Raw genomic sequence first — 72,089 nt, 5'->3', positions numbered from 1 at the left:
ACAAGTGCAACTTCAAAATTTTCAATATAAAGAGGTGAAACTTAATATTGTTGAGATACATAAAACCATGTTTCCCTCTCTCATAATAACTTTCAGTAGCATCATGAATAAAATTAATAACTATCACATAAAACATTCTTATCATGAGCCATATGCATAAAATAATTATTACTCCCCACACAAGCATATTCATTCTTATTAACTGTAGTGGGAGCAAATTTAACAAAATAGCTATCATTATTATTCTCATCACCATAATCATCAAATATAAATAGGCATGTTGTAATCATAATTAATTTTCTCCTCAATAGTAGGTAGACTGAAAATATCATATTCATCATTGTAATATTCATATATTGGAGGTATAGTATCATCATAGCAAATTTTCTCCTCTAAAGCTGGGGAACTAAAAAGATCATTTTCATAAAAACTAGCTTCCCTAAGCTTAGAATTTTCCATAGCGTTAGCAATAATGGTGTTCAAAGAATTCATACTAATAATATTGCTATTAGCATGCAACTAAATTTCCATAGGTTTTTAAATTTTCTCTTCAAACACCTCATGTCCTAACTCAATATAAATACAATAAAGCTCTCTATTTTTTTGTTTTCCATTAAGCCTAACTAGTGAAAATAAAAACAAGAAACACAAACATATAATTGCAAAATCTAAAGAAAATAACTTCGAGCACTCACACACCAGCAAGAGTACTAGAAGATAGCTTAGTAGCCAGAGGATGTGAGTATATTTTACCTAACCAACCTGGCAACGGCGCCAGAAAAGAGCTTGATGTCTACGCACGCTTCTATTCGTGTAGACAGTGTTGGGCCTCCAAGTGCAGAGGTTAGTAAAACAGCAGCAAGTTTCCCTTACGTGAACCACCCAAGGTTTATCAAACTGAGGGAGGTAGAGGTCAAAGATATCCCTCTCAACTAACCCTGCAATTAAGATACAAGAAGTCTTTTGTGTTCCCAACACACCCAATACACTTGTCAGGTGTATAGGTGCACTAGTTCGGCGAAGAGATAGTGAAGTACAAGTAATATGGATGACTATAAGTGGTAATTGCAATCTGAAATAAAAATGTCAGCAAGCAAACATGTAGTAGAACTGGTTGTAAACGGTGTTTCAATGCTTAGAAACAAGGCCTAGGGATCATACTTTCACTAGTGGATACTCTCAACAATGATATCATAATTGAATACATAAATATCATCTCTTCACTATGCTACTCTAAACCACTCTTCGATTGGATAACGAACACCAATTCATCGCGTAGGGCTGCAAAAACACTCCTTAAAGTTTGTGTTCCAAACCTAGGGACACCCCACTCTGTCACTTTGAGCATCCAAACATAGTACTAACAAACACCACAATTTCATAGAGACATCCAACTCAAATTATAACTCATGATAAGTATTTCTGTAATCTTTAGCCTAAGAGACACACATGGTGCGCATACTATCACCTTCACACCGTGGGACAAGGTGTCTCCGGAGATCATAACTTGAGTAGCATAATAGATGAAGAGTAACATCTACTTATTTAACTAGATTACAAAGCTCATGATCACATAAAGATCACACCATGGGAGAGAGAGATAGACCACAGAGCTACCGGTAAAGACCTCAGCCTCGGGGGAGAACTACTCCCTCCTCATCATGGGAGTCAGCAACAACGATGAAGATGGTGGTGGAGTCGATGGAGATGGCTCCGACGGTAATTCCCCGTCCCGGCAGGGTGTTGGAACAAAGATTTCTGTCCCTCGAAACTTGTCTTCAATAGCGGAGGAGCTACGGAACTTTTCATGGATGGGGGCTGATTCATTTAGGGTTTTCACGTCGGGAGAAATATACATGCGAAAAGGCGATGTCGGTGGGCGCCCGGGGGGCCACACCATGCCTAGGCGCGGCCAGGGGCGCGCCTAGGGGTGGTGTGTCCGCCTCCCGGCTCGTCTCCGTCTCCCCTTTGGACTCCGTCTTCGTGACAGAAAAATAGGAACTTCGGCTTTTGTTTCGTCCATTTCCGAGAATATTTCTAGAACAACTTTTCTAAAATACAAAACAACAGCAAACAGGAACTGGTACTATGACATCTTGTTAATAGGCTAGTTCCAAAAAAAGGCATAAAATGTCACGAAGTGTAAACAAAACATATAACAATTGGTGTAAAACAAGCATGGAGCATCAAAAATTATATATACGTTTGCAACGTATCAGTATACTAAGAATTTTATAGTTGCATTGACATATTTGTTGATAAGAGGCTATTAGGATTTAATTTAAGGTTGCTGATAGAGATTATTTTCCTTCGCTTTCTTTTTAGGGTTTTCAATATATATTTCTAATACTTGTGAAAGTACCTAATAATAGGTAAGATGTTTATTTTGTTTTCATTAATAAGAAATGATTAATAAGGTATGACATTAGGACTTATTGTTTTTTTTTATTTTAGAAGATGTTCATATGGGAATTATTTCATGTTCTCAATAATTTATAAGGACTTGGAAATTAGTTTAGGGTTACTAGAAAGTGATCCTGTTTTTGTCACGAGTCATGCATTTGCCGTACATCGATACTTGGGAGTGTAGCATGATGGTGTGTTAATTACTTGTTTCACATCTTGAGTTGTTATCCATGAGTATGGGTGTGAACACCATACTTGGATTTGAGATCTAGTGTTTAGTACTAGGACCTTCTGATACTCACTAGTTGTCTCTCTCTGATTTTATGTGATGGATGATATGTACTTATCATATGAGAGTGCATCTTCAGAACTGCATGTGAACCTAGCCGAAGTCAATATTTCACTAGTATAAAAATTGTGTGTCTGGTCACCTTTTGTAGTGTGTGTTTTCCGTATACGACAGTGAATACATGTGTGGTCCTCCCCCACACCCCATCACATCCTCATCCCTCCTCCCGTGCCGTCGCAATATCTAGCTTTCTGTAGTGGCCTCCCTCACCGCTCCTCTCCGCCTCACATGTGTTTAGGTTTTTCTCAAGATCGTGAATAAATAGGCGGAATGGCGAGGTCGGTGGAGGCCAGGGGGGCCCACACCACCCCTTGGAGCGGCCAGGACCTAGGCCGCGCCTAGGGCTGGTCTGGCCACCCTGTGGAGTTTCTTTGTCTCCCCTCCGGACTTCGTCTTCGTTACGGTAAAATATGAACTTTGGCTTTTGTTTCGTCCAATTCTGAGAATATTTCATGTACAACTTTTCTGAAATACAAAATAGCAGAAAATAGGGAACTGGCACTGTGGCATCTTGTCAATAGGTTAGTGCCGGAAAATGTATAAAAGTGCAACAAAGTGTAAGCAAAACAAATATAAATTGGTGTAAAACAAGCATGGAGCATCAAAAATTATAGATACGTTTGTAACGTATCATGGGGCCCACCGTACACCTTGACCTATGGTAGCCCGCTTTCCACGAGGAGCATATTATATGCCTGCCGGTTCAACTAGGCATTTTCGCTTATCATATTATGATTCATCTTATTCTCTTATATCTCCAAAGTATAATCACGCAACAGACATGATCATCTTATTCTCAGTAGCTTCTTACTTCAAGTTCTTAGAGTTTATGATCATTACCAATTTGCGATGATCATGGTATAGCCTTCCTAAGGTATCAATAGTGAAATATGGTTCTCACCTCCCGGATCAAGTGCCGGTTGAACAAGTATGATATAGCTCCTCTCTTGTACTATTTTGAATGCACATGGCCAGGTCAACACCAATGACTTTGCTCACCTGGAAGTGACTTGAATAATAACCTAAGGGTATACTCAAGAGATGATGAGGTGATCATCTGGATATGGATTTTTACCTCCCTTCTCCGAGGTTTAATGAATATAGATTTGAATTGAGAAAAGTAGGATATACAAGGTTTATGTTGATGTCTTTGTCATGAGTTCAAGATTTTGAAATATATATATATATACCACGAAGATCATGGTAGGAACATGTATTAGTTAAATACATGAAAAAGATAAGTCAATAATAGTTCTCAATTTTTTCTTGTTCTTTGATTTATAGTTGAATAGGTATCCATATGTTGTTGCAAGGAATACCATATTCTTATTCTTTAGAAGATCTAGGGAAAACACATAACTACTTCAATTCCACAATATAATTTACATACGGGTTTCCCTTTCGGGAACCCCCGACGGGATTACACGAGAACGGGGAATTACCTTAGTACCTTATTATTACAAGAGCCCACACTAATGGTTTTATTACAAGGTGGTGGTTGGACTACTACTACTGAGCAAGGAGCCTGGCTATCTCTGTGCTCTTATGGCTTGTGGTATGCTTGTGCTTGTCGATTCCTTGGTGTCCTTCTTGTGAGGCATGGCTCCCCTTTTATAGAAGGAGAGGGCCTTCTGTACTGTCATCATGGCTCTTCTCGCTGCTTCTTTATGGACACAACGTGGCGTTTCTGTGTTTGACATTACATGCCACATTATTTACACAAATTATTGGCAAGCTGACATGCATTCGTGGCAGCCTTTATAGATTCTTCACTCTTCAAGGATTCACGAGAGCACATTGTATGGATGTCATATATATGTGCCACCAAACCTATGCTCTAGCCCTTGTAGACTTCATATTATTGTTGTAGCCTACTATTACACCTTGGAACTTGTGGCCTTCTCTTTTGGTTGATTGATTTCTTCTCGTCTTCATGCAAAGAATCTCTCGATTCTTTTGGGCTGCATGCATGCATGCTTTGGATACTTATTGATAAGGGGTGGCCCGATCTTCTCAGTAAGCACGGTGGTGATGATGATCACGGGGTGATAGCAGCGGAGAAACACGATGATGTAGTGGATGATAACTTGTATGACGCAACGAGATCTCTCTATTGGTCCCTGTCGCCAATGCAACAGCTCTCAACCCTGCAAGATATTCGCAACTCCACACACTTGCGCACGTAGCCGCCGACCACGAAGCGGTAAGTTGCAACCGTCTAATTCCCAATGGAACAGCAGATCACACAAGACTTAAACAAGATCTACACGATATCCAAGCAATATGGTGTAGGGAATTCAATAGTTTTGCAGAGCAAACAACTAAGAACTAGGGTTTATCTTAAACATGGTCTAAAGCAGCTAGGGGGTCATCCAAGGCACTTATATAGGCGTCCGGGACGAGTTCTGGTTGAAAGATACAAGTAAAACCGACCCAGAATAGATCTGGTCGAGACAGACTCGGACTGGTCCGGTCTGGAATCCGGTCGACCGGGCTGTGGACCGGCCGGTCTGGTCTGTGGTCCGGTCAACCGGGCGGCAACCGGAAAGTTGCGAAGTTTCCGGTTTCTGCCCGGTATGATGCGCTCCCTCCGGTTGGCGGCCGGTCGACCGGGCGCTGGACCGGCCTGGACTTCTTCTTCTCCTCTCGCGCATTCCTCCCGCTCCTCCCTCGCGCGTCCATGAGATATCTTCATGTCCAGCTCCTTGTCCAGCTTCACGTCCATCTTCACGTCCAGCTGCTCCTCTCCTCCTCGTGTGATGCTTGTCTCCTCTTCATACCTGATGATACATAAGTAATAGGACTTAGGTAGTATTAAGTTCTCATCAATCAAAGTATCGTTTAGGAACAAGTTCACCTGTTGCTTAAGTAGCTTCGCACGAGCTCGTGTCATTGGTCCAATCCTGACTTCATTGGACTTGAGCTTCACAGCAGGTTCATCTTCAATTGGCAATGACAGAGGTAGTAGTGAGGTAGGGATGCCCTCATCATCCCCCCCCCTTCAAAAGGCGTCGACCCCGACGCTCCAAGGTCTTCTCGGTCATATGGTGTCAAATCAGCAACATTGAAAGAATTACTGACACCAAACTCATCCTCTGGAAGATCTATCGAGTATGCATTATCATTGATCTTGGCAAGCACTTTGTAAGGACCAGACACCACGAGGCTTCAACTTAGACTTCCTCGGTTTCGGGAACCTATCCTTGCGAAAATGTACCCGGACCAAATCACCGGGCTTGAACAACATCTCCTTGCGCTTCTTATTCATCCTTGCAGCATTGCTCTTGCCTTTCTTCTCAATCAACTCTTTAGTCTTCACATGAATCTTCTTCACAAAATCTGCCCTCTTTGATGCCTCCATTTTAACTCTCTCATGTATGGGCAAAGGCAACAAGTCAAGTGGAGTAATGGGTTTGAAACCATACACCACCTCAAAAGGACATAGCTCCGTGGTAGAATGTACCGCCCTGTTGTAGGCAAACTCCACATGCGGCAAACACTCTTCCCACTCCTTCAGGTTCTTCTTGATCATGGATCTCAACAGTTGTGACAATGTTCTATTCACCACTTCGGTTTGACCATCGGCTTGGGGATGACAAGTAGTACTCGAACAGCGGTGATACGTCTCCAACGTATCGATAATTTCTTATGTTCCATGCTACTTTATTGATGATACCTACATGTTTTATGCACATTATATGTCATATTTATGCATTTTCCGGAACTAACCTATTAACAAGATGCCGAAGAGCCGATTCTTGTTTTCGCTGTTTTTGGTTTCAGAAATCCTAGTAAGGAAATATTCTCGGAATTGGACGAAACTTTCGCCCGGGGTCCTATTTTTGCACGAAGCTTCCGGAAGACCGAAGAGATAACGAAGTGGGGCCACGAGGCAGCCGGGGGATAGGGCGGCGCGGCCCGGGCCCCGGCCGCGCCGGCCTGCCCCCGGGCCCCTCGTGTGGCCCCTCGCGTTGCCCTTTCGCCTACTTAAAGCCTCCGTCGCGAAACCCCGGCACCGAGAGCCACGATACGGAAAACCTTCCGGAGACGCCGCCGCCGCGAATCCCATCTCGGGGGATTCGGGAGATCGCCTCCGGCACCCTGCCGGAGAGGGGATTCATCTCCCGGAGGACTCTACACCGCCATGGTCGCCTCCGGAGTGATGAGTGAGTAGTTCACCCCTGGACCATGGGTCCATAGCAGTAGCTAGATGGTCGTCTTCTCCTTGTTGTGCTTCATTGTTGGATCTTGTGAGCTGCCTAACATGATCAAGATCATCTATATGTAATTCTATATGTTGTGTTTGTCGGGATCCGATGGATAGAGAGTACTATGATTATGGTGATTATCAATCTATTGTTTATGTGTTGTTTATGATCTTGCATGCTCTCCGTTATTAGTAGAGGCTCTGGCCAAGTTTTTACTTTTAACTCCAAGAGGGAGTATTTATGCTCGATAGTGGGTTCATGCCTTCATTGACACCTGGGCAGTGACGAGAAAGTTCTAAGGTTGTGATGTGCTCGTTGCCACTAGGGATAAAACATTGATTCTATGTCTAAGGATGTAGTTGTCGATTACATTACGCACCATACTTAATGCAATTGTCCGTTGCTTAGCAACTTAATACTGAATGGGGTTCGGATGATAACCTGAAGGTGGACTTTTTAGGCATAGATGCAGTTGGATGGCGGTCTATGTACTTTGTCGTAATGCCCAATTAAATCTCACTATATTTATCATATCATGTATATGCATTGTTATGCCTTTCTCTATTTGTCAATTGCCCGACTGTAATTTGTTCACCCAACATGCTTTTATCTTATGGGAGAGACACCTCTAGTGAACTGTGGACCCCGGTCCTATTCTTTACATAGCATACAATCTACTCGCAATTGTGTTTTACTATTTTCTTTGCAAACATCTTCCACTCGATACGCTTAATCCTTTGTTACAGCAAGCCGGTGAGATTGACAACCTCACTCGTTTCGTTGGGACAAAGTACTTGGGTTGTGTTGTGCAGGTTCCGCGTTGGCGCCGGAATCCCCGGTGTTGCGCCGCATCACATTTCGCGACCATCAACCTTCAACGTGCTTCTTGGCTCCTACTGGTTCGATTAAACCTTGGTTTCTTTCCGAGGGAAAACTTGCTACTCGTGCGCATCATACCTTCCTCTTGGGGTTCCCAACGAACGTGTGAGTTACACGCCATCAAGCTCTTTTTCTGGCGCCGTTGCCGGGGAGATCAAGACACGCTGCAAGGGGAGTCTCCACTTCTCAATCTCTTTACTTTGTTTTTGTCTTGCTTTATTTTATTTACTACTTTGTTTGCTGCACTAAATCAAAAACACAAAAAAATTAGTTACTCGTCTTTACTTTGTTTGCCTAGTCTACTTTTTGCTTATTGCATCATGTTTCCTTTTAATTTCACCACAAAAGACATACCGGTAGGACGCGGGTCCATAGTTGGGAGAAATAATATAGAAGAATTTTTCAATCATGTTAGTATTACTGAAAATTTTGAAGATAAACACTTGGTAGAACTTGCACCTACCTATGAAATTGCTGCTGCTTTAGTTCGCATGTTGGAAACTAAATTTGTTAATCTCAATCCTATAATCCAACACATGTTTCTTACACTTGGTGATATGGAAGAAGGGGAAAAGAAAGATTTTGTTCTAGAAACTCTTCTTAGAGAATTTGGCGGTCTAGCAAGAGAGGCTAGAAAGGTTTTTGCTAAATTTAATATGCTAGGTTCTCATACCAATTTTATTGGTCTCCTTGAAAAAATGGACATGGATAGAATAAGGTACACTAATAACATTAATGATGGTGGGGAAATCAAAGCACCAATACCATGTAAACTCTTAGCTATGAATGATGCACTAGAAAATAACTATGCTTGGCTTGTTCCTGAAAATTTGTTCGATGAGAGTAGCAAGCCCAAGACTAATGAAAAGGGAGACGCTAAAACTTATGTATCCAATATACTATGCTTGGTCAAGAAAACTCCCAATACCCCTGGTCATGATGGTGATGCTTCTTCGTTTGAAAATACTTGATTTGCACTTTCTGCGCCTAGCTGAAAGGCGTTAAAGAAAAGCGCTTATGGGAGACAACCCATGTTTTTACTACAGCAATTTTTTGTTTTGTTGAGTCTTGGAAGTTGTTTACTACTGTAGCAACCTCTCCTTATCATGTTTTTGTGCCAAGTAAAGTTTCTATGTCAAAGTTGATGTTATATTTGGGATCGCTGCGCAGAAACAGCATTGCTGTCTGTCACGAATCTGGGCACAGTTCTCTGTAGAAAATTCGAAAAAATCTGCCAATTTACGAGCGTGATCCTCAGATATGTACGCAACTTTCATTAGTTTTGAGTTTTTCCATTTGAGCAAGTCTGGTGCCAGCTTTAAATTCGTCTTTACGGACTGTTCTGTTTTTGACAGATTCTGCCTTTTATTTCGCATTGCCTCTTTTGCTATGTTGGATTTATTTCTTTGATCCATAAATGTCCAGTAGCATTATGCAATGTCCAGAAGTGAAAAGAATGATTGTGTCACCTCTGAATGTGTGAATTATTGATTGTGCACTAACCCTCTAATGAGTTTGCTTGAAGTTTGGTGTGAAGGAAGTTTTCAAGGGTCAAGAGAGGAGAATGATATACTATGATCAAGAGGAGTGAAAGCTCTAAGCTTGGGGATGCCCCCGTGGTTCACCCCTGCATATTTTAAGAAGACTCAAGCGTCTAAGCTTGGGGATGCCCAAGGCATCCCCTTCTTCATCGACAACATCATCGGGTTCCTCCCCTGAAACTATATTTTTATTCAATCACATCTTGTGTTCTTTACTTGGAGCGTCGGTTTGTTTTTGTTTTTGTTTGAATAAGATGGATCCTAGCATTCACTTTGTGGGAGAGAGACACGCTCCGCTGTTGCATATGGACACATGTGTCCTTAGGCTTTACTCATAATGTTCATGGCGAAGTTTCTTCTTCGTTAAATTGTTATATGGTTGGAATTGGAAAATGCTACATGTAGTAATTCTAAAATGTCTTGGATAATGTGATACTTTGCAATTTTTGTGCTCATGTTTAAGCTCTTGCATCATATGCTTTGCACCCATTAATGAAGAAATACATAGAGCTTGCTAAAATTTGATTTGCATATTTGGTCTCTCTAAGGTCTAGATAATATCTAGTATTGAGTTTTGAACAACAAGGAAGACGGTGTAGAGTCTTATAATGTTTACAATATGTCTTTTATGTGAGTTTTGCTGCACCTGTTCATCCTTGAGTTTGCTTCAAATAACCTTGCTAGCCTAAACCTTGTATCGAGAGGGAATACTTCTCATACATCCAAAATCCTTGAGCCAACTACTATGCCATTTGTGTCCACCATACCTACCTACTACATGGTATTTCTCCGCCATTCCAAAGTAAATTGCTTGAGTGCTACCTTTAAAATTCCATCATTCACCTTTGCAATATATAGCTCATGGGACAAAATAGCCTTAAAAACTATCGTAGTATTGAATATGTACTTATGCACTTTATATTTTATTAAGTTGCTTGTTGTGCGATAACCATGCTTCAGGGGAACGCCATCAACTATTGTTGAATATCATGTGAGTTGCTATGCATGTCCGTCTTGTCCGAAGGATCTATCATTTTAGTGGTTGGAGCATGCAAAATTGTTAGAGAAGAACATTGGGCCGCTAACTAAAGCCATGAATCATGGTGGAAGTTTCAGTTTTGGACATATATCCTCAATCTCATATGAGAATAATAATCATTGCTACATGCTTATGCATTTAAGAGGAGTCCATTATCTCGTTGTCCATGTTGTCCCGGTATGGATGTCTAAGTTGAGAATAATCAAAAGCGAGAAATCCAAAATGCGAGCTTTCTCCTTAGACCTTTGTACAGGCGGCATGGAGGTACCCCTTTGTGACACTTGGTTGAAACATGGCATGCAAAGATCCGGTAGTCCAAGCTAAGTAGGACGAGGTGCGGGCACTATTAGTATACTATGCATGAGGCTTGCAACTTGTAAGATATAATTTACATAACTCATATGCTTTATTACTACCGTTGACAAAATTGTTTCATGTTTTCAAAATAAAAGCTCTAGCACAAATACAAGCAATCGATGCTTTCCTCTTTGAAGGACCATTCTTTTACTTTTATTGTTGAGTCGGTTTACCTATCTCCTTCCACCTTAAGAAGCAAACACTTGTGTGAACTGTGCATTGATTCCTACATACTTGCATATTGCACTTGTTATACTACTTTATGTTGACAATATCCATGAGATATACATGTTATAAGTTGAAAGCAACCGCTGAAACTTAATCTTCCTTTGTATTGCTTCAACACCTTTACTTTGATTTATTGCTTTATGAGTTAACTCTTATGCAAGACTTATTGATGCTTGTCTTGAAGTACTATTCATGAAAAGTCTTTGCTTTATGATTCAGTTGTTTACTCATGTCATTACCTTTGTTTTGATCGCTGCATTCATTACATATGTTTACAAATAGTATGATCAAGATTATGATGGCATGTCACTTCGAAATTATCTTTGTTATCGTTTTACTCGCTCGGGACGAGCGGAACTAAGCTTAGGGATGCTGATACGTCTCCAACGTATCGATAATTTATTATGTTCCATGCTACTTTATTGATGATACCTACATGTTTTATGCACATTATATGTCATATTTATGCATTTTACGGAACTAACCTATTAACAAGATGCCGAAGAGCCGATTCTTTGTTTTCTGCTGTTTTTGGTTTCAGAAATCCTAGTAAGGAAATATTCTCGGAATTGGACGAAACTTTCGCCCAGGGTACTATTTTTGCACGAAGCTTCCAGAAGACCGAAGAGATAACGAAGTGGGGCCACGAGGCAGCCAGGGGATAGGGCGGCGCGGCCCAGGCCCTGGCCGCGCCGGCCTGCCCCCTGGGCCCCTCGTGTGGCCCCTCGCGTTGCCCTTTCGCCTACTTAAAGCCTCCGTCGCGAAACCCCCAGTACCGAGAGCCACGATACGGAAAACCTTCCAGAGACGCCGCCGCCGCGAATCCCATCTCGGGGGATTCAGGAGATCGCCTCCGGCACCCTGCCGGAGAGGGGATTCATCTCCCGGAGGACTCTACACCGCCATGGTCGCCTCCGGAGTGATGAGTGAGTAGTTCACCCCTGGACCATGGGTCCATAGCGATAGCTAGATGGTCGTCTTCTCCTTGTTGTGCTTCATTGTTGGATCTTGTGAGCTGCCTAACATGATCAAGATCATCTATATGTAATTCTATATGTTGTGTTTGTCGGGATCCGATGGATAGAGAGTACTATGATTATGGTGATTCTCAATCTATTGTTTATGTGTTGTTTATGATCTTGCATGCTCTCCGTTATTAGTAGAGGCTCTGGCCAAGTTTTTACTTTTAACTCCAAGAGGGAGTATTTATGCTCGATAGTGGGTTCATGCCTTCATTGACACCTGGACGAGTGACGAGAAAGTTCTAAGGTTGTGATGTGTTGTTGCCACTAGGGATAAAACATTGATTCTATGTCTAAGGATGTAGTTGTCGATTACATTACGCACCATACTTAATGCAATTGTACTGTTGCTTAGCAACTTAATACCGAATGGGGTTCGGATGATAACCTCGAAGGTGGACTTTTTAGGCATAGATGCGGTTGGATGGCGGTCTATGTACTTTGTCGTAATGCCCAATTAAATCTCACTATATTTATCATATCATGTATATGCATTGTTATGCCTTTCTCTATTTGTCAATTGCCCGACTGTAATTTGTTCACCCAACATGCTTTTATCTTATGGGAGAGACACCTCTAGTGAACTGTGGACCCCGGTCCTATTCTTTACATAGCATACAATCTACTGCAATTGTGTTTTACTATTTTCTTTGCAAACATCTTCCACTCGATACGCTTAATCCTTTGTTACGAGCAAGCCGGTGAGATTGACAACCTCACTCGTTTCGTTGGGACAAAGTACTTGGGTTGTGTTGTGCGAGGTTCCGCGTTGGCGCCGGAATCCCGGTGTTGCGCCGCATCACATTTCGCGACCATCAACCTTCAACGTGCTTCTTGGCTCCTACTGGTTCGATTAAACCTTGGTTTCTTTCTGAGGGAAAACTTGCTACTGTGCGCATCATACCTTCCTCTTGGGGTTCCCAACGAACGTGTGAGTTACACGCCATCAAGCAGCTTCGTCCCCAGCTTTCTCCAAAGCGTCTTCCAGAAGTAGCTCATAAACTTCACGTCACGATCAGAAACAATAGTCTTCGGGACTCCATGTAGACGTACAATCTCCCTGAAAAACAGGTTAGCAATATGCGACGCATCGTCGCTCTTGTAGCAGGCAATAAAGTGGGACATCTTAGAGAATCTATCCACTACCACAAATATAAAATCATGGCCTCTCTTAGTACGCTGCAAACCCAACACAAAATCCATACTAATATCCTCCCATGGTGTAGTAGGTGCCGGTAAAGGAGTATACAAACCGTGAGGCTGCAGCTTGGACTTGGACTTGTTGCAAGTAATGCATCTCCTCACATATCTATCCACGTCCCGCCTCATCTTTGGCCAATAAAAGTGGTCAACTAGCATGAGTAGCGTCTTCTCACGCCCAAAGTGACCCATCAAACCTCCATCATGTGATTCCTGCAATAAGAGCAAACGCACAGACGATTCTGGAACACATAGTTTGTTAGCCCTAAACAAGAACCCATCATGTATGTGATATTTGTCCCATGCTTTACCAAGAGCACATAAGCGATATGGTTCAGCAAAATCATGATCAGTAGCATACAAATCACATAGTATCTCTAAACCAGGAATTTTAACATCAAGTTGAGTTAATAGCATATTCTTCCTAGATAGAGCATCGGCAACAATATTATCTTTTCCCTTCTTATGCTTAATAATATATGGAAAAGACTCAATGAACTCAACCCACTTAGCTAGACGCTTATTGTAATGTCCCAGGTTTAGTGACGATCGAGGGGTAGATTTTAGAAAGGGATGTGCATTGCATAGTAAATTCTGGGGAAATTTCGCGCTTTTAAACAAAAACTACATTGAAGGGGGACAAGTTTCTCTCTCGACACCTTACTGGGTTAGGGTTTCGAGAGTGCGACAAACTTGCATCTCATTTCACTAGTTTAGGGTTTTGAGAAGAGAGGGGAGAGTTTGCATGATTGAATTCTAAATAATACGACATGGTTGAATTCAAACCAAGTTGGAATTTGAATTTCAAATTCAAACCTTAAATAATTACCCTAAATAATTCAATTGAGGAAATTCATTAAGTAAATAATTAATAATAAACAAGTTGAACAATTACAATAAATGAAGCTCATTAGAGAAACCTTGAGCTTTATTGATCAACACACAAATTACATTGTTTTTACAATATTCAGATTTGAATTATGGAATTACAACATATTACAAGAATTGAATAAATAGAAAAAGAAAAAGGAAAATTACAAGATCTCTAAATGACCTAAGCTACATTGTGATCTTCATGAATTCTCTGATCCTGATGATCTTGAGTTCATCCTGATCAGCACTTGATACCTGCACACATACACAACAAACAAATCATTAAGCCAAGTGGCAAAGCCACTTGGCAGGTTAGCAAACAATAGAAATAAAGGGGATAAGATCAGGCTGCCGAGATGATCTCTCCACAGCACAAGTCCCAAGCTGGACTTGCACACACATACAACCAGGCAGCACACAAGGCTGTGTGCATGTGTAACAACACACAAAGCCAGAGTGAGTCACCACAAGCTGTAGGTAGTGCTGTCGACCAACAAGAGCAAGCCAGGAACATATAAAACTTGCCACAGTGAACCCTAGATCATTTGATCGACATCAGCTTCACAGAGTAAGTCACAGGACAGCCAAGAACACAAGAACAGCTTGAACAGTCAACTGCTTGTTCAACACATTTCCACCACCACAGCACATAACCAAGAGGCATCAAGCTCACCAGGAGGAGCAGGGCAAGTAAATCAACCACAAGATCCACACAGAAGCAAAACCTCTACACCAACAAATCATCTAGGAGCTGGAGTGAGGTATAAACAAGATCAACCTGAGAAAAACTCTGTTTTGCTCATAAATAAGCATGTGCATAACACATACACAAGCCAGAGGGTATGGTTACCCTGTGTGAATCATCATTTGGTGATCAAACCATTTGATGCTGGCAAAAGGGGATTTAAGCCAGAAGAAATCATCCCAGGGAAGAAATGGTCAAACCCACTGTATTAACACTGAGGTAAACCAAAGCATCCAGCAGGGGAAAGATTCACAGCTAGCCTACCCAACTCACCTAGCACTACATGGTTTGCTAACCATCAGATAGATAGGCACTTGTGCCTATTCTAGTTTGTCAACAGCAAAGAGCACTGGAAACCCAACATGGATTGCCCCAGAGAATTATCCACCAAGCCACAACAAGCCACAGAGGGGGGGGGAGCTACCCTTGGCAGCATCACAGTGCTGCCAGGGCTACCTCAACCCACAAGCCAACACTTAGAACCATCACATCATCACCAGATAGGTTCAGTAGTGGGCTATGGTACCCAACCAGTGGTTGGCATCCATAGAGCCCTAATAAATTCATTGAAATGATCATCACTGAATCACAGTTCACATCATTTATCTATATAATCAAGCAAGGATAAACAGATAAATGAAACAGACAAGCAATTGATGCACCAGGGCTTTGCAGTGATCCAATGAACCACTGCAAGCAACAGCAGTTGTTTAAATCAGCATCATCACACACCAGAGCAAACCTGTGTGACATACACACATCACAGGTTGTGTAGCATGAGACACAGACACAACACAGCAGTTCTTGCAAGCAACTGATGATCATATGATCATCAGAAGCCTGCTAGAGCATGCCAGGGCATGCTAAGGTATTACTGGCATCAAGTATGAATCAAATAATTGAACAATTGCATCACAGATAAATGAATAGAACTCCATAATTATGTCCGAACGACGGCACTTGCCAAAGGCAAAGATCATCACAGGATGATCAAGCCAGGAGCAATCTATGACACATACAGGAAAGGGATTTTATACAGAGAATCTGCAGGAATCACTAGATCACACAGAGCACCACATCATGCTCAGGAGCAATAATTTATAAGTCGCATCAGCAAGCAACTGAGCAAGAACAGCAGCACAGCAACACATCACAAGCAGTAGGGCTAGCACAACGGCTAGTACGACAACCCAAGTAGGGTAGCGACGACAGAAACGAGCACCGAGCAGAACAGCGAGTAGCCTCACGGCATGGCCGCACCTCTATGAGGCACGGCAAGCCGAGATCGAGCTAGACGGAGAAGAGGAAGGGAAGGAGTAGAACGAGGCAAAGAAGAGAGAGCGAGGAGGTGGCGCACATACCCGGGGCAAGCGAGACGAGCGAGATGCGGCCATGGCGGCCACGGCGGCGCGCGCCGAGTGCTCGGTAGCACCCGGCCGAGGCCAGGCCATGCGCCGACAAGCGCCGTAACGCCCCACACCACCGTGGCGAGGCCCACGGCGGCGCCACCGCGCCTGGAGCCCAGTGAGCAGCGGGATCACCACGATTCCGTAACCCTAGCCGCCGCAAGGGTGGTCGAAGACGAGCTGGAGCACCCCTCCAGATCGACGCGGATGAAGAGGACCGCCGTCGTGAGGCGCGTCGATTGCGCATCATGGCGGGGGTCAGTTCCGGCGGAGCTCGCCGGAATCGGGCGGCGACGGCGGGGCGACGCGTATCGCCAGAGAGGGATTAGGGTTAGGGTTCGAGCACGCGTGCGAGAGAGAGAGAGAGAGGAGTGAGGCTGGTCGAGCCGGACCAGGTGGGTCGGTCGACCTAACCCCACTGGGTTACACCGACAGGTGGGCCCAGGGGCATTTTTGCCATTTCACAATCTTTTATAAATGCAAAAACTTTGAAAATACACAATAAATGTTTCCTAGCTCTAAAAAAATAATTAAAAATATGATAATTGATCAGCATAAAATTCCCTATCTAAATAAAATATGAAAGAGAATTTTTGAATATAATCAAGAATAAATCTTAATATGATGATTTAATTAATCATTTTAATCACACATATTATTTTCTATAATAAAAATTAAGTCCATTAATAAATTTGGACTTTAAAAACACCTTGACAACATTTCAAGGTTGTATTTTTCCTAAACAAGTATTCCCAAATTATTCTTAGTATAAACCTTCTACTTAAAAATAGTAAATACCGAGAAAGGGGGAAACAAACCCTAAAACTGGAATCATGCATAATTGCTTCTTTAACCATTGCCCTTATCGGACAATGATGCTATTTTTCAGAACAAGAGGACAAGGGTCAGTCCACACCATCCAACTGCAACACTTTGCAGTATTCAGGCAAGTTCATCGCTTGCTCATGTCATTTGAGTATTTTTACCAAATTACTTGCAAAGTACTATGTTTATCACTATTGCATAAAAAAAGCAAAAACCACTATTTTCATAACTATGAATATGACTATGTGGTGGGCAATGGAACCATGGTATGTGTTGATATGGTGGAGGTTCCATTGCACGGGTTTATATCCATCTAGGATTAAACAACAAATGTCGTCCAGTGATTCTTGTGCCGTAATACCCGTGTTAACCATAAGATCTGGAATGGGACGGAGTAGTCAAAAGTGTTTCCACCTCTCGTACATCAACGGACGCGCTTTACCGTAGACACTTGTATCCGTCGGGGGCAAGCGGTAGGGCAGGGAAGCCCTGAAGTTCCCCACGGCATAGTCCGTAGACACTTGTCGCCCGAGGAACAAGCGGTAGGCTGCGGAAGCCTGAAGTTCCCCACGGTATTGCGGTCTATGATGGGTTGCAGCCACCGGCGTAGGAGTGTATGGTAGAGCCCAGCACTCGTTGTCGTGGTCGGGGTCCACCCTGAAATTACGGGAATAATGGGACCGACGTGGACCCAGGGTCGGCGCATGCAACAACGGGTGGGTGTGCGAGGTAGCGGAGGAACATGATTGACTAAGACCTTATACCGGGCCTCACACCGAAGGAAGTGTGGACGGGAAAGCTGCCCGGTTGGCACCAAGGTTAAGATCTCTTATGGGTAAAGAAACACACCTCTGCAGAGTGTAACGAATCGTGACCAGATCACTCCTTGTTCCGGGATTTGGAGCTGACGAACGCTGCCGGAAAGGAACTCCATGAAGTTCTAGTAAACCGGTGAAGGCCGACGGACATAGTTCTTCCGAATAAAAACAACCTTTTGAAGAAATGGTTATCAAAACCTGCATGGTATCGGACTTTACAGTGCAGTACCGTAGTTAGTGCATTAAACACCTCTTTCCTAATATGAACTTGTTGAGTACGCTCGTACTCATACCACTCTTAAATCCCACCGCTAGACCTGTCCGAATCATCGCGGAGGAGGACAACAACAACCACGAAGGAGCCAACTTCATCGGCTATGAAGAACCAGACCTCTCTGGAGGTATTGAAGGTGTAGACTACCTCATAGTCTACGGAACCGGGGAGGCTTCCGGAGGAGACCAAGCCTAGAAGTACCCAGCATTAGTAGTAGAAGTCGAGCAGCGCGAACTCTTAATACTTAGCTGCTCGAGAGAATAAATGTTAAGTCTAGTGAAACTCCTATATTGTAAGTTTAGAGGGGTTCACCTCGAACCCAGGAGTAAACCTCTTCGGACCCAGGAGGAGCTCTGTATGAATGAGTTATGGACCCTGCTATATTCTGTTGTACTACTCTGAGGGATGTAATATTTGCGGAATGGTACTTCGTGAATGTTATATCAACGACTGGCATACTACAACATGCAGTGGTATGCAGGGTCACCACGAGTTGGTATCGAGCAAAAGCTTTGACCTTAGGTTGGAACCTAGTAAATGGGACGAAAACGTTAGGAGTCAAATAGGACTAGTAAAGAATTCTCTAAAAATATGGTGTATATTCAATTGAGAATACAACAATCATATGTTTTAGTGCGATAATTCTTTATTATCTCTATTATGATGCATTATTAATACTAATCTTATATTCTCTCTATTTCTACAGCCAACAATGGCAAGTTCACGCCCGGGACGAAATGTGAAAGTGAAGACTTCAAACTTGAGTGAATACGACGGAGGACATGCAGACATCCTACGTGCCATGTTACTGGAATTGGGGTGCGATCCCCAAATTCAAGTGACGAAATACTGGTTCTATGATGGACCAGTATTGGCCAAGTGTAGAGTTGGGCTACGACTTCCCGAATCCTTGGGAATGAGCGTAGTTATGCCCGCAGGAGAAGCCCGAACCATCAACACAGCCTATCATATTGCTGTTATGAGAGCCATAACAGACATCCGGGAACATAAGACGAAAGAGCTTATGGGTTCCGAATTCACCCACATTCCTCACCTTGAGGAAGAGGAAGATCTTATGCTGGACCATTTTAAATACGCTAGACGCAAACCAGCCGAAGCGGCAAAATACATGGACAATAGCCGTAACTTGCTATCATTGTTATTTCAGTTGAACCGTCATTTGACGGGAGCAATTGATACAATGCTAGAAGAGTTCACTGAACCCAAGGAGGACAGTAGGGGGAAAGAACCTATGGAGAATGTGGTGCAGACACCAGTTTATTCAGCTGGTGACTACATCAGTTTTGATCCACTTGCACGTGAAACTACACCTGCTACACCTGGGAACTACCTGGGTAGTTCCTATGGGGGATACGAGGGCGGAGAGGAATCCGGAAACATGCAGCGTTCCGAGACTCCTATCGAGAATTCCAGGGGTTGGCGTTGGGGATGTGATACTGGAACCCATAGTACTACTGAGTATTATGGTGGGGAGATGAATGATGACGCAACAACCCAGAACCAGAGCTATCCTAGTAATGAAGGAGTGGATGAAGGATATCCGACCCAAGTTGAGACGGGTATGGGCTTTGGTAACCCTTATGGTGTGGCTACAGGAGAGTACACCCGATGGGTGGACTATGATGCACTCAACGATCAGTTTGTGAACACTGATTTCTCCTTAGGATCATCATCGGATTCGGATTACAAGCCAACGGGGAGACCTTATGTTCCGGGGGTCTATCGGGAGGACGACACGTTCGACCGGATGGAAGCTCGGAATGTACCGGGAGTGAAGACCGATTAGAAGTCCACCAAGGGAGGCGTGGCTATAATACACAAGTACCACGTGTATTATAGTTTGTAATATTTGTATAAATTTGTACATATACTTCAATAAGTGAGTTTGCATACTCACATCGACTTGAGTATTGTAATAAGACCACTTATGTATGTATATACGGGGTATATGTTTTGTATGATTTGGATTTGCTTCTTGATTTCCATTGCGTGACTAGTTCTGTGCACAATGTTGAGCTCAGAAAACTTGCGCATGGAGTAATTATGAGTATCATCTTGTGTTGCAGAACTAGGGGGACATGTCGGGAACGTCGGGTGAGGAGAGTGAAGAACAGCGCATTGAGCGCGAGGCCAGACAGAAGGCGGAGGCTGATGAAGCAGCCAGAGCTCAGTTTCCACCACCACCACCACCCATGACGCAGCAGAACTTTGTCCAGTACATGCAAATGATGGATGAAAGACAGCGTGTGACGCTGGAGCAGCAGAATAGATTCTTCCAGGAGTTACTGCAACAGAATAGGGTTGAGAGACCTGAGAATCAGGGAGTCACCTTGTCAGACTTCCAGAATACCAAGCCCATATCTTTTGCATACGCGCCCGAGCCAATGGACGCGGAAGACTGGCTTATGGATACCGAGCGAAAGCTCAATACTGTTGGTTGCAACGACCTGGAGAAGGTCCGTTATGCTACGCACTTATTGTGTGGACCTGCCGCATCATGGTGGGACAATATAGTAGCCGTGTATCCGGCAGAGAAAGTATTTACCTGGGAAGAGTTCAAGAGGAAGTTCAGGGAATCCAATGTCCCTGAAAGTATAGTTGAGTTAGAGCGTCGAGAATTTGAGAGTCTTGAGCAGAAGGATAATGCCATTCTGACTTATGTCAGAGAGTTCTCAAAGTTGTCTCGGTATGCCGTGGAGGAGGTCAATACCGAAGACAAGAAGAAGAAGAGGTTCTTGCGGGGATTAAGTCCCCAGTTCAAAGTGCAGCTCAGAATGATGAGAGGAACAGAGTTCCAGGAATTGGTGGATGCAGCCATCACCTTGGAAGATGACTTCAAGCAACTGCAGGAAGAGAAGCGGAAGAAGGCCAAATATGAGCCTAAGAGGTATATCAACAACAAGCCAAACATGAGTTTGAGCTTTAAACCCAGATACAACAACAACAACAAAAGCAACAACAGCAACTACTACGGTAGTAGAAAGAACCAAGCATTCCAGACTGCAAATCAAATAATTTGTCGAAGCTGTGGATACCCAGGACATTTTGCTAAGGATTGTAAGAAGCCAAGGATCATATGTTTTGGTTGTCGCCAGGAGGGACATATGCTGAAAGACTGTCCCAAGAGGAATGCCGGAGGAGGTCAATCTGGAGGAGGAGGAAATCGAGGAAACACCGGAGGGAACTGGAAGAATAAGAAGCCCTTCGGCAAGCTGAACCGCATCCGGTCTGGAGGAGGTGGTCAACTCTGACCAGGCGGTGATAGGTACGCTCCAGATACTCACTCATCCTGGCAAAGTACTTTTTGATACTGGTGCAACTACATCCTTCATTTCCCAGCAATTCATCATCAAACATGGGATTAGATGCAATAAATTAGATAAACCCATAACCATACTTTCGCAGGGGGAACGATATTAGTAACCCACACTAAACCTGGACAAGTCATCATGATCAATAAGTGTGCGTTTGACGCAGCACTGTTCATTTTACCGATGAAGGACATTGATGTCATTCTTGGTATGAACTGGTTAGAGGAGAATGGCGCACTTATAGATTGTACCCACAAAACAGTATCCTTGAAAAGCCCAGGTGGAGATAGAATCATTTATCAAGGAGATAAACATACTCAGATTGAAGTGGAGTTGAAGTTGAACAGCATGAAGGAGGTGAAGTTAGAAGATATACCTGTAGTAAATGAATTCCAGGATGTGTTTCCTGCGGAATTACCTGGAATGCCACCTGATAGGGAGATAGAATTTACTATCGACCTAATTCCAGGAACAGCTCCGATTGCTAAAGCACCATACAAGATGGGGCCTAAAGAGTTGAAGGAACTCAAGAAACAATTGGATGACCTAGAACAGAAAGGATTCATACAGGAGAGTGTCTCACCATGGGGATCACCTGTGATATTTGTGGATAAAAGAGATGGAGGTCGACGGATGTGCGGAGACTACAGAAATCTGAATAATGTTACAATCAAGAACAAGTACCCACTTCCTAGAATCCAAGATCTTTTTGATCAAGTTAGAGGCGCGGGAGTCTTTTCCAAGATTGATCTAAGATCCGGTTATCACCAGATAAAGATCAAGAAAGAAGACGTTCCGAAAACAGCCTTTGTCTCGAGATACGGACATCATGAGTATCTCGTAGTACCTTTTGGACTAACCAATGCCCCAGCAATATTCATGAATCTCATGAATAAGATCTTCATGCCATGTCTTGACAAGTTTGTCATTGTGTTCATCGATGATATCTTGATCTATTCCAAGGACAAAGCTGAACATGCTGAACACCTTAGGATAGTGTTGCAAACACTAAGGGAACACCAGCTGTACGCCAAGTTCAGTAAGTGTGAGTTTTGGCTTGATCAAGTAGAATTCCTTGGTCATGTCATTAGTAAGGATGGGATAGCAGTAAACCCAAGCAAAGTAGCCTCAGTTTTGGATCGGGAAGCACCCAAGAATGTCAAGGAAATCCGAGGATTCTTGGGAATGGCAGGATACTATCGAAGATTCATTGAAGGATTCTCCAAGATAGCGGGACCAATGACCAAGCTGCTTAGGAAGAACACACCTTTTGTGTGGTCTCGATGAGTGTGAGAAGAGTTTTCAAACCTTGAAAGAAAAACTCACCACAGCACCGGTGTTAGCAGTTCCGGAAGATGGCAAGGATTACACCGTGTACTGCGATGCATCCAAACATGGTTTGGGATGTGTACTCATGCAGGACCGAAAAGTAATATCTTATGGATCAAGGCAACTTAGACCTCATGAGGTGAACTATCCAACTCATGACTTAGAATTAGCAGCGGTTGTTTTTGCCCTTAAGACTTGGAGACATTTTCTCTATGGAGCCAAGTGTGAGCTCTATACTGATCATAAGAGTCTCAAGTACTTCTTCACTCAAAAGGAACTCAATATGAGGCAGAAAAGATGGCTCGAGTTGATCAAGGACTATGATCTAACCATCAACTATACTCCAGGAAAGGCTAATGTTGTAGCAGATGCCTTGAGTAGAAAGAGTTACGGCGGACTAGAACCAGATATTTCACCGAGTTGAAGAAGGAAATAAGCCAAGCCCAAATCCAACTTTGGGAGAAAGAAGCTCACGAAGGACTATCCGCTTTACAAGTAGGCGATGAGATGAATGTCAACCTCAAAAATGAAATAATCATGGGCCAACTTGATGATCCATTCATCGTGGAGGAGATGAGGAGGATTGACGAAGGAAGACCATCAGAATTTCACCGTGGAGAGATGGGATCATTATGGTTCCAGAAGAGGATATGTGTTCCGGATATTGCCGAGATTAAGGAAGTAATACTCCGGGAAGCCCATCAAACACCATATTCCATTCATCCGGGAAGTACGAAGATGTACATGGATCTAAAGGAGCTATTCTGGTGGAACAACATGAAGAGAGAAATAGCACAATATGTGGCTGAATGCCATACATGCCAAAGAGTGAAGGCCGAACATCAGAGTCCGGCAGGAAAACTACAACCTTTACCTATTCCAGAATGGAAATGGGAGGAGATAGGAATGGATTTCATCACGGACTACCCATGACCAATAAAAAGAAGGACATGATATGGGTAATCGTGGACCGGTTGACGAAAAGTGCACACTTCTTAGCGGTAAATCAGCAAGACAAAGGAGAGAAACTCATCGATCTTTACATCAAAGAGATCGTGAGTAAACATGGAGTGCCCAAGAAGATCGTGTCAGATCGAGGATCCGTGTTCACATCAGCATTCTGGAAGCAATTACATGAAGCTTTAGGATCCAAGCTGGACTATAGTACCGCCTATCATCCCCAGACAGGTGGACAAACGGAGAGAACTAACCAGATCCTAGAGGACATGCTTAGGGCTTGTGCCCTAGATTTCGGAGGATCATGGGAAGAACATTTACCATTAGCAGAGTTTTCCTACAACAATAGCTATCAAAGCAGTATCAAGATGGCACCATTCGAAGCTCTGTATGGAAGAAAGTGCAGATCACCGATATGCTGGTATGAAAGCTCGGATCAAGCAAGGAGTTCAACCCGGATTATGTCAAGGAAAAGCAACATATCATTGACATCATAAGAGATAGACTAAAGATAGCCCAAAGTCGACGGAAGAGCTATGCGGATCAAAAGAGAAGGACTTGGGAGCCACAAGTTGGAGATATGGTATATCTTAAGGTGAGTCCAATGAAAGGTCTACAGAGATTCGGAGTGAAAGGAAAGTTGAGCCCTAGGTACATTGGACCTTTCAAGATACTGAGCCAGAATCGAGGTTTAGCATTTGAATTGGATCTACCAGGAAGGCTAGCACAAGTTCACAATGTATTCCATGTATCACAACTCAGAAAATGCTTAAAGACCCCAGATGAGCCAGTATCACATGCGGAGCTCGAATTACAACCAGATCTGACCTATATCGAGAAACCAGCCAAGATTCTCGAGGAGAGCTGGAAACAACTCAGAAATAAGGCGATCAAGTATTGCAAGATAAAATGGAAGCATCATCCCGAGAGGGAGGCCACCTGGGAAAAAGAGGAGGACTTGAGGGAAACATACCCCGAACTGTTCAGGTATTACAACCACAACTTCGGGACGAAGTTTTCTTTAAGGGGGAAAGGCTGTAATGTCCCAGGTTTAGTGACGATCGAGGGGTAGATTTTAGAAAGGGATGTGCATTGCATAGTAAATTCTGGGGAAATTTCGCGCTTTTAAACAAAAACTACATTGAAGGGGGACAAGTTTCTCTCTCGACACCTTACAGGGTTAGGGTTTCGAGAGTGCGACAAACTTGCATCTCATTTCACTAGTTTAGGGTTTTGAGAAGAGAGGGGAGAGTTTGCATGATTGAATTCTAAATAATACGACATGGTTGAATTCAAACCAAGTTGGAATTTGAATTTCAAATTCAAACCTTAAATAATTACCCTAAATAATTCAATTGAGGAAATTCATTAAGTAAATAATTAATAATAAACAAGTTGAACAATTACAATAAATGAAGCTCATTAGAGAAACCTTGAGCTTTATTGATCAACACACAAATTACATTGTTTTTACAATATTCAGATTTGAATTATGGAATTACAACATATTACAAGAATTGAATAAATAGAAAAAGAAAAAGGAAAATTACAAGATCTCTAAATGACCTAAGCTACATTGTGATCTTCATGAATTCTCTGATCCTGATGATCTTGAGTTCATCCTGATCAGCACTTGATACCTGCACACATACACAACAAACAAATCATTAAGCCAAGTGGCAAAGCCACTTGGCAGGTTAGCAAACAATAGAAATAAAGGGGATAAGATCAGGCTGCCGAGATGATCTCTCCACGAGCACAAGTCCCAAGGCCGGACTTGCACACACATACAACCGAGGCAGCACACAAGGCTGTGTGCATGTGTAACAACACACAAAGCCAGAGTGAGTCACCACAAGCTGTAGGTAGTGCTGTCGACCAACAAGAGCAAGCCAGGAACATATAAAACTTGCCACAGTGAACCCTAGATCATTTGATCGACAGCAGCTTCACAGAGTAAGTCACAGGACAGCCAAGAACACAAGAACAGCTTGAACAGTCACTGCTGTTCAACACATTTCCACCACCACAGCACATAACCAAGAGGCATCAAGCTCACCAGGAGGAGCAGGGCAAGTAAATCAACCACAAGAACCACACAGAAGCAAAACCTCTACACCAACAAATCATCTAGGAGCTGGAGTGAGGTATAAACAAGATCAACCTGAGCAAAACTCTGTTTTGCTCATAAATAAGCATGTGCATAACACATACACAAGCCAGAGGGTATGGTTACCCTGTGTGAATCATCATTTGGTGATCAAACCATTTGATGCTGGCAAAAGGGGATTTAAGCCAGAAGAAATCATCCCAGGGAAGAAATGGTCAAACCCATTGTATTAACACTGAGGTAAACCAAATCATCCAAGAGGGGAAAGATTCACAGCTAGCCTACCCAACTCACCTAGCACTACATGGTTTGCTAACCATCAGATAGATAGGCACTTGTGCCTATTCTAGTTTGTCAACAGCAAAGAGCACTGGAAACCCAACATGGATTGCCCAGAGAATTATCCACCAAGCCACAACAAGCCACAGAGGGGGGGGGAGCTACCCTTGGCAGCATCACAGTGCTGCCAGGGCTACCTCAACCCACAAGCCAACACTTAGAACCATCACATCATCACCAGATAGGTTCAGTAGTGGGCTATGGTACCCAACCAGATGGTTGGCATCCATAGAGCCCTAATAAATTCATTGAAATGATCATCACCGAATCACAGTTCACATCATTTATCTATATAATCAAGCAAGGATAAACAGATAAATGAAACAGACAAGCAATTGATGCACCAGGGCTTTGCAGTGATCCAATGAACCACTGCAAGCAACAGCAGTTGTTTAAATCAGCATCAGCACACACCAGAGCAAACCTGTGTGACATACACACATCACAGGTTGTGTAGCATGAGACACAGACACAACACAGCAGTTCTTGCAAGCAACTGATGATCATATGATCATCAGAAGCCTGCTAGAGCATGCCAGGGCATGCTAAGGTATTACTGGCATCAAGTATGAATCAAATAATTGAACAATTGCATCACAGATAAATGAATAGAACTCCATAATTATGTCCAGAGCACTGGCACTTGCCAAAGGCAAAGATCATCACAGGATGATCAAGCCAGGAGCAATCTATGACACATACAGGAAAGGGATTTTATACAGAGAATCTGCAGGAATCACTAGATCACACAGAGCACCACATCATGCTCAGGAGCAATAATTTATAAGTCGCATCAGCAAGCAACTGAGCAAGAACAGCAGCACAGCAACACAGCACAAGCGATAGGGGCTAGCACTAACAGCTAGTACGAAGAACCCAAGTAGGGTAGCGACGGCAAAACAACGACCGAGCAGAACAGCAGTAGCCTCACGGCATGGCCGCACCTCTATGAGGCACGGCAAGCCGAGATCGAGCTAGACGGAGAAGAGGAAGGGAAGGAGTAGAACAGGCAAAGAAGAGAGAGCAGGAGGTGGCGCACATACCCGGGGCAAGCAGACGAGCAGATGCGGCCATGGCGGCCACGGCGGCGCGCGCCGAGTGCTCGGTAGCACCTGGCCAGGCCAGGCCATGCGCCGACAAGCGCCGTAACGCCCCACACCACCGTGGCGAGGCCCACGGCGGCGCCACCGCGCCTGGAGCCCAGTGAGCAGCGGGATCACCACGATTCCGTAACCCTAGCCGCCGCAAGGGTGGTCGAAGACGAGCTGGAGCAGCACCCCTCCAGATCGACGCGGATGAAGAGGACCGCCGTCGTGAGGCGCGTCGATTGCGCATCATGGCGGGGGTCAGTTCCGGCGGAGCTCGCCGGAATCGGGCGGCGACGGCGGGGCGACGCGTATCGCCAGAGAGGGATTAGGGTTAGGGTTCGAGCACGCGTGCGAGAGAGAGAGAGAGAGAGGAGTGAGGCTGGTCGAGCCGGACCAGGTGGGTCGGTCGACCTAACCCCACTGGGTTACACCGACAGGTGGGCCCAGGGGCATTTTTGCCATTTCACAATCTTTTATAAATGCAAAAACTTTGAAAATACACAATAAATGTTTCCTAGCTCTAAAAAATAATTAAAAATATGATAATTGATCAGCATAAAATTCCCTATCTAAATAAAATATGAAAGAGAATTTTTGAATATAATCAAGAATAAATCTTAATATGATGATTTAATTAATCATTTTAATCACACATATTATTTTCTATAATAAAAATTAAGTCCATTAATAAATTTGGACTTTAAAAACACCTTGACAACATTTCAAGGTTGTATTTTTCCTAAACAAGTATTCCCAAATTATTCTTAGTATAAACCTTCTACTTAAAAATAGTAAATACCGAGAAAGGGGGAAACAAACCCTAAAACTGGAATCATGCATAATTGCTTCTTTAACCATTGCCCTTATCGGACAATGATGCTATTTTTCAGAAAAAGAGGACAAGGGTCAGTCCACACCATCCAACTGCAACACTTTGCAGTATTCAGGCAAGTTCATCGCTTGCTCATGTCATTTGAGTATTTTTACCAAATTACTTGCAAAGTACTATGTTTATCACTATTGCATAAAAAAATCAAAAACCACTATTTTCATAACTATGAATATGACTATGTGGTGGGCAATGGAACCATGGTATGTGTTGATATGGTGGAGGTTCCATTGCACGGGTTTATATCCATCTAGGATTAAACAACAAATGTCGTCCAGATGATTCTTGTGCCGTAATACCCGTGTTAACCATAAGATCCGGAATGGGACGGAGTAGTCAAAAGTGTTTCCACCTCTCGTACATCAACGGACGCGCTTTACCGTAGACACTTGTATCCGTCGGGGGCAAGCGGTAGGCCGGGGAAGCCTGAAGTTCCCCACGGCATAGTCCGTAGACACTTGTCGCCCGAGGAACAAGCGGTAGGCCGGGGAAGCCCGAAGTTCCCCACGGTATTGCGGTCTATGATGGGTTGCAGCCACCGGCGTAGGAGTGTATGGTAGAGCCCAGCACTGTTGTCGTGGTCGGGGTCCACCCTGAAATTACGGGAATAATGGGACCGACGTGGACCCAGGGTCGGCGCATGCAACAACGGGTGGGTGTGCGAGGTAGCGGAGGAACATGATTGACTAGGACCTTATACCGGGCCTCACACCGAAGGAAGTGTGGACGGGAAAGCTGCCCGGTTGGCACCAAGGTTAAGATCTCTTATGGGTAAAGAAACACACCTCTCGCGAGTGTAACGAATCGTGACCGGTCACTCCTTGTTCCGGGATCCGGAAGCTGCGAACGCTGCCGGAAAGGAACTCCATGAAGTTCTAGTAAACCGGTGAAGGCTGACGGACATAGTTCTTCCGAATAAAAACAACCTTTTGAAGAAATGGTTATCAAAACCTGCATGGTATCGGACTTTCTGGTCTGGTACCGTAGTTAGTGCATTAAACACCTCTTTCCTAATATGAACTTGTTGAGTACGCTCGTACTCATACCACTCTTAAATCCCCTGCTTAGACTGTCTGAATCATCTGGAGGAGGACAACAACAACCCTGAAGGAGCCAACTTCATCGGCTATGAAGAACCAGACCTCTCTGGAGGTATTGAAGGTGTAGACTACCTCATAGTCTACGGAACCGGGGAGGCTTCCGGAGGAGACCAAGCCTAGAAGTACCCAGCATTAGTAGTAGAAGTCGAGCAGCGCGAACTCTTAATACTTAGCTGCTCGAGAGAATAAATGTTAAGTCTAGTGAAACTCCTATATTGTAAGTTTAGAGGGGTTCACCTCGAACCCAGGAGTAAACCTCTTCGGACCCAGGAGGAGCTCCAAGTTGACATGTACTTTTGGTTTGTAATAATGTATGAATGAGTTATGGACCCTGCTATATTCTGTTGTACTACTCTGAGGGATGTAATATTTGCGGAATGGTACTTCGTGAATGTTATATCAACGACTGGCATACTACAACATGCAGTGGTATGCAGGGTCACCACACTTATGCAAAGTAGATTGGGCTTTCAGGTATTTTAAAGCTTCATGATCAGAATGTATGATAAATTCTTTTGGCCACAAGTAATGTTGCCAAACCTCAAGAACTCTAATTAAAGCATACAATTCTTTATCATATATAGGATAGTTCAACTTAGCACCGGAAAGTTTCTCGAAAAATATGCAATTGGGCGACCCTCTTGCATCAACACAACACCAATTCCAATACCACTAGCATCACATTCAATCTCAAATTTCTTATTGAAATCAGGAAGTGCAAGCAACGGTGCAGAAGTTAACAATCTCTTAAGTTCATCAAAATCATGATCTTGGGCTGCGCCCCACTAAAAAACAACACCCTTTTTAGTCAAATCATTCAAAGGTGCAGCAATAGTACTAAAGTTGGGCACAAATCTGCGATAAAACCCACCTAGACCATGGAAACTTCTTACTTGACTCACATTCATGGGAGTAGGCCAATTTTGAATAGCTTCAATTTTAGACACATCTACTTCTACTCCATGCTTAGAGACAACATAACCCGAAATATGACCTTATCTTTGCAAAATGTGCACTTCTCAAGATTACCATAGAGTTGATTATCACGCAACACTTGCAAAACATGTCGAATATGTATAGTATGATCAGATTCATTGCGGCTGTAGATTAATATGTCATCAAAGTACATAACCACAAATTTTCCAATAAATTCACGCAAAACATGGTTCATCAGTCTCATGAAAGTGCTAGGTGCATCAGTTAACCCAAAAGGCATTATTAACCACTCATATAAACCAAATTTTGTTTTAAAGGCAGTTTTCCACTCATCCCCTTCTTTCATCCTAATTTGATGATAACCACTACGCAAATCAATTTTAGAGAACACATCAGCACCACTCAATTCATCTAGCATATCCTCTAAACGGGGAATAGGATGACGATATCGAATAGTAATGTTGTTTATAGCTCTACAATCTACGCACATACGCCAAGTACCATCTTTCTTAGGAACTAAAATAACAGGAACAGCACAAGGACTAAGGCTTATGCGGATATAACCTTTGTCGAGTAGCGCTTGTACTTGCTTCTGTATTTCCTTCGTCTCTTCGGGATTAGTGCGATATGGCGCCCTATTGGGCAGCGATGCTCCGGGAATCAAGTCAATTTGATGCTCAATACCTCGCAATGGTGGTAGTCCTGCGGGTACCTCCTCCGGAAACACGTCGCCGAATTCCTGCAAAACATTAGAAACACCAAGAGGAAGAGGGGTCATGTCGTTAGAAACCAAAACCGTACCCCTGTACAAAAGCACAAGAGGCATGGCCGTAGGATCCTCACTAAATTCTCTCATGTCTTCTTTGGTGGCTAATGAAACTAAGGAATTCACTCTCTCACTTTTCGTTATATCACTCACGACATTACAATGCTCTCGCCTATCTAGAGGTGCATCCTCCAAATTCACTTCAATCTTCTGACGAGACTCATTGACAATTTGTTGTGGTGACATAGGCAGTAAGTTAATTTTCTTGCCCTTGTACTCCAAGTGATATGTATTAGCACGGCCATTGTGTTGCACAGAACGGTCATAGAGCCAAGGCCGACCCAATAAGAGGTGACAAACCGTCATAGGAACCACATCAAAATCAATGCAATCCTTATACGGTCCAATCTCAAACTCAACACGCACCATGTGGTTTACCTTCATCTCACCATTGTCGCTCAACCACTGAATATAATATGGATGCGGGTGCGGTAGGTACTTCAACTTCAGCTTGGTACATAACTCCTTGCTTGCTAAATTGCGGCAACTCCCGCCATCAATAATGACCTTGCAAGCCTTGTCAGGACCAACTAAAGCTTTGGTTTGGAACAAATTGCAACGCTGAGTAGATGCACTAGGCAACACATTAAGAGCACGCTGCGACACAACAATGGTACGAGCATCAGAAGGATATGCATCTTCACCATCAGTGTCATAGTCATCATTGTCTGGAGCATTTGGATCAACATCATCTCCAGTCTCATACTCATTGTCCTCATTGATAACATGACTTTGCGGTTAGGACAATCTCGCTTGAAGTGGCCCTTGCCACCACAAGTATGGCAAAGCATATCACGGTTGCGCGCTGTAGACATGCTAGAACCACTCGTACTTGCAGAAGATTCGGACTTCTTTGCATTAGATACATTGGAGACCGGTTTGCTAGGCGGAGTAGAGTAAGGAGCAGAGCGCGTCGAAGGCGCCGACGCTGTAGAGGGCGCACGGGGTGTAAAACGCCCAGCTCCCGTAGCACGTCCCTTAACCTTTGCTTCTTCATCCAACTGTGATTCAGCTTCTCTTGCGTGATGTAACAATTGATTCATATTGGTGTAGGTGTAATGACGAACAATGCCTTTAACATCATACTTCAATCCATTGAGAAAACGCTGCATTGTCATCTCTAGAGACTCACCGACACGACCACGCTGCATAAGCATCTCCATCTCCATGTAGTACTCATCAACAGTCTTCACACCTTGCCTCAATAGTGTTAGCTTATCAAATATATTCCGCAAGTAATTTGTAGGCACAAAACGAGAAGTCATTGCTTCCTTCATAGCATGCCATGTGCCTGATAGGTTGTGCACCATCTTCGTCGCGGTTACGAACCAAAGAATCCCACCAACGCAATGCATAACCATAAAATTCAGAAGAAGCAAGCTTGATCTTCCTATCTTCAGAGTAGTTTGGATGTAAGCTCCATAACTTCTCAATCTTGAGCTCCCAAGTGAGGTATTCTTCAACATCAGCTCCTCCTTCAAACTTGGGTATAGAAAACTTAGGCTAACCCAATCCATCTTCTTCATCTTGTCCACGACCATTGCGGCCAAGTGGAACCCAACCACGAGGACGATGACCACGAGGCGCACCACGAGCATTGTGTGCGTCATCTTCAAGCTGAGGATCTTCGTCATCGTCTTGTTGTTGTTGTGCAGTCAAATTCTCAATAGCGAGGCGCATATCTGCAATACTGCGCTGTATATCCGTCATTTGATCAGCCAGTCCAGTGACAGTTGCATTAGTAGCATCCAGCGTTTGTTTGATCTCGTCAACCGTACCCTTAAGCTTATCATCCTGAGTGCAGAATTCACGTCGCATCTCATTACGAAGGGCTTCATACTCCCTCCATGTGATGATATCTGCCGAATTCTTGTTTTCCTGGTTAACAATCTTATTATCACTAGCAAACATGATTAGTAGGTTAGTGCACTAAATCAAGAATATATGGTGGTACTCTCACAACTCACTCAAAACTGATAAGAAAAGGAAATCTTACCGTTCCAAAGTAAATTAGTGTTGCTTACCACTTGTAGTAACAACTAGTGCACGGATGTAGCGAAGCGAATATCAAGGGTAGAAGAACAATCACACGACAAAGCAGGGTATATGTGGGTCTGTAGGTAGGCTACCTATTTGCACCAATAACAAGCTCTAGCGCTGACCGTAGACAACCAAAGATACTCACACAAGGCGATATAATGGGGCAAAGCAACTATATGGAGGAAATGTTGCAAAGCACTAGAGAGACGCTAGCAAAGCTCAACGAGACAGGCACAAGATTGCTCAACTACAAGTGCAGTAAAGAAAACTTAGGCCTTTCACTTGATTCAACTAGCACTTCACTTTTCTTTTTGTATTTTTCTCTTTGTAACACACGCAGCTATGTAGCTCTTTTTGCTTCTTTTCAATTTCCTTTTTTTTTTTTGATTTTATGACTCAACTCCTTGATAACACGGCCAACAAGATATGCAAAGCACCAAAACCCTAATGAGCAGCCTGTCGAGCGGTAAAACTAGTCTCTTCTGGGGAAGTTCCTAGTCACGTATATCGAAAGGCTGTGTCTATGGTTGGGAACAAGCACACTGTACGCTATGTGGACTCGGAGTAACAAAAACTGACACTAGACGACAAAGTAACACAAGATGATAGAGTAAACTCAAACCCTAAAATACTAGATGAAAGACAAAGTTACACAAAAACAACTACGAAAAGCAACTAAAACTCGAAAATTAGTGCAAGCTATGGCTATGGCAAACCCTAACCCTAATTTTTTTTTGGCTTTTTCTGGATAGGAAAACACTCACAACTCAACTATGGGATGGATTGTGGATGGCTTACCGAGGAAAACTGGAAATCTGATACCAAGATGATAAGGGGTGGCCCGATCTTCTCAGTAAGCACGGTGGTGATGATGATCACGGGGTGATAGCAGCGGAGAAACACGACGATGTAGTGGATGATAACTTGTATGACGCAACGAGATCTCTCGATTGGTCCCTGTCGCCAATGCAACAGCTCTCAACCCTGCAAGATATTCGCAACTCCACACACTTGCGCAACCGGTCCGGTCTGTGGTCCGGTCAACCGGGAGGCAACCGGAAAGTTGCGAAGTTTCCGGTTTCTGCCCGGTACGATACGCTCCCTCCGGTTGGCGGCCGGTCGACCGGGCCAGGGACCGGGCGGCCCGGCGTGGGGGCCGGTCTGACCGGGCGCTGGACCGGCCTGGACTTCTTCTTCTCCTCTCGCGCATTCCTCCCGCTCCTCCCTCGCGGGTCCATGAGATATCTTCATGTCCAGCTCCTTGTCCAGCTTCACGTCCATCTTCACGTCCAGCTGCTCCTCTCCTCCTCGTGCGATGCTTGTCTCCTCTTCATACCTGATAATACATAAGTAATAGGACTTAGGTAGTATAAAGTTCTCATCAATCAAAGTATCGTTTAGGAACAAGTTCACCTGTTGCTTAAGTAGCTTCGCACGAGCTCGTGTCATTGGTCAAATCCCGACTTCATTGGACTTGAGCTTCACAGCAGGTTCATCCTCAATTGGCAATGACGGAGGTAGTAGTGAGGTAGGGATGTCCTCATCACTTATGATTAGGATTAAGATTAAGACTTTATTTTTTTCTTGAATTTCGAAAATTTTATCAAATATTCGGGTATAGGTCCTCCGCGCCCGAATAATTGATAGCAATATCAATTTAAAGTGTGATTGGATATATTTGTTGTAATAGTCCTAGTTTCATTTGATCTAACCTCTCTACTGAAAACAAGGTTTTGGGAAATGTCACATTAAACTTTATAGCGGTAGACTTGCTACTTCAATTCCATCAACTCAAGTGAAACTTCACTCACTATGATAAGTTTTATTTGAAAGCGCGAAAATTCCTGAAATTTCCTATGTATGAATGCAATGCACACGTATGCATTCTCTCCATTTTAGCCTCTAATCCTGAGACGTTACAGTAGATTTTGCTGCACCCCACGAGTCTCTTCGAGGCAGACTAAATCCTGAATACTTCGTTGCAGTAGGGAAAGCACTGGCGGACCGTCTTGGAGAACATACTGGGTCATGGCCACATCTTTCTAGGACAAATTGACCCATTAGATATTAAATTTATGTATTTTCTTTGATCCAAATTAATTGACTCGACTTTATCTAGATACATATGTATCTAGACGCGTTTGTTGACTAGATACATCTATGTCGAGATAAAGGTTGAGTCAATTAATATGAACCGGAGGTACAAATTTCATTTTTATGTGCCTATTCAGTCATTCTACCACCTGGGCTAACGAATTGGCCCGGTCACGTTGGGCTGTCACGGTCTACCACCTGAGGTATTAATATTGCAGTACTAAATCACAAAATCTGAACGGATGGAGTATGCTGTCAATCCTCTTAACTATATCAATTAAAATTTATTTTTTCAACTTGAAAATACCAGAAGTACATTTGGTCTTGCATAGGCTGACACAACACTGCCTAAGAGCATCTCTAGTTGAGCCCGAAAAAACGCGAAGTGAAAAAGTGGAGTTCAGTGCATCGAAAATGTAAGTTCTGTCGATTTTCGCAGTGGCGTAGAGTAGAAACCGTAAAATGGATCTGAAAAGAGAAATTTGAAATAGCGCGGGTAAATTTAGGCGATGATCATAGTTCTAGATGACATAGATGCTTCGATTGAGCATCGATACTTACATTGTTTGAGAAATTGAAAACGTAATTACTGGTACACCGGCAAGCGCTACCTAGCTAAGCAAAATGCGGCCTATAATGACCTATGGCGCGCGGCGGTGCCGGTGGTGGCGCAGCTTGTCGGCGGACGGCGTCGGCCTCCTCCCGGTAGAAGCGCGCCCGAGCCTCCGCCGTGCTGATCGGCCTTCGTCTGCGCGAGGACGGCCTTCTCCTCGCCGCAGCCGTTGACGTAGTCCCCGGCGGAGAAGGTCGGCGACCGCTCGGGGACAAGGTCGTCCTCGTCGTTGCTCTCCGCCACGGGCAGCCGTGGTGCGCGGCTAGACTGGCCGGACGAGGAGCCCTCCCCGGCGTTGCCGTAGCGCGTGAGCTTCCCTGGGGGCGAGAGCCCCCAGTTCGTCCACCGGCGGGCGCTGCGCTTGCGCGCGCCCTCGCTCCGGTTCCACTTGCGCCGCTCCGCGTCGGTGCGGAAGACAGGCGGACGCAGCGACGAGTCGCCGCCGCCCAATCCGGCGGCACGACCGTCGGAGCCTCCACGGGACGCCATCGCGTGGCGGAGGGCTATGGATCGGTGGCTGGAGCGAGCTGGATTGCTCGCCGGAAATGGTGAGTGGCGGCGGAGGGAGAGAAGTAGGATTTGCGAACCGAACTCCCTTCCGCGAACCCTTTTAATACGTGACGTGCGGGGAGTTTCTCGGGCCCCTGAACTTCTTTTACGGCCAACCCATGTGTTCGGGCTCTATTCTGCGACAGATTCAGCCCGAATCCATAAATTCGTCGAAAAAGTTTAGTTCCGCCGTAATTTACAAACTCGTTGACATAGGCAGATCTCGGCTGCCAAAAGGGCGACAAGGCAACTTACGATCTAACAAGGGCGGATGCGTAGCCGTCGAAGGGTTGTGGTCCTTCGGGAGCAGTTTCCTCGACAGGAGAACTGCCCAGCTTGGAGGTGCCGGAATCTTCCACGTCCTCCCTCTTCCGCTTATTCTTTGGAGAAACGGCGGCAGGGGATGGACTCGGTTGCACTAGTGGAAAAAGAGCTATCTGTGGCGCACGAAAATCGAATTCTGTGGCGCATATCTAGGTCGCCACAGTTGCCACGCGACTAGTATTTGAAATTCTGTGGCGCATATGTACATGCGCCACAGAAGTTAAAAATTCTGTGGCGCACCTGGCCAATATGCGCCACAGAATTGTCTTGAAAACTTCTGTGGCGCACCATGGCAATATGCGCCACAGAATTTTTTTTTCGAATTTTAAAAAAAAGTGGCGGCCAGATCTAGATCTAGATCTAGATCTAGATCTAGATCTGGGGCCGCCGGAATTTCGCTGGTTTTTTTGAAATATCGCCAGAAGGTGGGGTGGTTGTGGTGTTGGCCGGAGGAGATGGTGGTGGCCGGCCGGAGGAGGAGGTGGTGGTGGCCGGCCGGAGGAGGTGGTGGTGGTGGCCGGCCGGAGGAGGTGGTGGTGGTGGCCGGAGGTGGTGGCCGGTGATGGTGGCCGGAGGTGGTGGTGGTGGTGGTGGTGGTGGTGGTGGTGGTGGTGGTGGTGGTGGTGGTGGTGGTGGTGGTGGTGGTGGTGGTGGTGGTGGTGGTGATGGTGGTGGCCGGCCGGAGGAGGTGGTGGTGGTGGTGATGGTGGTCGACGGAGGGAGGTGGTGGTGGTCGCCGGAGGAGGTGGTGGTTGTCGCCGGAGGTGGTGGTGGTGGTGATGGTGGTCGCCGGAGGAGGTGGTGGTGGTCGCCGGAGTAGGTGGTGGTGGTCGCCGGAGGAGGAGGAGAAGGTGGTGGTGGTGGAGAACAAGTGTGAGGAGGTGGTGGTGGTGGAGAACAAGTGGGAGGAGAAGTGAGGAAGATGGAGAAGTGGTGGAGGAGAAGTAGAGTAGTAGGAGATTTGGCGCCTCAGAATTTCAAAATTTCGGCCAACATTTCTGTGGCGCATGGGGGACAAGATGCGCCACAGATTTTTTTTTTCTTTTTTTGTATTTTACAGGAAAAAATCTTTAACTGGCCGTAACTTTTTACTCTTTTCGAATTTGGCGATTCTAAAAATTGTCCAATGCCCGGTGCCCAGTGAATTCAAATGTAGAATTTTCGTGGGAACATTTTGATATATTGTGCGTTTTTTTTCGAGTTCGTATGCAACCAGAAATCCAGTTTGATGATTTTCCCACGCAATTTTGCAAAAAAAGTCGAAATTCATGTTTGTTAAATTTCAGTGGTGCTAGATGACATAATATATGGAAATCTCGAAGGATTTTATTTTTTGAAATTTCTATCTATTTCTTTTATTTTCTACAAAGGTAAAAAAGGCGATCCACGGGGGGGGGTGGAGTTGCGTGGGGAGAAAAAAAACCTGCAGAATTCTGTGGCGCATATTTTTGGTGCGCCACAGAAATATAAACTTCTGTGGCGCACATGCCACCATGCGCCACAGAATTTTAAACTTCTGTGGCGCACATGCCACCATGCGCCACAGAATTTTGAACTTCTGTGGCGCATGGTGGCATGTGCGCCACAGAATTCTCTACGCCTCGGGGGCTACTCCCATCGGGAGCGCTGTTCGTGCACCCGATAAATATGAACAGAAGCATGAGGTATAACAATATAGTGGGTAAGATATTACAAAGGTGATCCTACAACCAAGTACAAGCACTTGGATGTAGCCTCGGGGGCTACTCCCATCGGGAACGCTGTTCGCGTGCCCGATGAAATTTAACTATTGATGAGTATATTTCGAGTTATAAAAATAACTCTTCATATACTCCCATCAGGAGGATAAGTTAAAAGCAATATAAGTCATCCGTTGAATCGAATAAATGTGCTATTCCAACAACCGGAAAAAGCACTCGACAATATATTCTCAGAGCGCCTAAGTCGCGAAATAATCTCTGAATGCCGCAAAACTCTGCGAAGGTAAGTCCCCGGGATCCGTCCTGTGCGGCGTGGCACCGCCTCTGACGGCGCTTAGCTACTTTTTTCGTGTCAACAGATGCGAAGAAAAATCCTAACGGACGCGTTAGGTACCCGATAAACTATAACTGGGATTCGGCATCTGGTAAGATCTTAAGCGGCACATGTCGAATTTACACCAGTATCCCGAGATCATGTCCAGGGACGTGATCTTGAAGTAGGTTTTGGTGGATTGCTACGAGAGCATTTAACTGGTACCTGATCTATCAGACGAACCAGCCCCAGTTGCCGATATCGCTGTACAATATATGAATCTTTCAAAAAGATTATTTGTCAATTTAAAGAACTCATATGCAGATTGTAAAGATGGAGATTTTCCTTGATTCTTCGATTCAAATAAAATCTCGGGGGCTACTGACATAGGAATCCCCAATGGGCCTGCCGAAGAAGGTACCCGGGGTTTACTGAAGGCCCACGACCCGAAGATTTACAAAGCCTGGAAGCCCAATAGAGAGATAGTTTGGAAAGATAGAATTGTACTAGGAATATTGGTTTGTAATTATCGCGGGACGGGTCAGAAACCCTCCCGAACTCTGTAACTTGTGTATTACGAAACCCTCGGCTCCGCCTCCTATATAAGGGGGAGTCGAGGGACAAAGAGAGGATCGATTCATTGTTTTCCCAGATAACCCTAGTTTTCATAGCAGTCGAGTACTTTCCGGCTGAAACCTTCGAGATCTACTTGCCCTCTACTTCCAACTAAACCCTAGTCTACAACTTGTAGGCATTGATAAGTTAATCCCTTATCACTCGTAGGTAATAAAATGGTAGACATTTTTTTAAAAAAATGGAAGACACACCGCCGCGGCCCGCAGGGAGCGCCCTCTCAGTTGTCTAACATCATCCCGGCCTCCCACAGGCATCTGCCGCCCTCACTTTTTAAAACAGAAGGCTCGAAAGCCCAGCTTTGAATTAACAAAGCCATCAACCGGCCAGGAGTTACAACAGGACACCACACCACGCACGCACACCACGGCAAGAAAGATACACGGGTACATACATAACGAACTACAACACTGCACTACGAGCGAGGACAAGCTTGCAGGAGTGCACACCGCCGCTGTTCGACACCAAGGACACCGACCGGAGGCACTGCGAGGCACTGCCCGGAGCAGAATTGTAGTCTTGAATCCGAGGAGAACAGCCAGGACTCCGAGCACCAGAAGCACCAACCTGTTCTCATGCCGAAGAGGGCCCTGCCCTCTCGCCTGGATCGAAGGCGTTGAACCATCGGACATGAGAGAGGCTCACCCGAGAGCTGCAGAGGTGTTGGGCTCCGGACCCGACGCCACCCTGGAGAAGACTACCTTGACAAGGATCACACCATACCGGCCGCACTGCCGAGCACTTGGACGACCACCAACGACGAGAAATCCGCCGGGAGCACTCGCAGAGGACGGGGCAGACTGCCGTCTACGCACGCATACGGGCTAGAGATCACCGCAGCTTCTCAAGGACCGACATTGCCCAAAGCTGCAACCTTCAGCTCCGCCATCCAACCGAAACCTCCCCAGGCGGCGCCTCCAAGAAGGTCACGGCGCAGCAGCGCGTCGCCGCCGCCCAATCAGCGAGATTTTGGACTTTCGTCCGGGAGGTGGGGGAAAGGTGAGTAGGAGCCCAGGACAGCAGCTACTACCTCAGAACCGACGTGCGCCGCAGACGCCGCCCGCCGCCGCCTCATATCCCGAGGAGTCGAGGACGCCGGACCGAGGCACCCACCACGATGCCCACCGCAGGACATCGGGGGAGACGAACCAGCGCCCTCGCTGCTTGTCGACCAGACGCATCGAGGTCGCCCACCCGAGGCAGCCCTGATGAGGCCCAGACCTAGGCCCGCTGGCCCAGATCTGGGCCCACCGTCGCCACCCATGGCCACGGCACGCCGTCGTAGGGCCGCGCCAGCCAGCCAGAAGCCAGAAGCCGCGCCGCCACCCCGCTGGAGAAGCGCCTTCACCACGTCGTGGTCAGGCCACCGCGCCGCCGCGCTAGACGTCAAGCACGACGCCCCCGCCGACCGCGGCAGCCCGCGCCACCACAGCCACGCGGGGGAGAGAGAAGCCCCGCCGCCGGCGCCCCGGGGCTTTGCCCGACGACGCCCTCTGGCGGCGGCGAGGGATGGACGGGGGGAGGAGGGGCTGGAGGTTGGGGGAGGCTAGGGTTTCGCCCTGCGCTCGCGGGAGCGGCAGGACGGAACGGTCCAATTACCCGCTCCTTGGCCGCCCTCACTCACTCACTGACCAGTGGGCCCGGAACAATTCATGTCCCACCTGCCATGGACGCAGACCGACCGCCGCGAGGAGCCAACGGGAGGGCAGCCGCCTATCCGGATGGGAGGCCATCTCCACCATCCAAGGGAAGCGCAGCAGACCGAGAGTGCCAGGGCGCCTCCTCTTCGCTCTCCCCACTCCTGCCGATGCTCTCTTCAGCTCCTCCTCCTCCGCCCCCTGTTCTTCCATCTCCATCAGGTAAGCAAAGATTCCCCTTCTTCTGCTCCTGGATTTGCTCCGCGTTCTTGAGTTAGCACTGTTGAAGAGCGATTCACATTTTGCCGTTTCTTGCTTAAGAACTGGAGTTCACTGTATCACCTAATAATCGTGTAATGCTGCATCGGCTTGCTAGAAGAAATTAGGCAGAGTAGCTGTCCCCCTTTTCTGCTAGTAAAGTGATTTATCTCCGAGAAATGTCTCAAAAGAAGTGATTTATTTCGCCCTGCACGAACATAAAGATTTGCCTAATACTAGTAGTGCATATGAATCTCTTTAGCAAAAGGCGCCGTCATGTACTGAAGGAAAGTGGTTTTTACAAGGCCAACTTTCGATTCATGTTTTGGTCGGGTGTACATTGGTAGGGTGCTTGCAGAACTTGGGGCTCTGCACTTATTTTCTTTCTGGCATTCTGTAAGCTGAGAGTAGACAGTTTAGAGAAGCGTCTCCAGGCGAGTTCGCACTGCAAGGGTGAACTAGATTTGAAAATCAAACGCACACACCAATCTAGCTAAAGAAATGATGGAACAAAACCATCCCTCCTAGCTGCACTTCAGACCCATTATGAAGGAAAACCCAACTGAGGCTGAGCTGTTGATGTTAATAAGGGACTTCTCTGCTCCTAAGCCTGTGCAAAAACGGTTTGGCCGGTTTCAGCTAGTTTAAAATTCTGTACCAGCTCTAAAGTTTAGATTGTATTTCTGAAATAATTTGAACTACAGAATCACTAGGCGGTTTGAGCGGTCCGAGCGGTTGTGCACACCCTGACTGCTCCCCATAATGTACTTGTGCAGGTTGCGCTTATACCTTTTTATTGGTTCTTAACACAGGTGAAGTGCTTTGCTATGTTTCTCATTGACCAGTCACACGTGAACTGATTCGACCTTGCTGCATAACGCCGATAATTTCACTGCAAGTATACAGGACTCTGAAGCAATGATCTCATCCATCAGCTTGCTCGACAGCCAGCTTATTCGAAAACGGTACAGAAAATGCTGGCCAAGTAACCCCCATTCCACACTGAACATGCATTCAATTGCAAAATGTCGGGGTAAAAGCATGAGGATAAAGATGGCGCTTCTCAAGCCCCACTCTCCCCACTCCTGCCGATGCTCTCTTCAGCTCCTTCTCCTCCTCCGCACCCTGTTCTTCCCTCTCCATCGGGTAAGCAAAGATTCCCCATCTTCTGCTCCTCGATATGCTCTGCGTTCTTGAGTTAGCAGGGTTCAAGAACGATTCACATTTTGCCGCTTCTTGCTTAATAACTGGAGTTCACTGTATCACCTAATAATCATGTAATGCCGCATCGGCTTTATATGAAAAATTAGGCAGAGTAGTTGCCCCGCCCCCCAGTTTGTGCTAGTAAAGTCGTTTATTTCCGAGAAATATCTTAAAAGAAGTGATTTATTTCGCCGTGCACGAACAGCAAGATTTGCCTCACACTAGTACTACATACGGATCTCTTTAGCAAAAGGCGCCATCAAGTACTAAAGGAAAGTAGTCTTTTCAAGCCAACTTTCGGAATGTTTTGGTCTGTGTATATGGATATAAACAAAATTGGTAGGAGAAGCTAGCACTGCCATTTGAGGATTTTATAGCAGCTTAGGCAGAGTACTTGCCCCCCCTTTTATGCGAAAAGTGTGTTTGGCACATGAGCACCACCTGGTTTTTAGAAATCATACTTTTTAAATTTCAAAAAAAATGAAAATTAAATACCCCTATACATATAAACATTCCGAAGGTACGGTAGAAATTTTGGAGAAAAATATGTTGTATTTTGAGCTATACAAAAAAGACAAATTTCTGACAAATATATACTCCTACACGTAGCCACAAATTTGTTTTTTTTTCATGTAGCTCAAAATACAATGCAATTTGTACCGAAACTTCACACGATTATTCAGGACATATGTATGTATTTATAAATAAATGTGACAATTTTTTGAAACAAAAATACATGATTTTTAAATATTTTGAAAACTGAGAGCACTGGTGCTGTGCACCAAATGTGCTTCCCCTTTGATGCTACTAACTGAACTATTTTGCATTGCACGAACAGCAAGATTGCCTAAAAATGCATATGCATCTCTCTAGCAAAAGGCACCGTCAAGTACTGAAGGAAAGTAGTTTTTTCAAGGCCAACTTTCGGTTCATATTTTGGTCCATATGAATGTATAATATGGTAGGGTGATTGCAGAACTTGGGGCTCTGTATTTCTTTTCTTTCTTGCATTATGTAAGCTGAGAGTGGAAAGTTTAGAGAAGTGTCTGAGTGTCTCCAGGGAGTTAACACTGCAAGAGTGAACTGGATTACAAAAAACGAACACACCAATCTAGGTAAAGAAATAATGGAACAAAAACCATCCCTCCCAGACTTCAGAGCCATTACCGAAGAAATAGCCCAACGACTCAGGCTGAGCTGTTGATGTTAACGGACTTCTCTGCTCCTAAGCCTGTGCAAAAACGGGTTGGCCAGTTTCCGCAAGATCAAAATTTTGTCTAGATTGGATTTGTGAAAGAAATAGAACTACAGAGTCACTAGCCGGTCTGAGTGGTCCGAGCGGTTTCAATTTTTTCCACACCCTGACTGCTCCCTATAATTTACTTGTGCAGTTGGCGCTTATACCTTTTTCTTTGTTCTCAACACAGGTGAAGTGCTTTGCTATGTTTCTCATTGACCAGTCACACGTGAACTGATTCGACCTTGCTGCAGAACCCTTGATTATTTCAGTGGAAGTACATAGGACTTTAAAGCAATGATCTCATCCATCAGCTTGCTCGACAGCCAGCTAATTCACAAACGGTACAGAAAATGCTGGCCGACTAACCCTCATTCCACACTGAACATGCATTCAATTGCAAAATGTTGCGGTAAAAGCATGAGGATGAAGATGGCACTTCTCAAGCCCCATGCAACTGGATTCAAGAGGAACCATCAGGCCCATGAAGAAGACAACGTGTTTTACAAATTAGTTCATAGGCTCCCTGAAAGCCTTAGCTGGCTGTTGGCATCACAAGAAAGGGTTAAGAGACCAGCTGCAAAGAAGAAACAGCAAAAAGAAGGAACCGTGGCAGCTAGGTTTGGTGTGATCTTGGAGTGGGAGGGAGTTGTAGTGGAGAATGATGATCCAGATTTGGAGCCTCGGGTGTGGTATGTATTATCACTGGAGGAGGCAAAGTCATTTCCTCCAGATGCAGTGCTAAAGGAAATTGAGGGAATGAGAACTGATGAGGCCATCTCAGAAGTCTTAAATTGGTCGGACGATCCAAAAGAAATTAAAAGGTTGGCAGCACGTAAGGAGATAATATACCAAAAACTCCGAGGCAGGATCTACCAGCTGCGGCCAGGCGTTCTCGATTTCTTGAACACCCTTGTCGAGTTTGACATTCCAATAGCGATCGCGGCTTCTCGCCCAAGAACAAGCCTGGAAGAAGGGATCAAAGCTGTTGGTCTGCAGGGCTACTTTGATGTCGTAGTGGCGGCAGAGGACTTCCGCCGAGGGAAACCTGAGGGCGAGATGTTTGAGGCTGCAGCAGAGCAACTTGGTCTGGAGCCTGATGCTTGTCTTGTCATGGGTAACTCAAACTTGACAACAGAATCTGCACATACTGCTGGGATGAGGTGTGTGGCGGTTGCAAGCCGCCACCCAGCCTATGAACTTCATGCAGCAAACCATGTTGTGAGATGGCTTGATCAACTTTCTGTTGTTGACCTTCAGAGGCTTGCCAATGGGGAGGTTCTTGGGAGCAGGGGTGGACGATCTGACATGGACATGGAGATCGTTATCGAGGAGTGACGTTTCTGGTGGCACTGTCTGCTAATATGTGTAGTACTTATAATTATGTAGTAACTTCAGTAGTGCATTACAATTTTGTAACAGACCAAGTAGTGCAACAGATCAGGATGAAGAAGCCTGCGTTCACTCTTGGTTTCTCGTAATGCATAACTGAAACAGTGGAACTCATGTGACTTAGATGCTTTTAATCATCAGAGAGGAGTTGGAAACTTGGAAGCAAAGAAACTTTCCACCTTGTATCTCTTTTGCATGTGTAGTATGTATATTACCTGTTATATTAATTATATCCCTCTAGTTTTTTAGAGATTAATGCTGGAGTATTTTGTACTGGAAAGAGCTGAACGACTGGGCTTGAAAATTTAATTTCCCCCTTCAAAATGGATGTAAGGATTTGTTCAGAGAAAGAACTGAAGTACATTTTTTACATTTGTTATAAAGCTTCATAATTCCGAATGACTACTTTTACGAAACAAGCATTTGCTGCCATGCAAGATCAAAGATAGTGAGCTGCTGTTCATTGTAGAGAACAAGTGATCAGGTATAATCGCAGTAGTCATTCCTCCGGAGTTCTTGCTGGCACACATGATTCTGATTGTTCGTGGAAATTCTTTATATCTTTGGTATCAGTATTCTTTTTTTTTGATAAAACAAGATTATAATATTTTTTTTGCAAAAAGAAGATTTTATTAGCTCCAAGGGCATCATCAAGGTGATAGGCGCTAAGAATTTGCACCATCATCTGCATTGGTAAGATGCAGATATCCAAACAATTATCAAAAGTATTAAAAGGTCGTACAAGAGAGAAAATAAAGCCATTTCAGGTGTTGGAGCGCCGATCGGAAGATCATAGTACCATCCATGTACTTCCTCCGTCCCATAAAATATGTCTAAAATTCGTTAAAATTCAAATGTATCTAGTACTATTTAGTGTTTAGGTATATTCAAATTTTTACAAATCTTCGACAAGTTTCATGGGACGGAGAGAGTATGATAAACACCTCCTCTGTGCACTCCAACTAACTTAGTACATGCCATTGTAAAGATCTCTTCAAGTGCCGAGTGTTGAAACACAGACCACACACGGTGCTAAACTGCTACTACCTCCACCCCAAAGCTAAGGCTTATATTATTTTTAGAAAGTCAAACTATGTCAAGTTTGACTAAGTTTTTATCAAAAATCATTAACATGCAAAACATAAAATTGATATCATTAAATAGATAATGAAATATTTTTCGTATGTTATCTACAAAATATTATATTTCTTGATAGACTGTTCAAAAAGTTTGATCAAACTTTACTTGGTTTGACTTTTTTTAAAAGCCTTAAGCTTTGGAATGGAGGTAGTAATATATAACCAGGAGCCAGGATGAGAATCAATGTTACAGGACGCCGCGAGCATATCAAATTGCTTTGTCCATGAAATCCTCATCCTATGTAGTCCCTCTTATCCATGATAAGTGTTTATGATTTTAATTTAAAACTGATCTGCAACCGTGACCTTTATTGGATTGAAGGGAGTAATGAATCGTCTGATAAGATAGTCCGCTGCAGGTCGCCGGTGGAGTGCTCAAGGGCCGCTCCACAAAAGCCAAAAGGCCCTGTCGGGACAGAGCACTGGCGTTGTAGGCCGTGGGATAATGGTCCAGCACGTCGGGCTTGGAGCTCACCTGGCCTGCCCCGCGCTGGTGGCCCTAACTGGGCCTGGGTTGCACTCGATCGACGAGTTTTTTTTTTTGGGGGCTATATATAACATGCTAAATTCTAGTTTTTTGCGAAAATATAACATGCTAAATTCAGAATGGCGTCTGATTGTCTTTCTGTAGTGAAGGAAATCAATGCAAAGATGTACAATGGTAAGAATGGTACTCCCTCGTCTAAATTCGACCGTATCTAGGTACTATTTATATATTTACATTTAGATAAAATTTTGATATGTTTTATGGGACGGAGGAAGTATGGTATTAGGTGATATATCCTACGAATCAGTCTACGGACACGAACTATGTTGAAGCCAATGGGAGAGCTCATAGACTAGCTAAAATTGTTATCGCACTTGATGTTGGTCGCCATGTGTGGCTCAGTGATCCTAGGAAGACATTTGTATTCCCATAAACTTAATGCAATAAAGCTCATGCAGTTCTCTCTAAAAAATGCAAAATTAAGAATTTGCTAGCTAGTCACTGTTTACCATTAATAGTTTGGCCCCCCTAAAAGAATATTGATAGTTTGACACATGATTGATGGCTACCTGTTTCCCTTTCTTTTTAGTTTTTGTTGTGACACCCATTGCACATTGTGAAAATGCTCAAGTGTATTTGTTTGAACTTTTACTTATATATGCTTGAATTTTCTTGTACATTGATTCTAAATCACTTGATTCTATCTGTCTCGCTGTGAAGTAACGTCCTTGTCCTATACCGGTTGCACTTCTATAATTGTGAACAATTGTTTTGCAATGCATCTAAAAAATCAATTGCTTTAGATGTGCCGTTGTTCTCATGTATTTATAACTTGCAAATTTGAATGTTTTTTGTTTGTTTGTTTAATCTTAGTAGTACTTACAATCTTCATTCCAAGTTAGTTACCGCAGACTTCTTTTTTCTTTCTTTTGAGCTGACCTACGCACTGAAACGCGTCTTGATACAAACTGTGTATGCAGACCAAACATAATTGTAGAACTGCATGCTCTAACCAATGCAACCAAAAGACCGATCTGATGGAACAGATTAGGCAATGCATTTATACGTCAACAATAACCAAGCCACGACGAGTAATTTGAGACGTGTTAAGATTCATGCACTAGCCACTTGAACCAAAAGTCCGAACTGATGGAAAGGGCTAGGCAATCTACTTATACACTTCACAACACCCCCACTCGCGTGTGACGGGAGAAGAGAAAGTCAACACGTGAAAGAAGAAGAGCACACCGAAACAGGGCATCGGCGGTGGCTAAAGAGGGAAACGACAATTTTAGGCTTAATTGCGAAAACCGGGATTTGAACTCGAGACACGGGGCTCGCTACCATGTTAAGATTCATGCACTAGCCACTTGAACCAAAAGTCCGAACCGATGGAAAGGGCTAGGCAATCTACTTATACACTTCACAACACCTCCACTCGCGTGTGACGGGAGAAGAGAAAGTCAACACGTGAAAGAAGAAGAGCACACCGAAACGAGGGCATCGGCGGTGGCTAAAGAGGGAAACAGCAATTTTTAGGCTTAATTACGAAAACCAGGATTTGAACTCGAGGCGCAGAGCACGATACCATGTTAAGATTCATGCACTAGCCACTTGAACCAAAAGTCCGAACTGATGGAAAGGGCTAGGCAATCTACTTATACACTTCACAACAAGACGGAGTATATCTAAGAAACACCCGTGAGCAGGCGGATCTAGAGAGAAAATAATAATATTTATACGTACTTTACAAATTAAAAAAGGCTACAGGCTAGCTCTGCCACATGCTGCTGCTGTTCATGGTTGGAGCAGTCTCTCCATATATAATCTGCTCTCCACCTACCGAGATACTGCACGCAATAATGCAAAACGGCTATAGTAAACAAATCGCGCTATAAGTTGCAGCGCATGGCTGCATGCGGCGGGAGGGAAGACGATCGCGTAGACGGTGGCGCGCCAGGAGCCACACCCTGCGGAAACGCAATCCGAGCGACGGCGACGCGCGCGTTTTGGTTGCATCCCGGCCGGACCCCGGAAGGTGGAAGGGACAAAAGTAGACGGGGGTTGTGTATGGGCATTGGGTATGCAGGAGCCCGTGGACGTGGGCGCGCACGAGCCGATCGGCGTCGTTGGCGCACGGGCGTGCACCCGAAAACTTGTTTTTACAGTAGCCGGCACCTACAGGAGTGACGTCAGCAATGACATCAGCCATGTGCTGACCAATTTTTGCACAAAATTGTGAAATAAATTTGAAACATAATTGAAACATAACTGAAACACTAATATTTTTGTGAAACAAACCGTAGTGACGTCAGCAATGATGTCATCAGTTTCACTTTTTGTCGATCGTTTCACTATTTTTTCCATGTATCACTTTAGTTTCAAAAAAGTTTCACTTGTGTTTCAATTATTAGTTTTATATTAGATAAATGTCAAAAGCCTCACAAATCTCAAAGCACAGAGTGGAGGGTAGATGTAACACCTACACCTACCGGCTCCTTTAAAATCGCCGCTCTCGGCGTGCACCGCGCTGTCCGCATGCGGAGGGTCGATCGTCCCGTGGCCTGCATCCCCTGTGAGAGTTCATCACGGCACTTCCGTCACTCCGATTTGCAGCAACGACTCCTTGAAATAGGCTTTCGCCCCGCTATATTAATATAGTAAACACGATACAACAAGCATGCTGGAGCCGCAGCACAACTAAGCCCAAAGAAACCAACAGAGAAAAAAGAAAAAGAAAAAGAATGCCAACACCGGCAGATCGACAAGAACGAGGACAACCCGCCACCGCTGCGCCTCCCGGAAAAGTCCTACCACACTCCTAACACTCCGAACTACCGCGTACCAAACAACACCTTCAACAAGGAGGACGACGATGGCGCCGCTGCTGTCCGGACTAATCCTAGGGTTTCCCCCGGTCCACCGAGGGGATTGGGCGAGGGGGTACACCCGACGCCCTCCAGGAAGGCAAGGCGGCGCCCTCGGGAGTCACCGCCACAGCGTTGGCAAAGCCAACAAGGATTTCTCCCAACCCCCAACACCACCACCCCGTTCATCCGAAGTGCTCCGCCCAACCATCCGCCCACAAGCACGCGCCACCACGATCTTGACGGCATCCTTGCTGTCTCCCCGGTGGTCCTCGACGCAGGGCCTAGGATGAGGTGACCGAAGATGGCAGGGCCGGTGGGAGCAGCACCATAGCCTAGCGGGAGGGAACTACCTCCACCGCAATCGCGGGAGCCGACCGGACATGGCAGCACGGGACAACCAGGCCCGCCTGGCCCGGTACGCCCACGCCGCCAAGCTGCAGCTAGCCGGCCATGGCGCCGCCGCCACCCTGCCACCACCGCCCCAGTACCACCAGAACCCAGGAGCACCGCCGCCGGTCAGGGGGGGGGGGGGGGCTACAGCCCGCCCAGCCCAGATCCGGGCCCGAACTGGCCCAGATCCGGGCGGAGCAGGATCCGCCGCCACCACCCCTGCCGCGCCGTGCCGCCACCAACGGCGACGCCGCCGCATCTCCGACCACCCCAACGCGCGGAAACCACGCCGCTGCGCTAGACCGCCGCCGCCTGAGGCCACCACCGCCGTCCCGAGGCCCCCTCGCCTCTGTCAAGCCGTGGGTGAAGTCCGGCCCGCCACCACCGGCACCGCATGGGCAAGGCCCGGCGGCTCACGCCGACGACGGCGGCAGGGGAGAGGAGGGGAGGGGGAGCTAGGCGCGGGTCGCGTAGGTGCGCGCCCGGCCGCCGCAGGGGGGCGGCGCGGGTCGCGAGAAAGGAAAGGGTTTTGTTTTTCTCTACCATTTGCAGCAACGACTAGATGTGGGATTAGGCCGACCAACTCGTGTGGAAGAGGAGGCCGCCACTGCCATGCCCGGGACCGCTACCCCTAGCGTCCCCGTGTTGCGAGTGAAGCCCTGGAGAGCCTCTGTGAGCCCACACCGGAGCAGCAGCACAAAGAGGCTGCAGCCAACCGATCCTTCCAGGCCCAGATCGAGCCAACTAGCACCACGCCGCCATCACCGGCTAGACCTCCGCCTGTGAATACCGCGGCGACCACGTCGGAAGAAGGCGGGAGCGGACGTCACCGCAGCCCACCTAGTCGACGGCCGAGAAGATCTACCGCCACCGCACCACTCGGGATTTGCTCGACGATGTTTCCAGCGGTGTCTGGAAAAGAGTCAGAGCTGGGGCTGTGAGCAGGCGTGTCTGCACATGTAAAATGTCTATTTAAAAAAGGTTTCCGTGTCCGTTGGTGTGGTTTGAGGTCTGAGTTTTTGGATCTATACATATCTAGCTACGATTGCGGGTTTATGACACTAGTCCTTTAGGGACTTAGCATGTTGATTTCCCATTTATTTACTACGGTAAAAAAATTCGGCTGCAGTGATGGATGAGCGAGGATGGTGGCACACGGCTTCAGCTAGCGCTATTGTTTATAGTTGTTAGGTGGTCTAAGGATCTATTTATAATTTTTTATTACTTTAAATTTTTTATAATCGTCAACAGATCGGTCTACTTCACATGAAAAAAAGAATGAGCACAGTAGCACATGATCGTCGTGCCGGGCTGGATGCACCAGCGGTTCTGTATTGTGTGTCGACGAATTAACTCTGTTCACTCGATTCCAGTTGAATCCAAGCGTCACACTAGTATCTGATTTTCTTTGTCACATTTGTAGAACACAGACATCGTCGTAAGTAGTCACTAGGAGCAAAAGAACCAATGTTACGCCACGCCTTCAGAATTCTTTCAGCGCTTGCCTATAGCTTTCTGAAGCTCTTCGCTGACCATCCCAGGTGCCATGGCGGCAGAACCGGCGTGCTGCAGAAAAATCACCAGATTACATTAGTAAACCAATAACCATAACCATGGGCGTTAGCTCTGCATGCATTTCCATTGCCAGACCTGAGCCCGTATCTTAAGAGCAAGAAGGCCGTCCGGCGTCGACGACTGGACGGAGAGCACGTCCAGGCCGAGGGTCTTCAAGGCGTCGAATACTCGTGTCATCAGCAGCTCTTTCCACGGGCACTGCACCTCCAGGAGCACCTCCTTGTCCATGACGGTGACGTTCACGACGTTGTTCGGAGCATCGTCCTTGGAGAGGTGCTGCCTCTCATGGTTGCCATCACTGAGGTCCAACGCCTTCCTCTTGGATCCGACCGAGGCCTTCTTTCCGGCGACGTCATGGCGCCTCCGGCCTGCTGCTTCAGCGATCGGCCGTGGCGGTGCCCTGCTGGATTCAAGCTCTTCTACCCTTTGCTCCAGCTCCTTGAGATAGGCTATCGTCTCTGCTAGGATGGATGCTTTGTCCACCTGCAACAATTACCAGTCCAGGAAAAGTTTAAAAAATGAATTTTTTTTTTGACGAAAAGGAGTACGCCTTTGTCAAGATGGCCCATCGTACCTTGTGAATTGACGGGACCAATGACTTGAGAATGAGGAACATCTCGTTGAGCTTCTCCCGGCGCCTTCTCTCCGACATGACATGACCCTTGACGTTACTTCCCTGAGCTCTCGTCCACGCACCACCGGCCACGGCTTTCTTCAGCAACTTCTGAGACTCCCCGGCCGCCGAGGCAGCCACGTCTTGCGGCGACGTCTTCCAGGCCGTAAAGCACGACGGGCGAGAGGATTCGACGGAGCTAGTTAACGTGGCAACATCATCGGTGATCCCGCCTGCGTCCGGCGAAGACATCCCCTCGAAGGACCCGTCCATGATCCAGTTATCCTCCAGAGCGCGCACGTCCAGCTCCTCGCACAGGCCGTAGAACTCGTCGATCTCGTTCGTGATCCGCTCGAGGTTGCCGTCGGACAGGCACTCGATCTTCCCGGAGATCGTCGCCGTCGCCTCGGCGGCGTTGTGATCGAGGTCCTCGAACACGAAGTCGGCGTCCCCGGTTTCGTTTTCTGATGGGCTGGAGCTCGGCTCCTCCACCCCCGAGCATGTCGGAAACTGTAGCTCCCAGAAAGACGTGCGGATCCGGTTCACCATGTCCGTGTCCTTCGAAACCTAGCAAATCGATCGAAACCACTTTTTCAATGCTTTGAATGGATTAATCAGCAAGTACTACCGGCCACTTCAATTATTGGGTGAACAACTAGGATCCGGTCTTCATGTCTTTTCAATGAATGCAAGAAAATAAGCATACTACTATAATAATAGCGAAGAGTAGTACTCCAATTGGTAGCCTGTCTATAGTGTACTCCCTGTGTCTATATGATGTCCTATTTTTCCTGAAATGTTCCTCAGTCACCTATAATCAAATACCACTACTGAGCAAAAAATTACACTTTTTGTACGTGTACAATTTTAGCAAAATAGTAGTACACCATTTTTTGCTTGTATGCTATACTTGGCACAAGGCTTTGGTAATTTGCAATATGTTCGGTTACCAGCGATAGTATTGCTGCACTCTGGCCTATGATAAATTGACACACTGGAAGTAGGAGTTTGTGCGAGTTGGAGAATATATAGTTAGTCAGTTTTCATTCTGAAATAGCCATTTTATTTTACCGGCAAGAATGTCCAATCGTATCATAAGCGTGTGGTAAATTCTCATGTGTGTATCCCAAATTTTGACATGGAGTCACTTGGAGATGATGATAGCCAACTAGGGACATCATAGACCTGTAACCATAGCTGCCTTCCACCACCTTCTCATACGATCTCTCCAACCCCTTATTACCGCCGCTGAATGTCAGCTGTCAAATCCTAGGTGCCAGACAACAACAAAAGAATATTTCCTCGTGTGTAGTTGGACATGCATCTATCTCTACGATGATTAATATTTTTTTAAGGTGAGGTAGCACACCCGAGGGGAGGGGAGGAGGGTGTGTGTCTGTGTGTGTGTGGGCGGCGGGGGGGGGGGGGGGTCATGGCAGCCACTGATGCCATAGTTCCGGGCAAATTGGGGCCACCGACATCCTCTACACGCTAGGGATCTGTGCCTTTTTCCTTGTTGGTACTTAATCATTGATCTAGCCAAAATCATCATCCTGAAGTCTACTAGTTCGGGTGGCTCGGTGGCGTATGGAGTTTGTATGTTCTGATGGTAGTCATAAACGATAGGAGTGTCGATGTTTGTCCATAGTGGTACCTACCTGGCAGGCTGAAGACATAGTATGACGGTGGCCGGGGTCATCAATGGTGAGTGCCATTGGTGTTATTCCCATTTTGAAGGCATCACTTTGGTATCTTCTCCTCCTTCGTAGAGCTTCTTGTCTTCCTAGTGCTTCGGGTGAAAACTAAAGATCCCTGAGTATCAAGCAGCGACGCCGCTTTACTACCGTGGTTGTCTTGAAGGTGTCGCCTTGGAGTGTCCAATGCCCTCTACTCGTTAATCGTAGTGTGACTACCATGGATGTGAATTTCAAATCAAGCGGGATCCTCTATTGTGAGGTGCTCATATCTTCTTGCCGAGGGGTATCTAACCTCACCATGCGTCCCACCTAGTTCTATGTGGTATCTACATATCGAATTGTCAACGTCAAGTCAAGTAAACAACGATCCAAATACCCATCCATGGTCAACAAGTCAAACAAAGGGAGAACATAAAAATTAAGGTCAAGAGGAGAGGTCCAATTAACTCAAAGAATTCCAAGTTGTTAGAAGCCTAATTTATTGTGTAAGTCCAACAACCGTGGAATCTAGACGCTCGAGCCACTCTCAACGACTCTTTCATCGCCTCTTCTAATATTGGAGTAGTTGACCCCCCATGCGGCCATATAAATTTAAAAATGAACGTCTTAGTGTCAAAATTTTCATGTGTACGGTGATATTCTGTATAAGTCTATAAGGCTTCGATAGAGCTCGCCTAGGCATATCCCTACTCTCTAGTTGTCCCCACAACGATAACCCGGCGTACCGCTTCTAGAAGTTGAAAGAGGGGTGGATCTGTCCTACCTTTGTGGCTTTGTCTATTCCTTTTGGTCGGCGTGTCTATCTCTCGAGACTTGATGCAGGTTCGTGCATCTTTCCTATGACTTGGGGGTCTAATTTTGTATTCACAGCATTTGGCGTGCATGCATTTGGGCCCCTTATCTCATGTGTGGGTTTGTTGGGGCGTTTATGAAATTTCTCGGCAGGCTAGTATATAGTTTGCTGGTTTCGAGAGACCATGTAACCACATATAGTAAATATCATAACATGATTTAACGAGCGGTGCAACTAGTAATGAATGGCAGAATTTTATAAAAAAAGAGAGGTGAAAGTCATATGCACACCCCCAGGAACCAACCTGATGAGCCGTCCCTAGCTCAAGCACACCGCCCATGAATGGGATGCAAGCAACTGTCTGAAAAATGTGAGCCAAGACAAGAGTTGGTTGGGGTCAGAAATCTGAACGGTGAACACGTGACATGCAATATGCCAATTATGCCGTGATGGAAGCATGAAGTGTACTGACCTGAATAGACACAGTCTGAATTAGGCGGCAGATATATAGCATGGCCATGCAAAGTGGAAATCATGATATGTCAGTCAGTAGTATACATAAATATAGTTAGTGTGCAGATTTGCCAGATATTAAGGAGAGAGACATTTTCTTGCAGTTGCAGGAAGTTAAAGAGAGAGGCTTGAAGACGTAGACACACAAACGTACCTTTGCTAAGAGCGCGCGTTGGAAGATTTTGGTGTCCGCGAAGTGAGCGTTGCAGAGCCAAATAGGTTCATTGCTCGCGAAGCTTTTGCCAGGCAACCTGACCGGACGTGTACAGCGGAGCAACAAATTAAACTCCTCAGTTTAACCAGTACAGTAAATGTTATCATGATAAGATAGAAGTCTAGAGTCTAGACGAACCCTTGGCCAGGCCGGAAGGCGTAGGTCATGCAGACCGTGTAGTACCACTCGGCGTCGCCGAGATCCTCCGGCGAAAGCGAGGCGGCGGGACGTTTCGCCCGGTGGTCGCACTCGCCGGAGAGTAGCGACTCGTAGAGCTCCCTCAGCTTCTCGCTCCTCTCCAGGACGAGCTGGTCGGCGGTAAGGTCCGTCGATTTGGTGATCTTCCTCGTCTTTATCTCGCCGTTGTAGAACCCGTCCTTCCACGTCAAAGCTCTATATATAAACATCGTATGAGGAAAGGAACCGGCGGATGTTCGTCACTAGCTTGGGTGATCATCAAACGATATATTATTACCCTGGGCGGCTGGTAGACACGGACCAGAATATGGCGTAAGTCCAGTTGATGCTCCTCACGGCAGCAGCGAGCTGGTTGCTGAATCGCTTCCCCGGCGATGGCAGAGTGGGCTCTTCCTGGTTCAGAGGAGCTGATAGTGCCATTTTCACACTATTTCCTTCCTGCACATGCAAGCAGAATCAGAAGGTGGAGCTAGAAGAGACAAAGCAGCAAAACAAGAAAGGTATGCATGGTTGGGTAGTATAGGAAGTATAGTATCATCTTAATTAATTTAGTTCATGATGGTGCTAAGAAACTTCTGGACAGATTTCTCAACGAGATTACAAAGTGCAATATTGGTAGTAGAGTTAGTACAAGGAAGAAAGTAAATAAGAGAGTGAAAGTAGTTAAGCTACCAAGAATAGAAGACAGAGTCCAACTAATTAGGGGGCCGGAGTTGAGCTTTAGTTGAGCTCTGCAAAGTGGAGACGACCATTGGCAACCTTTCGTCGCGGAGGAAGATGGAGCTACTATATATGCAAATGTATAAAGAATCCAAGGCATGCTATATAGATCTTGCAGCAGATGGAGCAACGATTGTGACATTATAAGTACACAACAGCAAATCACTGTACGTTCAAACACTGTCACACTAACATATATTTATGGCTGCTACTTTCTCGCTTGTGTAGTATGTGTTGGCTTTTTTCCCAGTAATATCGATCATCCTCCGATCCGTCTCATAAAACTTGGGTGAGATTTGTTCAAATTTAAATGCATGTAGATGTCATTCAGTACCTAGATACATCTGAATTTAGATAAACTTAGAAAACTTTAATAGACAGAGGGAATACAAAACTAGACGAATACACTAGTGGAAAACGGGCCTGTAATCCCGGTTCGTTTGGGCCTTTAGTCCCGGTTTCCAAACCGGGACCAATTAGGCGGGACTAAAAGTCATCTCTTTAGTCCCGGTTGTAAAACAAACCGGGACTAATGGTCCCGCCACGTGGGCTGCTGGCGCGCGTCGAGAAAAATAACCTTTAGTCCCGGTTTGTAACACGACCCGGGACTAAAGGCTTTTGCCCCATAGACCACCCTTTAGTCCCGGTTCGTAATACGAAGGGGGACTAAAGGGTCCAAACGAACCGGGACTAAAGGGTTTTCATGATGAACCGGGACCAATGCCCCCATTAGTCCCGGTTTGGTTCAAAACGGAGACATTTGCTTGGGACGAAAGGCCTCTTTTCCACTAGTGATACAGACTCATACGGAAAGCTTTAGACAAGGGCACATGCATGTCATGCCAGTTCTCTTTATTTATCAAAAAACTCGTGGAACAGTTGTTTGGTTACAGAACCCACACGCCCACGCACCCGATCACGCACATGGTTGCTGAGCAGACTCTGACCATAAACCTAAACCTAAACCTACACGGACCTGATATCTTGATGAGCAACCCAAATCAACAAACGATATCCTTGCACAACTCGGACTCTAACATGACAAGCTACCAAATGGACTTTCCTAATTGACTCCTAACATAACACGGCTTAGTACTTCTAGAGTCTCACATGCATGGACTCAACTAAGAAACTAACCAGACGTGAGATGATTGGACTAAGAGCATCTCGAGTCGCGTCCCCCCAAACCGTCCCCCAAACGGCGTCAGATCGAGCGTTTGGGGGACGTGTTCGTTCGTGTCGCGTTTGGGGAACGTCGCTCCCCACCTGCGTCCCCCAAACGCCGCCCCCAAACATTAAAATAATCTTTTATTTATTTATTTTTGCATTCTTATTTTAATAAAAAGAAGAAACATTCCACAAACTAATACATAATTGGAACGTGGTTTACACGAAGACATAGTTTGGAACATGGTTTTTCACAAACTAATACATAGTTTGAACCATGGTTGACACAAATATAAAACATTGCAAAATAACTAAACCTAACTAGGCCAGGCATCGAAGATTTCGTGTGTTCGCTACCAAGAAAGAACACTCGCAGGCACACCCAGTCACCCAAACCGGAAAATCCAGTTGTTGATGGTGGCCCTGTTGGTTCTTTCGAGGAAGAACAACCAGAAACCTCGGTGCATATTTTCGCTGCGAAGAAACAACACCCATCAGTCGTCGTCCTCCTCGGCGTTGTCGCCGTGGTAGTGCCGGCGGCAACGCGTCTCGTCGAACACCTTGACGCTCATGTCCCTCTCGCCAAAGTAGGAGAACATGAGCACGAAGCCGGCTTCGAGGCGGTGGTAGCGCGCGAACTTCTCCCAGCCGATGTGGAGGTACATCTTGTCGCGCGCGTCGTAGATCACGTCCACGATCCACCTGCAGCAGCCGCAGGCAGCCTCCCGCAGATGCAGCGAGCCCGGGCGCCCGTCACCGCGACGAAGTCGGCGAAGGTGTTCGGCTGCCTCTCGATGGTGTGTGAGTCACCCTTGAGGGCGACGACGAACTCGAACAGCAATGGCCGCTCCTCCTCCTGCATGTCCAACGATGAACACGACAGCGTCGCAAGTGACGACGAGCATGCAGCTCTGCCGCGGCCATGACCACGACCACGGCCGCGAGCTCGGCCTCCATCTCTACCAGACATGGCGTCGACTCTTGAGATGGTCGCAGCTAGGGTTGGGGAGAGAGGCGCTAGGGTTCGTGTGTGAGGGACGATGAGAGAGCGACCCTTTTTATAGGCCGGAGGGAGGCGGGGGAGCGGTGGCGCTCATTAACGCCGGCACGCAGAGCTAGGCGCGACGAGACGCTTCGCTGCGCCTCTGCGGGAACTGCACCGTCACTGCGCGCCAATAACTTCCGTCGCGAGGTAGGCGATGGTTAGGTTAAACTTCAATGTGCCGCTAACGCGTCGGTCCCGCCACTCCCCGCCTCGCTTTTCGGTGTGTCTGGCGTTCCCGGAGCGTCCCCTGTGTAGCGGGGACGGGCTCGAGGCGCCGGACACCGTATCGGGCCGCGCCAGACATAAAGAGGCTTTGGGGGACTTGACTGGGAACGTTTTTTTGTTCGGCGCGCCACAAATTCTTGGGATGACGGTTTGGGGGACGCGACTGGAGCATGACTTTTTCATTTTCTCATGCTTAGCAAAAGTAAATTTCATGTGCCATGTCCTTACCGTTCCATATTCAACTTGAAAAACAAATAATCTGACATTGATTCTCGACGAGAAAGTTCAACACATATGAAATGAACCGTTATGAAAAACAATTTCAGATCTGACCCCTTTTGCCTAACGTTTCACGTGCCATTTTGGTTGACTTTTTTTTATGAGCATTAGACTTGTTATTGCACAATATTTGATGGTGAGGCCGTGGGCTGCAGGGTAAGAGCATCTCTAGCAGAGTCCGTAAAAACGCGAACTGAAAATATCAAGTTCAGTTCACCGAACTCGTGTTTACGGATCGAAAAATGGCTGGCGCAGAACAGAACCCGTAAAGCAAAATATAAAATAGCGTATAAAGAAAAGGCCCACCTACAATTTTTTTTTCCTTTTTCTTTTTTTCCCTTGGTCTTCTTCTTCTCTGGCTTGTCTTCGTTTTTTCTGTTCGACCAGCACGCCCCCAGCCCCGCGCCGCCCCTGCCCTGCCCCGCCCCGACCTGCCCAACCCCGCGCCGCCCTGCCCCGACCCGCCCTGCCCCGACCCGCCATGCCCAGCCCCGCGCCGCGCCACCCCACGCACCGACCCGCCCCACCTAGCCCTGACCATGCCCAGCCCGGCGCCGTCTCGCCCTGCCCAGCCCCGCGCCGCCCCAGCCCCGCCTCGCGCCGCCTAGCCCCGCCCCACGCCGCGCCGCCCCTGCCCCGCCCCGACCCGCCCCGCCCGGACCCGCCCCGCCCGGCCCCTCGGCTGCGCCGCCTAGCCCCACGCCGCGCCGTCCAGCCCCGCGCTACTGCGAGCTCACCTCACCCCGAGCTCGCCCCGTGCTGCATCACCTACCGTCAGCCGTCCCGCTGTAGTCCAGCAAGGCCGCGATGCTACATCTCGGTCGGATTATGTTGAGATTCGCCGAAATTTGGCCGGATTCCGGCGAATGTACAGGCGGAAGCAGTTGGTCGGATCTGAAGTTTTAGCGCGCCACGAGTAGGGGTTTGTGTTCAGTTTGCCCTTTCGGCCCCTGCAAATACAGGCTGAGTTGGTTTTTTGGTCTCGACCTGAAAATATTTTTTCGGTTTTGCCTTGTTTACGGTAACTGATCTGCGTCGGTTTTCGAACCGAACCCGTAAACTAGCGGTTATTCGATTTTCGGCTGTTTAAGGGCTCTGCTAGAGATGCTCTAAGAGACGGGGGTCCGTGATTGATATATCAACACAGAATAACGGAGGTTTGACAACATATAGCACGCATTAAGGCAAAGTCGAGCATCATTTTCAATCAATAAGTGGAATCATAATACTGCGTGTGGCTCTTTAGCAAATAGTTGGTCCATTTTTTATCTGCACATTTATTTGTGTATCCCACAAATAAAAATATGCATTACGAAAAGTTTAAATGTAGGTAATCACTTCTATATTCAGTATCTTTCTTAGATCTCGATTTATCTTAAATGGGCTACATGTAGCCCGTGTACAATTATGCATTTTAGCATTTATTTAGTTACTAGATTAGTTCCTGTAGTGATTACCCTCTTGTGAGTGTACGAGAGGCGCACCAACCAAGCGTGTACAAGCAGTCAAATCTTATAAGCTAGCCAGGTCATTGTCACTGGCCACGTCAAAATCAATGTTGAAAACAACCGATTTGTAAGCTAAGAAATAATGTAGGCGAGTCATCAAAAAATGAGTGTGGTAGGATCAGCCAATCAGAAACAGCCTAATTAACAGTCTCATAATGATGTGAACTTTCCACTTCACGATTGATGTATACTTTGGTTTCAACAGAAATACTCCCTCCATCCATAAATATATGTCTTATATTTGTCAAGGTGTAATCATTTTATGGCATCACATATGGAATTAAATTACACGAAAATGGCCAATAAGAAATATTGGCCATTAAGAAATATAGTTGTATTTTGTGTACTCATTTTCCTACTGCGATGCTATTTGACATTAATACTTTTGTCACTACTCCTTTCGTTCTTAATTCTTGTTGTGGTTCAAAGCATAGTTTTAAAAACCGGACCGGTGAGCGAACTGGTGAGGCGACTGGTTCACTGGTTCACTGGTCAGACCATCGGTTTATCTGGTTGGATGGTGACAAAAAATCATTATTTTTAGTTAAAATTTAAGAGAACTTTGGAACACAATGACCATAAATTCATATACAGAGTATATTTCAATATGCGATAAAAAAAACATTGTGAGTCCAAGGGTATTGGGTGTTGTGTGGTGTTATTGCTCCCTAGCTGAAGGTCTAGAGTTTGATTTCTCTTGTGATTTCTATTATTAAACTTGTTTTTTGCTATTTGGACCGATGCCTCCTAAAACTGGTGATGCCGTCGGTTCAGGTGTTTTCCGGTCGAACTACCGAACCGATTCGGTTTTTAAAACTATGGTTCAAAGTATACGTAACGGAGGAAGTAACATTTTTTGCTCGGTCTCTGTGCCTCATGCATGCTATGTGGTGTTAATTAACATAATATATATTGCTAGCCTCTTGCTTTTGTAGTTTACTGATCGTGATCAAAAGGACAGTGGCAAGTTGGTGTGTGCCTACGACATATAGCTATGTCGACACATGCAAGTTGAGGAGCATAAGCTGAACAACAAGTTAAAAGATAAAAAAAAATTGAATGGACGCTATGTACAACGTACGATGGCTTATCTGGACAATATCTTGACCGGTTTCTCGATCTCTGGTGGTCTTGGTTTTGTTATACGTGGTGGTATTCACGACGATAACGTTTTTAAATAGAAGGCCCTTCGGCCCAGCTTTATATATAAAGCCACACATCACAAGGTTCGATACAACTCCACACCCACACACTCCATCGAATGTTCGAATACAAGTTCAACACTCACATAGCTCCCCGCATCTCATGACATGATACAGCACAAACACCCCAGGCCCCTCGAAGTAGACAAAGCATCATCGTGTGTGATCCAGGTAGAGGTGTTGTCTTCATGTCGACTCAGACCGCGTCCGAGCGTAGATCCTCCTGACGTCGCCCACCGCCAAGTCCAGCAAGTCCCTGCCCCTCTGTCTGACCAAAACCCTCCAGCACTGCATATGTAAAGACAATTGGTAGAACGACGAGAACATTACAAACTTGCCATTTGTATTTAGACTCGCATGCCATGATACTATATATGCCAACCATCTAATATACTCATAACCAACCTTACATATATCTTTACCATTAAATTGAGATTGGTGATGGCCGTAGGTAAATAAACCAGGATTTCGTTCTAACGTCAAATAAACCAACGATGAAGGATTGGCGTTCACCCGCGCTTTGTTTAGTACATTTAGAAAACCGCTTTTTTTAGGGGTATTTAGAAAACCGCTTAGTATATGCAAATAAATCGGGTGTACGCAAAGAAAACTGGACATGATGGGCCTTCTTATGGATCGAATGAGCTTCGTACGTCAACTAACCCCGCGCTCTTAACGCTTTATCATGGGTACCACTACCTAGAGACCAAACTTCTCAAAGGGAAAAACTGTTCCGCGCTTCGCACAAAAAGCTGACACGTGTCAATCTCCACGTGACCCCACACTGGTAGAAAAAAGGCCTTCCGGACAGCCCCATTAGTCGCGGATATGCAAGAACCGCGACCAATGGGACCTTTAGTCGCGTCCCTTGTGGCGAACCGCGACCAAAGGCCTGGGCCCAGGGTGCTCGGTGGCCAGCCGGTGGACGGGAGGGGCTTTAGTCGCGGTTGGCCGGGCCAACCGCGACTAAATGTCCTCGAGCCTGGCCCAAAGGCCTTTAGTCGCGGTTGGCCTGGCCAACCGCGACTAAAGCCCCTCCCCTATATATACCACTCAGCCCACATCACTTAGTCATTTGGTGCCACTTCTCTTCACAAACTTCACAAGGGGGTGTAGGGTTTGCTTTTGGCTCCTCTTATGCACACAAGGTGTTTGATGAAATGTCCCAAGAGCATGAAACAAACATGATATGAAGTGTCGGAGCCACACTTGATCGAGCTTCCTCATTTATTTTTTCCTCCTCGATCGCGGTTAGCAACAACTTGAACCTTTCATATATATGTGTCATTGATAAAATATGCATATGTGTGTAGTTCATTGTTTAATTTGTATTTAGTTTAACAAATGCATGATGGTTAATTATATATTTTGTATTATAATAATGCAGATGAATCGGCAATGGATGTACGCTAGCGGACTCTCCGGCGAATTCACTACGGGTTTGAAAGATTTCCTCGTAGTGGCTAATGCGAACAAGCGGGGGGTTTTGTTATCTGTCCATGTGTTGGATCGTAAGAATCGAAGGGTTACTCTTCCTCAAGGGAAGTTCACACTGCACCTGATTCGGCATGGTTTCATGCCAAGCTATAATTGTTGGACCAAGCATGGAGAAAGAGGGGTTATAATGGAAGAAGATGAAGAAGGGGATGACATCGATGAGAGCTATCTTGATCATTTCGGTGATACTTTCATGGATGATGTCGAAGGTGGGGAAGGTGAAGGGGAAGGTGATCAAGAAGAGGCACGTGATGAGCCCGTTGATGATCTTGGTCGGACCATTGCCGATGCACGGAGTCGCTGCGAAACCGAAAAGGAGAGGGAGAATTTGGATCGCATGTTAGAGGATCACGGAAAGGCGCCGTACCCCGGATGCGATGATGGTCTGAAAAAGCTGGGATGCACACTAGATTTGCTGAAATGGAAGGCACGAGCGAGGTGTAGCTGACTCGGCGTTTGAAAACTTGCTGAAAATGTTGAAGAATATGTTTCCAAAGAATAACGAGTTGCCCGCCGGTACGTACGAAGCAAAGAAGGTTGTCTGCCCTCTAGGTTTAGAGGTTCCGAAGATACATGCATGCATCAACGATCGCATCCTCTACCGCGGTGAATACGAGAATTTGAATGAATGCCCGGTATGCACTCGCATTGCGTTATAAGATCGGAGGCGATGACCCCGGTGATGATGTTGAGGGCCGAAACCCAGGAAGAAGATTCCCGCCAAGGTGATGTGGTATGCTCCTATAATACCACGGTTGAAACGTCCGTTCGGGAACAAAGAGCATGCCAAGTTGTTGCGATGGCACAAAGAGGACCGTAAGTCGAACGGGGAGTTGAGACACCCCGCGGATGGAACGCAATGGAGAAAGATCGACAGAGAGTTTAAAGATTTTGCAGCCGACGCAAGGAACATAAGATTTGGTCTAAGTACAGATGGCATGAATCCTTTTGGCGAGCAGAGCTCCAACCATAGCACCTGGCCCGTGACTCTATGCATCTACAACCTTCCTCCTTGGTTGTGCATGAAGCGGAAGTTCATTATTATGCCAGTGCTCATCCAAGGTCCGAAGCAACCCGGCAACGACATCGATGTGTACCTAAGGCCATTAGTTGATGAACTTTTACAGCTGTGGGGAAGACCTGGTGTCCGTGTGTGGGATGAGCACAAAGAAGAGGAATTTGACCTACGAGCGTTGCTTTTCGTAACCATCAACGATTGGCCTGCTCTTAGTAACCTTTCGAGACAGTCAAATAAGGGATACAATGCATGCACGCACTGCTTACATGAGACTGACAGTGTACATTTGCCAAATTGTAAGAAGAACGTGTACCTTGGGCATCGTCGATTTCTTCCAAAAAATCATCCAGTAAAAAAGAAAGGCAAGCATTACAACGGCAAGGCAGATCACCGGCCGAAGCCTGCGGAACGCACCGGTGCCGAGGTATTTGATATGGTCAAGGATTTGAAAGTCATCTTTGGAAAGGGTCCTGGCGGACAATCAATTCCGAAGGGAGCTGACGGGCACGCACCCATGTGGAAGAAGAAATCTATATTCTGGGAGCTAGAATATTGGAAAGTCCTAGAAGTCCGCTCTGCAATCGACGTGATGCACGTTACGAAGAATATTTGCGTGAACCTCCTAAGCTTCTTGGGCGTGTATGGGAAGACAAATGATACAAAGGAAGCACGGCAGGACCAGACAACGTTTGAAAGACCCCGATAACCGGCATCCGGAATGGTTTCAAGGTCGTGCCGGCTACGCTCCGACCAAAGAAGAGAAGGTCATCTTTTTTGAATGCCCGAGCGAGTATGAAGGTCCCGTCTGGATTCTCGTCCAATATAAAGGGAATAATAAACATGGCGGAGAAAAAGTTCCAAAACCTGAAGTCTCACGACCGCCACGTGATTATGACGCAATTGCTTCCGATTGCTTTGAGGGGCTCCTGCCGGAAAATGTTCGAGTAGCCATTGTGAAGCTATGTGCATTCCTCAATGCAATCTCTCGGAAGGTAATCAATCCAGAAGTTCTACCACGGTTACGGAACGATGTGGTCCAATGTCTTGTCGGTTTCGAGTTGGTGTTCCCGCCATCCTTCTTCAACATTATGACGCACCTCCTGGTTCACCTAGTCGAAGAGATTTCCATTCTCGGTCCCGTATTTCTACACAATATGTTCCCCTTCGAGAGGTTCATGGGAATATTAAAGAAATATGTTCGTAACCGTGCTAGGCCGGAAGGAAGCATCGCCAAGGGCTATGGAAATGAGGAGGTAATTGAGTTTTGTGTTGACTTTGTTCCCGACCTTAAGCCGATTGGTCTTCCTCGATCGCGGCACGAGGGGAGACTAAGTGGAATAGGCACGATCGGAAGGAAATCAACGATATGTATGGACGGCCAATCTCCGATCGAAGCACACCACACAGTTCTGACCAATTCCAGCTTGGTGGCTCCGTACTTTGAGAAACACAAGAATATTTTACGCTCGGACAACCTGGGGAAGCCTGAATCCTGGATTAGGAAGGCCCACATGGAGACTTTCGGCAGTTGGTTGAGAAAACATTTAATGAGTGACAATGCTGTTGTAGATCAGCTGTACATGTTGGCCAAGACACCATCTTCGACTATAACGACTTTCCAAGGGTACGAGATAAATGGGAATACATTTTACACGATCGCCCAAGATAAAAAGAGCACCAACCAAAACAGTGGTGTCCGCTTTGATGCAGCAACCGAGAATGGGCAAAAGGTCACATATTATGGTTACATAGAGGAGATATGGGAACTTGACTATGGACCCTCCTTCAAGGTCCCTTTGTTCCGGTGCAAATGGTTCAAGCTAACAGGAGGTGGGGTAAAGGTGGACCAAGCAATACGGAATGACAATGGTGGATTTCAACAATCTTGGTTACCTTGACGAACCATTCGTCCTAGCGAAAGATGTCGCTCAGGTTTTCTATCCGAAGGACATGAGTAGCAAACCGAGGAAACGGAAAGATAAGAAAACGATCGAGTACATCATGCGATGATCCAAAGCGCCACATTGTTCTTTCGAGGAAAAGAAACATCGTGGGAGTGGAGGACAAGACAGACATGTCAGAAGATTATAATATGTTTGCTGAAATTCCGCCCTTCAAAGTGAACACCGACCCAAGCATTAAGTTAAATAATGAGGATGCTCCATGGATACGGCACAATCGTAAGCAAGCAGGGACACAAGGGAAGAAATGATGTGTAATAATTTATTGTACCAAACTTTGTTGAATGGATCACGTGAATTATATTATCCGTGATGTGTTTTCGTGTCCATTTTCGAATGATTCGATTGATTCGAGATAGCACTGATGATACATGAAATTTGGAGTGATTCAGTCATACTCCTGCCTAGGCGTATAATATGCATACTCGTAGTCTTCATAGCCGCCGCCGTTGTACCGGTAGTCGTCGCTTTCTAGGTTGCCGCCGTCGTCGTCGCCTGCTCGTCGTCGCTGTCGTCGGGCGGCGCTCGTGGCTCGAACCGAGGGTAGCGCAGGCGGGGGATATCGCCGGCCGTGATGTAGTCCATGACGCTCTGCGAGTCCGGCCGTACCACCATAGCCGACGGCCGGCCTCGTGGAAGTTCCCGGGAGGCGGACCGTCCTCCTCATACTCGGCGAGCGCCCTCTCACGCCGATTGATGAAGAAGGCGTCCCAAGTATGCTCGGTTATCGGGATGCCGGCGGGGATTCATCCGCTGCTCGGCGTGAGGTCGAGGTAGTAGTGGTTCGTGATGGCCGCCCGGCGCGCAGTACCCTGAGGGACGGGAGGGACCGGCACGCCGCCGGCGCAGTACCCTGAGGGACGGGGGGCAGGAATTTGAATTGAATTAGTTTCATTTTTCTGAATTGTTTGATATATTATTTGTATTTTATGATTTTGAAATGGATTAGTTTTATTTTTCTGAATTTATTGATATATTATATGTATTTTAAATTTTTTGAATTGAATTAGTTTCATTTTTCTGAATTGTTTGATATATTATTTGTATTTTATGATTTTGAAATGAATTAGTTTTATTTTTCTGAATTTATTGATATATTATATGTATTTTAATTTTTTTGAATTGAATTAGTTTTATTTTTCTGAATTGTTTGATATATTATTTGTATTTTATGATTTTGAAATGAATTAGTTTTATTTTTCTGAATTTATTGATATATTATATGTATTTTAAATTTTTTGAATTGAGTTAGTTTTATTTTTCTGAATTGTTTGATATATTATTTGTATTTTATGATTTTGAAATGAATTAGTTTTATTTTTCTGAATTTATTGATATATTATATGTATTTTAATTTTTTTGAATTGAATTAGTTTTATTTTTCTGAATTTTATGATTTTGAAAAACAAAAAGTAATTTGAAAAATAAAAAGTAATTTGAAAAATACCTTTAGTCGCGGTTGGCCTCGCCAACCGCGACTAAAGGTCTGTTCGCGCGGGAAAGAAATAGCCGGCGAAAAAAGCCTTTAGTCGCGGTTGGTCTGGCCAACCGCGACTAAAGGGTACCCTTTAGTCGCGGGTCGCCTCCCCAACCGCGACTAAAGGTGGGGGGGGCTATAAATACTCGTCGAACCGTCGCCTCTCCACATCGATCGTCTTCTCCGCGCGACCGTCAGGCTGCCAGACGCGCCCTCGACGCCCTCGACGCCGCCGCCGCGCCCTTGACGCCCTCGACGTCGTCGCGCCGCGCCCTCGACTTCTCCTCGCCACCGTCACGCCGCCGTCCGTGCTCCTCGCCGCCCTCCTCCTCTCCCCTTCCCGCGCGCCGCCGATCGACCGGCCCTCTCTCTCACCGCGCACGCGCCGCCGGCCGCCTCCTCTCCCTTCTCGCGCGCCGGCCGCCAGACGCGCCGCCGCCGCCCGCACGCCAGATAGGAGACGCGCCGCCCGCCAGACGCCGCGCGCCCGCCAGATTTTTTTTCCTTTTTTGTGTTTTTTTGTTCTTTTTAATTTTAACTAGTTAATTAGTTTAACAAAAACGGTAAATTAACAAAAAAAAAGTAAAACTTGATAATTTGTAACTAAAATTTTGTATACTTAACAAAAATTTGTAACTAAAATTGTGTATACTAACAAAATTTTGTATACTTAACAAAATCTTGACTTAACAAAATTTTGTATACTTAACAAAATTTTGACTTAAGAAAAATTTTACTTAACAAAATTTAGACTTAACAAAATTTTAACTTAACAAAATTTAGACTTAACAAAATTTTAACTTAACAAATTTTTTATCACCACCGCGGTCACTGCGTCCCCCTTTCGCCACCGCCCTCTCGGTCACCGTCACCGGTCTCTTGGTCACGCGCGCGGTCACTGCGTCCCCCTTTCGCCACCGCCCTCTCGGTCACCGCCACCGTTCTCTCGGTCACGCGCGCGGTCACTGCGTCCCCCTTTCGCCACCGCCCTCTCGGTCACCGCCACCGTTCTCTCGGTCACGCGCGCGGTCACTGCGTCCCCCTTTCGCCACCGCCCTCTCGGTCACCGCCACCGGTCTCTCTCTTTATATGTAGAAGAGATGTGATAATGCATATACACAATTAATTTGTTTTTACTACATGTTTTCAGGAGCTGACATATGGCGGACGATAGAGCTGACCAGATTCCGGACAACTATGATCCGGACGCCGAAGACCATATATTCGGCATCATAAAAGGCGATATTCCATATGTGCCGACCGGACAAGAAGAAGATGATATCTCTTCTTATCCGAACCTTGACGGTGAAGATGAAGGGCGCCGTCGGCAAGATGATGCCGAAGAAACGTCGATAAACGACGATCTTCAATTGGAAGTAGCAACCACCTCCGGCGCCGAGGTATATATATACATTGAGCCTCTGGTGATACAAACTAACTGATTTGAATAAATATGTGTGTACTGACGCGCACGACTCTCTTTCTTATTTTAGCCCTCGGCCGGATCATCGAAACAATCGAGTACGTCGTCAAAGCGTGGCGCAACCAAGACGTTGAAACAAGGAGAAATATATACCATCGAGGTTATCGACAGTGCAACCGGCAAGCCGATGGAGCCCGAGAAGAACGCCACCAAGTTTATCAACCAATGCGCAGCTGTTGTTAGAGACAACGTCTCGATCACCGTACAGGAGTGGAATGAGCCAAAGAAGGCACGTCTTGGTTTCACTTTTGTCGACAAGAGAACAAAAAAAGATTGCTTGCAAAAGCTACGCAACATGTCGTCCTACCTCCGGAATACCACAAATTGGATGAGGAGGGTAACAAGATTGCGGAAAACAAGAAGAGGAGGAAGCTACTCAAACAGTTCGCTCTTGGAAAGATGGCCAGTGCATTCCAGAAATTCAAGCAAAATCTAGCCCGTGACTATGTCAAGCAGAACAAGTCTCCGGATTTCAAAGGACAATATGAGAAACTGAAACATGATTGGCCAGAATTTGTGAAGCAAAAGAAATCGGAGCAGTTCCTTGAACTATCGAAAAAAATAAGGAAAATGCGGCTAAGAAGGAGTACAATCATATTATGGGGCCAGGAGGGTATCGCCTTTGGGAGCCTAGGTGGGAGAAGATGGAGAACGAGCTGAGGGCGCGAGGAATCCGTCCAGGTACGGAGGGATGGGACCCAAGGGCCAAAAGCTGGTGGTACGGACATGGGGGATCGCTGAACCCGGAGACAGGAGAGTGTGTTTACCGGGGCAAAATAATTAAACCCACCAAAAAGCTTATTGAGGCAATGAGGGATGCTCAAGAGGGGAAGATCAAGTTCAACAGAGAGAACGACGCGCTGACGAAAGCCCTCGGGAATCCTGAACACGGAGGACATGTACGAGGCATGGGGCACATTCCGTGGAAAATAGGGTTCCCCCAGAGCGATGACACGTATGGTTACAGAAGCCGTAAGAGAAAGATGGATCGGGATGCAGATGTTGTGGCGCGGTTGGCATCGGAAATGGATGTGATGAAGAAAACCGTGAGTGTACTAGTAGCCGAAAGAGATGCAGCTCGGGCGCAGCATGAAGATCATCCAATGGATCTCGGAAGCCGGGAGCGGAGAAGAAGCAGCGTGGCTTCCACGGAGGCCCCACCGGCTGGTGCACCGACGATCGAAATTACTGCACCGGAGCCTCGGTGGTCGAAATTACTGCACCGGAGCCTCCTCGCTACCCCGTGGACGATATAAAGGAGATGAAAGCATGTCATCCGTATTATCCTATCGGGAACATGTCCATGAAGGTAGCCATCGACGGTGCTTTACCACCCGGAGCACTCCACCACAACAACCCCATTCCGGATGGCTATGCTCGTGTCACGGTGGAGGACATAGTCCAAGGGTTTGAGGACCTGGACATTGACATTGCTACACATGAAGGGGCGACAAGACTTGGAGATGTCAAGCGCCAGTTCATTCTATGGCAGAAGAAGTTTATCAAGTTTCCAGGCGAGGCGCCAAGGCAAACAAGTCCACCCCCCTCCGGTGGTGGTGGCGGCGGCGGCGGCGGCGGTGGTGGTGGTTCACCTACACCTCCGGCGGGTAAGCCGACGCCGCCCCCCAATTCACCTCCGGCGGGTAAGCAGACGCCGCCCCCCAGTCCTCGTCCGGCGGGTGATCAGACGCCGCCCCCCAATCCACCTCCGGCGAAGAAGCGAGAGGCGGTCTTGGGTTATTAACCCGGAGCCTTATGTACCTGCAACCACAAAGATACCGAGCCATCACTAAAGCCTCTCACCCCGAGGCCTTGGGAACTTAGTGTGGAGCAAAATGCAGCGGTCGTGGCTGCTCGGCATGAGAAATGGCGGGCGGACTGCAAGAAGAAAAGAGAGCCCGAGCCCAAACAAGTATTTTACGAGAAGGAAAAGAGCTGGGCTAAGTCATTTTTGAACACACCGTCCCGAGCCGCGAAGAATCTGCCGACGACTATGAACGTGAACTTTGTAGTCAAGCACTCGCGGTCGGGGGAAACAAGTTGCCCAACTTGGGGAACAAAGTAAACGATCGATCGCCCCGCTCATAGTGAAAGCCGCAGGTCCGGAGGACGATGCCCACGATGTCATAGCAGCTGCGGCAGCTCATGGATTGAGCGTAGCGAGAGCCAAAGAACAAGCGGCGGACTTAGGTCCGACTCTTCGTGCAGCGTTAGGCCTTGATGACGTGGCAATGAAGGACGTAGTATTTACATATGTGAAGAATGGTCCTCTCGTCGAGCCTGCGCGAGGAAGAGGATCTACCTCGACAAATGAAAGGTACTGCTAAATTGGTACAAGGCTTACATACAACTTAAAAATGCCAAAGACTATATTTATGCGGAAGTTAGACACGAGCATCACTTCAAACATTACTATATAACAATTCATCGGAGTGAATTGTTCCAGCTGTTCAATCGCGCGAGCTCGACAAATCTATCATCGAGTTGCTATGTTACGTAAGTGATTTATTAATTTCTACCCCATCTCGTTCATTGCCTGCACTATAAATATATATATTGTCCTAACTATCTTGTTGTGTACGCTATTATGCAGATTAAAGAAGCGGGAAATGCGAATAAGGCGCGTCCATGATGTTGGGTTCATGGACCCACAAATCGTTAATTCATATGTGTTAGAACACCACCCCAAAGACGTGGAGGATGACCTGTGGCGGTTTCTTATAAAACAGGAACTCAAAAGTGATATTCTATTTCCTTACCATTTTGGGTGAGTGTTTACTGTCTTGAGCACATTCTCTTTTGTTTACTCCATGCATGGTATGTGGCTAATCGATGAGTTATGCATGATCGTGCATGTATCGTGTCCGTAGGTTCCACTGGATTACGCTAGTAATTCAAATTCAGAACTCCACGGTTCTCGTCCACGACTCTCCGAATATGGATACGAAG

At 46.0% G+C, this 72,089-nt stretch overlaps 2 protein-coding genes across 2 annotated transcripts; one reads left to right on the top strand and one right to left on the bottom strand.

Moving 5' to 3' along the window:
* The first annotated feature begins 42,310 nt into the window (after positions 1 to 42,310).
* On the top strand, positions 42,311 to 45,325 carry LOC124678888 (5-amino-6-(5-phospho-D-ribitylamino)uracil phosphatase, chloroplastic-like). The gene is made up of 2 exons (XM_047214742.1): positions 42,311 to 42,383; positions 43,868 to 45,325. Exon 2 carries the CDS (start codon positions 43,975 to 43,977, stop codon positions 45,013 to 45,015), a length of 1,041 nt encoding a protein of 346 aa, XP_047070698.1. The 5' UTR covers positions 42,311 to 42,383; positions 43,868 to 43,974; the 3' UTR covers positions 45,016 to 45,325.
* A 6,074-nt stretch (positions 45,326 to 51,399) lies between these two features.
* Positions 51,400 to 56,317, bottom strand: LOC124676451 (anthocyanin regulatory R-S protein-like). The gene is made up of 9 exons (XM_047212507.1): positions 56,231 to 56,317; positions 55,836 to 55,992; positions 55,499 to 55,753; positions 55,301 to 55,397; positions 55,106 to 55,120; positions 54,938 to 54,994; positions 52,105 to 52,710; positions 51,606 to 52,013; positions 51,400 to 51,521 (listed from the first exon to the last, which is right to left on the bottom strand). The coding sequence occupies exons 2-9, from the start codon at positions 55,976 to 55,978 to the stop codon at positions 51,450 to 51,452; spliced, it is 1,653 nt and encodes a 550-aa protein (XP_047068463.1). The 5' UTR covers positions 55,979 to 55,992; positions 56,231 to 56,317; the 3' UTR covers positions 51,400 to 51,449.
* Between the last annotated feature and the right edge of the window lie 15,772 nt (positions 56,318 to 72,089).

Source organism: Lolium rigidum, chromosome 7, assembly GCF_022539505.1.
Source record: "Lolium rigidum isolate FL_2022 chromosome 7, APGP_CSIRO_Lrig_0.1, whole genome shotgun sequence".
Classification (NCBI taxonomy): domain Eukaryota; kingdom Viridiplantae; phylum Streptophyta; class Magnoliopsida; order Poales; family Poaceae; genus Lolium; species Lolium rigidum.
This window is presented reverse-complemented; position numbering and strand designations above follow the sequence as displayed.

What these genes read in the sequence shown, in the direction of transcription:
- LOC124678888 (XM_047214742.1), top strand. Translation starts at nt 43,975, where the DNA reads ATGATCTCATCCATCAGCTTGCTCGACAGCCAGCTAATTCACAAACGG.
- LOC124676451 (XM_047212507.1), bottom strand. Translation starts at nt 55,978, where the DNA reads ATGGCACTATCAGCTCCTCTGAACCAGGAAGAGCCCACTCTGCCATCG. An exon ending in AGCTAGGGACGGCTCATCAG is followed by an intron (nt 52,711 to 54,937) that starts GTTGGTTCCTGG and finishes TCGATTTGCTAG; the next exon opens with GTTTCGAAGGACACGGACAT. An exon ending in CTCTTAAGATACGGGCTCAG is followed by an intron (nt 51,522 to 51,605) that starts GTCTGGCAATGG and finishes ATTTTTCTGCAG; the next exon opens with CACGCCGGTTCTGCCGCCAT.